The sequence below is a fragment of the Cupressus sempervirens genome, chromosome 2 (assembly GCF_028749045.1).
Source record: "Cupressus sempervirens isolate cs-2001-9-10 chromosome 2, ASM2874904v1, whole genome shotgun sequence".
Classification (NCBI taxonomy): Eukaryota; Viridiplantae; Streptophyta; class Pinopsida; order Cupressales; family Cupressaceae; genus Cupressus; species Cupressus sempervirens.
This window is the reverse complement of record NC_143119.1, coordinates 760,864,746-760,936,834: the sequence shown is the minus strand read 5'-3', so window position 1 is coordinate 760,936,834 and position 72,089 is coordinate 760,864,746.

Genomic DNA, 72,089 nt, shown 5'->3' with positions numbered 1-72,089 from the left:
CAAATAAAGGTTCCAACTCTCATAGTTCCACTATTAGTGTTCTGGGTTAGAGTTTTTAATCACCTTGGGATACGTATAAATGCCAAAAAAAATAGGAGTATGTAATTGAGCCATCATTTTGGTGAACTAGAAGGTGTAAATTGGTTGGAAGATTATCATTGTAATTTAGAGCATTCCAGAAAAAGAATCAAGTCAAAAGGCCCCACGGTTTGAAAGTTATCGTAGTTTTTTGGTTTCTGGAGACATCCTAAGAATGCTTCAAAGTCAGGTTAGGGGCATTAAATGACCTCAAACATGGCCAAAAAATGGGGGACGAGCGAAGCTGGTCCATAGGGCTATAGAGCACTTTGAGAGCTTTCTGAAAATGTAAACAGTTCGTCAATCGGAGCGACGGTTCAAAAGTTATGCCTCTCAAAAGTTCGATTACCGTTTCTGGATTCTTCTAATTTTGTGCCAACTTCTAATGCGACTTCTAGAGCCTTCTATTTGGTCAATGGATGCCTACTAGCACTTTCTAGAATGTATTCCTAATCCTCAACCCTCTAAGGTCTATTTAAGAATATTTCTGGCATTGTAAAAGGCAGTTCGGAGTGGAGTTTGAGAGGAGGTACTGGGAGAAGAAATTATCTCTAGATTTATGCTATTATAAGCCCTTAGGGCATGTTTTGAAGTCTATTTTCTCTGTACTGAATGTACTAGCATATTTTCACAGTTAACAAAAAATTTCCCTTTCCTATTGTGTCCATTATGTGCTTGGGTTGTGTCCCCATCACTAAAATTATGGGGTTATTCCTACTTTTTAGGAGGGATGATCATGCCCAAGGTTGGATCTCCACGAGATGATTCCTTGAGTTCAGTTTCAAAGGAATAGGGTTTGTTTCTTAAGTTTTAGGAGCATCCCTAGATTTTAGGGATGAGATTGCCAGTGGATCCTTTATTTTTGACTTCAGTCACAGATAGGTGATAGGATGATTTCATGGTTTGAGGTGTCATTGGGGCATTTTGTAGCTACTTGTGTTATATTTTTAATATTTCCTAATTTAGTGTTTAATAATTAAATAATGCTAAGTTATAGCCATTTTCGAGTAATAAGGGGTTTTTGGCCTCATCTAGATGCATATCCCTTGGTGTAATAGCTCGTTGGAAAGGTCTTGAACTTTTTTAAATATTTCTCTTTTGACTCAGAACATTTCAGTGAATGAATTTATTTCTATTGGGAAAAAGGTCATTTTCTGGATACTTGACCACTTAAAAAATGAGAAATATATTATTTTATAATCCAACACCACATGGAGACACTTTTAAGGTTTGAGCTAAGTATGGTGGGTTATAAGGAGGTAACGACAAAGTTCTAAGGCATTATTGACATATTACATCTTGGATTTGTGATTTGGGTTCTAATTGAGCTTTCAGCACTTGGGACGCCAACCCCACTTGCTTTGCCTGTTTGGGATGTAACCCACAAAATACTAGTTTGGATTCATTGCAGTCAAAAGCATCTTGGAGATTGTCCATCATTTCTTCTGGGGAACGCAGTATTGAGTCAGATTTTTAGCTCGGGTTTGGGCATTCGATCCATGTGTGGGCACTTTGTAGTTGTACGACAACACCTGGTAGCCATATTCTTTCCCACGTGCAGCATTTGAGAGCTGGAACCTAGCCGTAGCTTCCTTCTAGGCTCATATTTCTCCTTCACACCTTCAGGTTGGGTTTATCCTTGGTTGTAATCATTTGGATATTATTGTAAATCTTCAATTGGTTACAAATTAGGCTTTGTATTCAAAAATCTGCTTGAAGCAAAATTGCTTTGGTTGTATTTGGAATACATTTTCAGAATTGGTTAATGTTATGACTTATTGCAAAACCATCAAAAACATAAAACAATCAAACCCTTTTGCAACTTTCATCTAGCTCTACAAGAAAATTTTAATAAACAGGGAAAACAAATTTTAAAAAATAATAAAATTACAACAGATCAGTAGAAGAGATCCATCAGGGATCTTTCATTACAATAGGGTACGCTCATCCTGGCAATTCAGGGAAGTCAACACCCTATACCTGCAATCTGCATAAAATCCATGCATGTACAAACACAATATTCTAAACTAAATAGGCAATGATAGGAAGTTGTGCATCGTGTAGATCCCAACTAGCAGGTGACTACGACTCCCTTCTTTAACCACATCAGAAACGCCATACATAAAGAAAACATACATGCACACCATACACATGCAGTATGGGGTAAGTATCCATAAGAAAACATGTGTAATAATCCATCTAATTAACATCATCAAATAACTAAAATCACTATAATAATCATCATCAAGGTATAATCATGCATATATGAAGTCACTAGTACTAAGTAGTCTCATCATAAAAATCAACCAAGTGTGAAAAAATATCTAATAATCTGAAAGATAATGCTACTAATCATCAAGCATAAATTGGCCTAAAAGAGTTCGGCAATAACAAAATGTAAACTAGGGGCAGACACTACAAAATGCTAGTTTGGTGTCCCCATTTATGTGGCTTGGTTTCCTTCTTCTAAACACTTTATAGCTTAATTACAAATGCCAAATATGTTTATTAGTGTGTACATTTATGGCTTACATATTTGAAAATATGAAATTTAGTATAGTTTATGTAATCATTACAACTTTTTGATTATAAGGGAACCATCTTGTTCAAGCATTGAAGGGATGTTCTCTCTATTTTCTCCTATTTTGTAGACTTTGACTATCGGTGTTGCAAAACAATCTTCAAATTCTAGCATCACAAAGAATGATTAATACGATACCTAACTCATGATTCTAATTATAAAATAGTTTTGAAAATAAAAGTAGGTAAAGTATTGTGATATTTATTGAAACTTCCAATCACAATGTATAATTGCCTAATGTTGAAACATTAGAATTACACACACAACACATTGAATTTTAAAAATAATGAGAACGATGAGCACGAGACACAAATATTTGACACTTGTAATTTCCTTTGCAAGATTACAAGCAACCTCTACAAGTAGTCCTCAATTTGCACATAAATATTGTATTGCTTTCAATTAGAAAACTCTCTTCCAACCATCTTTTAACTATAAAGATAATAATTCTAATCTTCAACCCAATTTACATTCTACGTGATCTTTGTGGTATTTAAATTATATATTCTTAGGATTTAATATGACCTTATGCTCTCTAAGCACATCTACCCAATTTACATTCTAGGTAATCTCTTTGGTATTTTTATTATTATCATTTTATGACATTACCAATTTAAAGCCCAAATGGCATATCTCAACAGTTCAAATGTTGGTGAAGGTTTTTGTTTTTTGTTTTTGTGTGTTCCTAAAATTTGTTATGTAACTTAAAATTCCATTTATAAGCTTGGATAGCATCTTGTGTCCAATTATCAAGTTTATAATCATTTAACATTCAAAAACAAGAAGTTGTTTTTGGTACATGTTTTTTTGGTATCTCTAAAATATGTACAAATCTTGATTCCTTTGGTAATATGTCAAATGAATCTAATGCCTAGAAGCCTTTTAACTTTCTCTTTTATACTAAAGGTCAAACTTAGGATCTATCTTTCTTAACTTTGGATGAGCTTGTTTAGTATTTCTATGTATTCTACAACATGGTGAATGACTAGGGATGAATCCAAACTATACATGTTGGCTCATAAGACCAATAAATTTATCTATAGTTGGATATTATCTATGTATCATGTCCATATATGTATAAATATTTTAAATAAAGATCAAGAGAAAGTATTGTCTATTTTTGGTACATGTTTTATCGATCTCTCTAAAATATGCACAAATCTTGATTCCTTGGGTAATATGTCAAATGAATCCAATGACTAACAACTTTTTAGCTTCCTACTTATATTAAAGGTTAAACTTAGGATGTGTTTTTCTTAACTTTTATGAGTTGGTTTAGTATATCCACTTGTTCCACAACATAGTGAATGACTAGGGGTGGATCCAAAATATACATGTTAGCTCATAAGACCAAATAATTATATATAATTGAATATTATCTATGTACCATGTTCATATGTGTTTACTAATCTAAATCAAGATCAAGAGAAACGGTTGTGTATGTCAACTTGGAAACCTCTTTTGTACCTAGAGTTATGTCTAGAACATTCTAAAGAAAGAGAGGTGACCCATATTGAAGTGGTGTGATAATAATGAAAGTTTTAGCTTGGTTTGAAATAGTATTAAAATTAAGTATGAATTTTGATGGTTATTCGCAAAGATCAACTTGTTCTTTGAAACATGCATATGAATTTAATAAGAATTGAAAGCTTTCGTTATAATATCTTAGGAGGATCATATCACAAGATTCCACATAAGCTCTAGAAGGATAGACCATTTTATTCAATATATCCAAGGTAGGAGGATTAAAAAACATAGAAAGAAAACACATATGCAATAGAGAAAGAAATGAATAATCTTGTGTCAATGTAGTGATGGTGTAGTTGATGTAATGTAGTGTGAGCATAAGGTTCCTCTATAAAAAAACTAGCTCAACTAGAACTAGTTTTGTTTTAGCACCCTTAAAATGTTATTAGAATGACACTTTGAAAATCTCATTCTTGGAATTAAATACTATTTCAAAAACTCTATATGCTCTAGTTGAGGATCTCCATCCATTAGATGCTCAATATGCCATATTTGTCATTTAGATCTATTATAAATAAATCATTCATTATTGTATAGTTTCCCATGGCAATTCTTAGTTGTGGAATCACATGAGTGCACAGTAATAATGTTTCTCTTTCTACTTTGACCTCAATTCTACCATGCTCCATTGTGTGCAAAACTCTTTTGAGAACAAAGGATGAATTTATGAAATTTAGTATAGCTCCACTATCGAGCATGTCTATGACTTGCTCCCCTTGAGTGTCACATATCCAAAATAGACTACATCTAGAATCGCAAAATGTGCAGTAATGGAACCTCCCTTTTGCAAAATTATGGTAACCCTCTCTACATGATTAGGCTCTTCCTCTTGCACTTTACTTTCTTTATCGTCGTCAAAAAATACATCAATGTAGTGATATAATCACATTTTTATTGGTGATTGCATTTACAATGATTTGTGAATACTCTTCTAGGTGTAATTGCATCGGTTTGATTTTTTGTTCTAGATCAATCACAAGTAATGTTATCTTGACCTTTGCATCATTATCGATTCCCTCCTCAAGTTTCTTCATTTCTGGTGCAAGGATATTACCATCTAAATTTCTCACCACACCTTACACTTGACAATCCCAAATTTCCTTTGGAAGCATCATCAAATTTTACCTTGACTAATCCCCTATCACACTCCATCACTTGCACTTTGTCTCTTCATATGTTTAAACTTGTTTTGTATAATATTATGTTCAACCACACCTTTTTCTCTTAGCTTTGTTAACTATATGATGATGTTGGTATGTGTTTTGGTTGTTTTGCACATATTGGAAGTGGCCTTTGACTGGTTAATAAAAATTGGATGAATTTATTTGGTTCTTAGACTTGTCCTTGCATGACCTTTGATGTGTATCTTTAAGTTTTAGATCTTTTGGATATGCTTTTCATACTTCTAACCTAGCGGTGGATGCTACTTATGTTCATTAGTAAGAGGTGTTGTTTGGTGGTTTTGAAAAGTGAATAATTTACCAAGGTAGTTTAAACACATGCCAATAAAATATTAGACATGAAACTATTCTCCTCGATATATAAGACATGATTCATCACATACATCAACCTACATGCCCATTATGAGACCTATTGACTTATTTAGTTGGCTAGTGCTTTGATGTTGGAGAATAGGATTACCTCCAAATACTAACAATACAAGGTTGCCTAATTAGAATACTTGTCAATTAGTTCATTCTTCTACCTTCGATAACTTTGTCATGTGAAATCATGACTCATTAAATAGTACATGTTATATTTAATAAGTCATAGATATTGTGTGTTCCAATGTTTCAAGATCAACATTTTTTTATGGGGATCTTGCTTTACCTCTTTGGTTGGCTTCCTTTTCAAAGTTGTCAACACTTAATTGTTTTGAAAACATTCTAGACAACCTTATTTGTGCACTCCTTAAATTCGCAATGTAAGTGCTCAAATATTCATATTACAGTTTAACTCAAGGAATACAACATTGTCCACACAAATATTTGTATTACAATATTTGAAGGTTGTAATGTTAAGGAGTACAACATTGGCTATATTTAAGGTACACTCTTTGTATTACAATATTGCTTCAAGGAGCACAACATTGACAAAGCAAATATTTGTAGGTTGTTGTAATATTAAGGAGTAAAACATACATTATCGAAAAAAACTTATTTGAGAATTGCAATTAAGGGGAAGAGGATCACCTCTCATCACCTTCGTTGTGAATTGAGCAGACAGGCTAACCCGAAAGAAAAATAGGACAAAACTTTTGTCTTTCGTAGCAAAGATGTGCGAGTGACAGTCCATGTATACTATCGATCATATGAAGATATTCATAAGCCATTTGAAAGTGGACACTTTAAACAAGCTCCTCAAGGAAACAAGACTTAACAAGTTAGCAAACTTCTTGATCAAGATTCATAATAATACAGCTAACATAAAAAGAAACACAAAAATATATTAATGATATTATTTTACATTCATTAATCTGATAAAAATTAAAATTAATTATTTGTTTCTTTCATAAATATACATGATGTAAAAAGCCCCAATGCTTCATTCACCTCTTGAGCAAAGAGGACTAATAACAAAATAATTTCTTTACAAACGTTTTAGTTTGCTCGATAGCCCCTACCTACCTTATCTTCCTGCGTAAACATGTGCTTCTTGACTTTTTCATTACGCATTAGGGTTGGATTGCTCCTCTCATTTAGGGTTTTAATCTTCATACCGAGGGCATAAATATACGTTTCCGCCGAGGAAAATCATAGCAGCAAAGCTCTGTACAGAATTTCCTTGCAGCAGGCTAGTTCTTCTCATTTCAGTCTTACGATTTCTCGCCATTTTAGCGAGAGCGAACCAATCTGGGGTTGTTCGAAGTGCTGTTTTAGTTCACTATAATCAATCTAGGGTTTAGTGGTGGAAATATATTTCATACTTACCAATCGAGGGTTTTGCAGTGGAATATATTTCATACTTACCAATCGAGGGTTTTGCAGTGGAATATATTTCCTACTTACCGATCCAGGGTATATGTAATGCGCAGGGCTGCTCATGTCTAGGGCTTAAGATTTCGGTGTCTAATCCAGCGTTCTTACTTAATCCACTATATAATTTCGTGGCAGACCTGGATTTATAGGGCTATTGGGGTTTGAGGTATATGTTGAGTATTTGATGGCAATGTCGGAACAGTTGTGGTAAGGTTTTTGTTTCTTCTCTGTTTGATTTTTAAGTACTGATGGGGTTTGCATAAAGTCCAATTTTCGATCTGTTATTTTCTGAAATGTTTGCTTGAACATTGTTTGGTACTGCCAAAGGATTTCGGATAAAAAGGAAAATGGCTTCTTACTCTAGTCAACGGGAGATGTAATCTGTGCCCGTTAGACTCAGTCCCTTGAAGCTAAATCGACCTATGTCAACCTACACTTGTTCTTCTGTCATACATTGTGACAGTGGTAAGTTGGGATGATACATGCTTCATTGCCCTCAGCCTTCTGCGACAAATAGTTTTTAGGGTTTCATTAAACCAAATGATGATCAGCATATAAAACTATGAATTACTACGAATATGGTTAAAGAGAAGATTGCAGGGGCGAAGTTATGGATTGGTGTCTTTCCTTTTGTGGAGTCTATTTGACCTTAGATCTTTGGGAGAGTTTGTCCAAAATCTGGTAACATATGATGCCTTAACACGCCAACTGAGAAGTAATCCTTGAATTTTGACTTTTTTTCGTTTCCATGTCTTCCATGTTTTCTAGTTGAGCTTGTTTTAAAAATTGATTCCCAAATATTTGTACTCAATTCACTGTCTTTAGAAGATTGCCTTCAAAGAGAAATGTGCTTGAGGGTTTCAAATACCTCTTCAAAGAAAATAACATCACTTTGATATTGTTGGTGTTCACTATAATAGTACACCTTGTTTGACCCCAATGTAGTTGTCAAAGCATTCCAACATCCCCTTGTTAGTTCCTTATTTGACCCCAATGTAGTTGTTAAAGGATTCCAACATCCCCTTAAATACTTTTGATTTTAGCCTTAAGGTGCTTATAGAAAAGCTTATTATGTGTCAAAAGCTATTGTGAAGTCTACAAAACAACAAAAAGTCTCATTGCCTTTAGTGTTCCATAATTTTCCAACTAGGGATTTGAGAGTGACCCTCTAATTGATAGTAAACTCCCTTAGCTCTTGTTCCTTTTGCCAATTTATCATTCTATCACGCTGCCAAATAATTTGTTGATGATTGTTGATGAGGAGATTGACCATGATAGATAATTTAAAGAGATTTTTATGTCTCCACTTTAGTAAAGTTGTATCGCAACACTAGTTGTCCAATTTTGAGGGAAATTGTACTCATTGACATTGTTGAAGATACACTTGATATGAAGTGCAAGAATATCAATGCCCCATTTTAAATAATCAATAAGGAATAATGTTTACATGTGGTTGACAATTATATCTAAATGTTCAATGATCTCCTTATAAATGCATAATCTATGGGCACTTCAAATAAAATAATATTTAAAGATCATGAAAAGTATGATAGTTAACCAAATGAATGGTGTATTTTGCTAGTGTTACAAAATAAGGTTTTGTTGACTAGTACTAGATCTAGAGGGTAGTCACTCTATTCTATGATGCAATATATATTCTTTGTAATTGTACATCTTCTCCGTTCAAATTTTTATTTATTTTACAACCTACCAATGAATCATAACTTATCCCTCTTAGTTGAAAGAGAATACAAAGTATAATTATGGAAAAGCAAATAGAAGACAAATAGAAGAAAGTACAACACTTTTATGTTAAAAAAACTATTAGATCAAATAATTTTATTATAAATGAATTAAATTTGAAATACAATTTTTCAAGTACAATTTTGATGATTCTTTTTAAATGATTAGTTATATCTTTTGATTCCTCATCCGATTTAAATGTAGTTTTTGGGTGAATTGGAGCGCTTGTCTAATCTCTTGTACCATCCATCAATTGTTTGGTGTAGCAAATATCATATATGCCCTGTGTCATTTGTAGCATAATCTCTACATTTGGCGTAAGAGATATCTTCCATATTAAGTCAGATTCTAGTATGTAGTCTTTGAGTCAAACTCGTTGAACACTAAGGACTTTGCATGTAGAGAATATTGTATGTTGTTGAAGAGTTTTTAATGCACCTATATTCTAAACAAATAACTTTTAAATGCTTTAAGATAAGTTTTCATATGTATTTAAATGTATGCAACATATTTATAAAAATAATGTTAAGTACTACCTTTGGGGTTAGTTCCCTTTATATCAAACTTGAAACACTACATTTTAAGTCCCTCGAATTTCAGATTACATAACTACTAAATACATATATGAAATTGCTCTTATATACTATACTATCAAAACCTAGGTTGTTTATTAATATTGTTGATTAAAAATTATAGATCCAAAAGCCATGACTCCAACTTTACTCTAATACAACAACACATTTGTTGAAATTTAGCTTGTTACCAGTTCCAAAATTTACCAAAGGCCCTCATTTTTGTAAAAGTTCTTGAATTTTTTGGTCCAATTGTTCATATTCGATTTTTTTCTTGGTTCATCTTGATATACTCCCATGTTAGGTAAATGGTTAGTATTGAGAACCTCCTACTGATGAGTAAAAAGGACTATGCAAGCAAGTGGGCATTGATGTGTTGTTTGAATGTAGAAGTATGTTAGTATAGCAAGAGGATCCCGTAATGTATAGTTGCGCCTTGAATAATCTATAGGTCACATGTTGTGCATTATTGCTATTATGGTGACAAGAATGCTAAGAACATCTTGCCCCATTGTTTGATTATAGATGACAATATCTAATTACCTCGACCAATGTTTGTCAACAAAAAAATGAGACATCCTCTAAAAACCATCTCTTGTAATACCATTTACGTCCAACTAGTAAAGGGTTCTCATAATAGAATAAGGATCATTAGTAAAAGATGTACCACTTATAAAGGACCTTGATTGTAGATGACAAATCATATATCAACTCATGCAATTGGCTCTTGTCATGTGACATTCGTCTTTGTTTGTGGGAGCCTAATGGGGCTTTTACATAGTTTTAGTTATGTCTTGATGTGGCTTATCTTTCATTTTGGGTTTCAGGGCCTTTGAAAATTTGTTTTGTATAGGGTTTTGGGTCATCACAAAACCTAATTTTGCTTTATTAAAAAATAATTGCAATGTCTCCAATATTACTAATTGCTTTCTTTTGGGAAGCAATAAAAACTTGACCTTCAATGTGGAGTAGGGATAAAAACTTGATCTACTATATGGATTAGTGGGTTGTAACATCTCCTAGATTAAATTATAAGCATGCTTAATAAGGACTAGTTAAGATTGGATAAGAAACTTGCAAATATTTAATGTGATTAATCTTAGGCCTTTGAAAAATATTTCACTTACCATTTTCTAATTCAATATCACATCTAAAAAATAAGGATCTCCTAAGAGCATTCTTGATGTAATTCTAAAGAAAAAAACCAAGTTTCTATTATGACCTTATGCTCTCTTAGTGCTTAGAAGATATTTATCTCTAAATCTAATGAAATTCCACATCTTGAAAATAAGGATCTCCCAAGAGCTTGATTGATGTGATTCTAAAGATAATTTCTTAAGACTTAATATGACCTTATACACTTTGCACCTATGGAAGCTATCTAACATATCTTGATCTAATTTAATTCCACGTCTAGAAAATACTTGGATTCTAGGAGATTGCTTGATGTAATTCTAAAAGCATTTTCTTAGGATTTAATACAACCTTATACTCTCTAAACCTTTGGAAGCTATTTAACTTGTCTTTATCTAATTCAACTCCACATCTAAAAAAGCAAGGATCATTAGAGCTTGTTTGATGTGATATGTGATTCTAATGACAATTAATCCAGATTTTCTCTGACCTAATGCTCGCCTTAGGAAGATAATGTCAAAAAATAATTGGGTGAATCCCTTTTAAACTATAATAAAAACAAGATTGACATGGGCCTTGGAATGAAGGCCTGATTGAAGAATGTTGTTAGAATGCGAGGTTGATGATTGTCATTGATGTCAACATCTTTCTCTCAACCTTTGGTGTATTGGTAGTTTGGTGTATCAGATATGGTACATTATTGTTGGATGAGCATTAATTGCTTTAACATTTTGTGCCTTGCAACATTTTCATGGATCATGTTTTGGGTTGATCCTTTCTCAAGCACATGGTTGTGATTTCGATCCCAGCAACCATTCCTAACATGTGTATCATTATAATTCTTGAGGTGGTGTGACCTATCTTGAATTTGTTTTGGTTGATAGATTTGTGGCGTACATCTAGTATATATAAAGTATCATTTCATGTGTAATGTATGCAAGTTAGTGTATGAAAATATTTATGTGATCTTGTTTTCTCATATGCAAGTTATATGTGATGGAAGTGGAAACTTATCGAGTTAGTTGATTCAAGGAGGTGCAAACAATAGAAGATTGTAATTGCAAAGGCTCAATAACTATATCTTTAGTGGTTTATACTTCATCTTTCATATATTAGTTATAATCCTATTGGCAATGAGCCCTACTTTTATTCTAGGTTGTAGCCACTCTAGTAGTGAGGCCTATCACCAATACCTCACTTTCTTATTGTAGTGAGCATTTCAGATAGTTAGTCTTTATGTACAAATCACCTTGATTGTTGTCACTCTATCAATTGCTTTTCATTTTATTAGAATTAGCTTCTCCATGGTTTTTCCTATTTTAGATTTTCCACTTAAAACTTGGTGTTGATTGTGTTGGTGTTACTATGCTTTCATGCTTATCTTTCTTATGGTAATTTACGATACATTAATTGAAAGATCTTAAGTGGTGGTTGATGATTGTTAAGTGCTAATCAACAGATTATGAGTTTTTATAACTGTGTTGGATTAATTGATTCACCCCCTCTTATTTATTTGACATATTCAATAATTGGTATCAAAGCTTGGTTCCTTGCTCGAGCTAGATTTGATGGCGCCCAAATTGAATATCCTTATGTTTCATAGTTTAGACTATAGTTCATGGAAAGATTAGATGAAAGCTTATCTGATATCAATTGGTAGTTACAAGACTTGAAAGCATGTACATATTATGTATGTGTTCCCTCATCATGACTTACAACTTGCAGATGCATTTGAAGAGTACAAGGAGAATGAGAAGGCAAGGTATGCAATTACTAGTGCTCTATCAAAATTATAACTTGCTAAATTTATTTCTTTGAAAATTGTTTATGAGGTTTGGAAAAATTTGAAAGAAATCTATGAAGTGATAAGGTGAAGCTTTCTACAAAGTTGACTACAAAGAGACATTATGAAAATCTCATAATGGAAGATGTTGAAGGTATTAAGAGTTATCTTCAAAGAGCTGAGAATATAGTGAATGAGATCAAGAATCAAGGAAACAAAATAACTAATGAAGACTTTATTGAGGATATCTTGATGACATTACCTAACAATTATATTGACAATGTCTCAACTATTGAAGAAGTTTACCAAGGAACAACTATTTGGCATTTAATCATGTTTGAGATGAGAAAGTTTGGCATCAATAAGAGAAAATTTGTAACAACATTTAAAGAAACTAAGTTGAATCCAAATTTGCAAGAATATTGAAGAAAGACATCAACAAATATAAATGTATATTACTTCTAAAATGCTTTAGATGTGGTGAAGTTGGCCATTTGGCTACTAAATGTCCTAAGAAAGGTCATAAACAAAATTTTACAAAATTCAATAAAAAAGGCTTATTATGTGAATGAAGATCATGGTAGTATTTCAAATGATGAAACAAAAGACTCCTTATTTATGCTGAAGAAGACAAGGAAGAGGTTAAGAAATTTTAAATGGATATCTTTGATATTTGTGCTAGGATTAATGATAATGAAAATTCTTTATAAGTTAGAAAGAAAAGAATGAATAGTTAATTGGCAATAGTTGTTCTTTTTGGAGATAGAGGAAAAATCGTTTCACTTGATAAGTATGATGGTGGCCCTATTAGATTTGGTAATGATGAAGTGACATAAACTATGGAAAATGATGAATTACTTTTGATGGTAAGAATTATACTGATAATCTTTATTATGGGAAGAATTTGTATCATAACACGTTGAATGCTAGATAGATGTGTGAAAATGGATATGATGTCATATGTAAGAATGGAGATTGTGAAATTGGGAAGAGATAAGTGAGTTGATTGCACTTGGAAAGAGAATTAATAGAAATATGTGCTAGATAGAAGGAGCTACATAAGGATGCTTGATATCCTGAGTTAATGACTGTTGGCTTTGGCATCAGAAGATGTGTCACATTAATTTTGACAATTTGGTAAGGATAAGTTTACCTCAAGTTGTTAGGACAATGTGATATGCAAAGGATGTGCGATGGAGAGCATAGATAACATAAGATAAGATAAATTTATTAATGCCAAACAAGAGACCATAAGGGTCTATGGGACTGAAAAGCGTACAAGATAAAAGATCGCTAGTAGCAAGAACACCAAACGATGCCAAGAAAAGAGAGCAAATAGGAAAAATAAGAAATGCAATAAGAAGTAAGGAGCACAATAAGCACAAGAACGAGGCAAGGACTAAGGGTCTTTCCTCGGTAAGAAGAAGCCAAGCACCAAAGGGTACAAACTAGGGTGAGCAGGTGTCCTAAAACATTGATAAGAAATGTTGGGAGGGTGTCGCTTATGAGTATAACTAATATGAGGTCTCATAGATCTAGAGTGACTGACGATGGTGGTGGCACTGGATGGCTGCTTTGTCCCACAAATAGGAGGGAGAGAAGAAAGGGGTGATAAGAAGAGAAACATTTAAGGCAAAAGATCAATCATCTACCAATTCATTATGTTAAGAATATAGCTTCATTTAGATTGAAGCATTCTTATCATTAATAGGGATTTAATATATTGGTGAATATACATATACATATATATATATATATATATATATATATATATATATATATATATATATATATATATATATATATATATATAATCCTTCATGATCATGACCCCCATATGTTATACTTATATGTGATCGATGACTATTGCATTCGATCAATCAATAACTAAGGCATTGAATTGTTACAATAGTCATCACATTTAGCAGTTTGAATATATTCAAAGATATTGATAAACATCAAAAGTTTATCAATAGTCAATATTCAGTTCTAAACAATAAAAGTTAGGTTATTCTCTAGAAAAGATCCTTGTCTAACATGGTGTTAGAGCTTAACTAGAGAAAAAAATCATAAAGCAAATTCATTCCTCTCCTTATAGAAGTCATATTCAACCTCAAACAAAATGGTAAATGAAATCAAAGTAGAAGACATGTTAGAATGGGCTGTAAGCTTCTCTTCATAAAAAAATTGAATTATAGCCTTACTTGAAGAACTCAAACTAGATTCCTTCATAGAAAAAGATATTAAGATGTTTGAAGAAGAATCAGAAAAAAATAACTTGGAAAAGATGTAACAATAAAGCGAAGAAGATTATAATTGATGTCGTGAGGGATCGCATACTTCTTTTCATTGCAAGATTGAAAACAACCTATGAAATATTTAAAACTATAAAGATACATTTGAAATAAACAATGCAAGCATAGTGTTTTATGTACAAAAATTCAAAGAATTCAAAGCCCCAATGGAAAATTACACTGGAAAGAAAATAAAAACATTAAGATAGGATAATGGAGGTGAATACACATTTGACATCTTCAAAGAATTCTATATTTCTATTGGGATTAAGAGGCAGACCACAATACCTTATAATCCTCAATAAAATGGGTTTGCAGAAAGAAAAATAAATAGAACTACTCGATAGAAACAACAAAGCCATGATTCATGATCAAAATCTCCATATGTCTATTTGGGCTGAAGCAACAAATTCAACAATATACATTCAAAACAAAAGCCCACATATAACATTAGAAAATATAACTCTCGAAGAAGCCTTCAAAGGGAACAAACCAGATCTTAGTCATCTAAGAATTTTTGGTTGTCCAGTCTATATTCACATTCCCAAAGCGAAAAGGTCTAAATGGGAACCTTTTGAAATGAAAGACATATTTGTTGGCTATAGTGAAACAACTAAGGGATACCGAGGATATGTTCCAAGGCAAAAGTATGTTGAAATCAATAGGTATGTTAAGTTTGACAAAGATATTGCTTTCAAAACATCCTTAAACAAAGAAGATGAGGAAGTTGAGAATCAGAGGGAGTTCATTAAAGAAGATGATTATAATACTAAGAATCAAAGGGAGAACACTATAGAAGATAATTCAACTAGAAATCTAAGGGAGAGTCTTTCCGAAGACAGAGACAGACTTGCATCTAATGTTCAGAATGATGAAGTTTTAAATCACAAGAAAAGACCACTATGGGCAAGAAAAATGATTGAAGAGAACAATGTGGAACTAGATAAGGTTTCTAGAGAAAATAAGAAAACAAGAAAAAAAATGCTATGTTGCCTTATTGATAGAACTCACAAAAATAGAACCAACTAATGTTGAGGAGGCCTTAAAATGTCAAGAATGGAAGGATGCAATGGTAGAGGAATATCAATCCATTCTAAAAATTGATATCTAGGATATTGTTCCTAGACCTAAAGAAAAATTAATTGTATTTTCAAAATGACTATTTAAATCAAGTATGTACTTGACGGAAGCATTGAAAAATACAAAGCCAGATTTGTTGCAAGGGGTTTTTCTCAAAAAGCCAGAATTGATTATGAAGAAACATTCACTCCATTTGCACTTTATACTTCATTAAAAATGATAATTGTCATTGTTGCATCCAAAGGATGGAAAATACATTAAATGGATGTAAAGACAACCTTCTTGAACATCATTGAAGAGGAAGTATACATAGAACAACCTAAACGCATGATCGAAAGCTATACATATGTAAACTAAAGAAAGCCCTCTACAAATTGAATCAAGCTCACATGGCTTGGTATGAGAGAATAAACAACTATCTTTTCAAATTGGGATACTCCAAGAATGAAGCTAATCTGAATATATATTTCAAAATATCTAATAATGACATGTTGATACTCGTTCTTTATATTGATAACAGGTGCATATCATCTTATAGCCAAATGTAAACAGGATCTCATAGTTGAATTTGACATGAAGGATCTAGGCCTTCTACATTATTTTTTGGGTCTAGAAGTATGACAAAAGGAAAATTACATCTTTTTAAACCAATAAAAGTACACTACAGATATATTGACCAAATTTGGGATGATGGATTGTAAGCCACTATATACTCCAATGAAAACTAACCTTCGTAAGCTTAAAAGTGAAACAATGGACTTGGAATCAGTAGATCCTACTCACTATTGACAAATTGTTGGATCCCTTATGTACTTAGTAAACACTCAGCCAGATATTTGCTATGCTACAAATGTGTTAAGTCACTTCATGTGTGAGCCCAAGAAGATTCATCTAATGAATGCCAAACATATTTTAAGATATTTAAGAGGAACTATTCAACTTGGATTGAAGTATGATAATACTAAGCTACAACTTCAAGGGTATTTTGATTCTGACTGGGTAGGTTGTACTATTGATAGTAAGAGTACAATAGGGTGTTGTTTTAGTCTTGGATCAACTATGATATCTTGGTTCAGTAGAAAATAGTTAACAATTGCTCACAACACTATGGAAGTAGAATATATGGTAGCTTCCATGGGAGCATGCGAAGCAGTATGGCTAAGGAAACTTTTATATGGATTATTTGGAAAATCACTAGAATCCATCATAATTCACTGTGACAATCAAAGTTGCATTAAACTTTCAGTTAATCCAATTTTTTATAACAAGTCTAAACATATAGAGGTTCCTTACCACTATATAAGGGATATTGTAGACATAAAAGTTATCAAACTAAAGTACATTAGCACTGAAGAACACAAGGCAGACATCTTCACCAAACCTCTAGCAAGGTTGACACTTGAATACTTCAGGAACAAACTTGGTATAACCAAATTGTAATTCAATATTATGCAAAATTGTTATTGAATAGTTAATAAAATCAATATTGCAATATTGTGGATATGTTGTGGCAAGAAAGGTGACGATCTTTCATGTGGGTGAGGTCACTATTGTAAGGTGACGATCTTAATGATAGTTTGATTTGTTATCATGTATCTCCAAAATTGTTGAAATACATGATGAAAAATGTATCAAGATTGACTACATTCAATTAATAGTCTAGAATGTCTTGATTTCTTGACACAGTGATTATCACTAGATTCAATTATGATTTAGACATGAATAGTGATAATGGTTTAGACAAGTGCATAGCCAATCCTCTTTCTTCTAAGAGGCAGTGTTAAGAATATAGCTTCATTTGGATTGAAGCATTCGTATCATTAATATAGATTTAATATATTGGTGAATATATATATACACACTCTATTGTTTTACGTGTATATAGATATTCACAAAATATTTATATATACTTATATATTGAAAGGAATATAAGGTATCGACGATTCATATTAAACTCATCTTAATCGGCATAATTGTTTCATTAGCTCGATACACTAAGAGAGCCACGACCATGGAGGGTTGTGACTCCCAGTGGAATTCTCCATGGGAGGAGTCACAACCCTTCATGATCATGACCCCCCAGATGTTATACTTATATGTGACCAATGATTGTTGCATTCGATCAATCAATAACTAAGGCATTGAATTATTACAACAATCATCACATTTAGCAGATCAAATATATTCAAAGACATTGATCAGACCAATTCAGAATTACATATTCAAAGATATTGATAAACATCAAAATCATACATCAATAATCAGTACTCAAATATGAACAATACAAGTTGGATTATTCTCTAGAAAAGATCCTTGTCTAACACATTATACATATTCATTGGATCTTGTGCACAAAAATATTTGTGTTCTTCCTGAAATAAGAGGTTTCATAGGTAAGAGATATTTTGTACTATTCATTGGTGATCATTTTAGATATACATGGGTTGCATTTCTAAGAGAAAAATATGAGGCATTTGATAAATTCAAGATATTTAAAGCTAGAATTGAAAATAATGTGGTATGATGGAGATGAAAAATTACCTATGATGAGTTTGAAAGGTACTATGTGAGCATGTTAGTTTCTACAAACATTGATTATAAGTAATATCAATGGCAATGACATATGTACACTTTACCTAGTTAGACTATGATGATAACAATCTCTAATTAACCTTTTTTCTTGATTTTCAAAAAATCTCCCATCAACCTTTTTTAACTATTAATATAATTGATAATAGTTATTCCATGGTAATTATTGATGGTTTGATTCAAGAGGATATTCATGATAGTGATGATTTACTAAGAAGGAGGATATGCTTTCATATGATATCCCAAGATTCATTAAGGATAATGTTTGTTCCCTTTTCTATTGAATGGTTTCTCCCTAATACATTCCATATAATTGCCATGAAACTATATTTTGTTAAAATATTATTAATATTGCACTGTTTTGCTAGATTGAGGCCTATAAGAAAGGCTCCCACTTTAGCTTTATCATTCATTTAGTCTTACCTTTTGGACACAAGTTTGACTATGTTTCCTTGGTTTAAAGACATGCATTACCTTTTAAGTGCTATTGATACTAACTATTCACAAGTTCTTCAAAGTGTAATTTCTTGAAATGTAAAGAGATCAATATTAGTCACAAGCCAATGATAAGATGCAAATTTTTTTTGAAAGTTGAGTTTTGTTTGTAATTGTAAGTGACTTTCTCAATCCATGCTCTATATTCAATGGTCTTATTGGGGGTAGTATGCTAATTATTTTAGGACCAATTCTATGATAATATATGGATTTTCATTCTGTATTCATACCTAAAGAAATAATAGATGTGGTGTAGCTAGAGTCCTTGCCTAATGCACCAAAAAATAGAAAAGTTACATGTGTTATGGCCATTTGAAACTATTCCAAGAGATTTTGGAAAAGGTTGTAGTATGCTATAACTAAGAATGAATATTTCTATTTGCATGAATTGGAGATAATATTTCCTTGGGAACAATGAGAGGAAACATTTATGTACTTTTTTTGTATTTTGTAAATCCTATCCAAATACCTCTGCATCTTTTGAAACCATCATATCAACATAGTTACTAGTGTTGTTTTGATCAAGGCTACCCCCATTAATAATACCATGTGCCTTTCATAACGAGAGTGACTAAAGATAGGCTTCAATTGCTACAATATGTAAGGCCATAATTTATGCCTAGTGTTTTGATAATGTTAAGGATTACTAAAAGAGATAATTAGGTTTCTAATAATAAAATATACAACATATCAAATTTGAGCACTTGGGAAGCATTAGAATTGTGCTATTTCTATGTTTTCAACGACATCATCGTTAACTAAAATAAGTCAAGAAATCAATACATCTTTCTTAACATGGTAATTGTATAAATCCATTATAAAAATAAATAAAAAATAGATGAGCCCAATATAGTTATGACATCAACTAATGAAGTTGTGCATCATACTTAGCATACAAAAGCATTCAAACTAAATACTAAACAAATGTTCACTCAAAAGAATCATCATGAAGAGGCTAAGTTGCAACTACTAAAATAAGATAACACAACTATGAATATAAAATAAATGGACAACAAAGGACAAGGCTTAGAACTCCCCATAAGATTAATAGAAGAATATTATGAATGCTCCACTCAATATTTTTGAGTTGCATGATCAATATAAATATCAATAAGCCCAACAGAAAGAGATTATGTAAAGAACAATGAGAATGCTCTCTCACACACTATCATTTATACAACAAAAACTAAAATAAACTCAAACAATTTATTGCAAATCACTAACTTGTTAGATATCATTATTGTAAAAGAGTGTTTTCCAAAATATTTCTTGGAAAGATCCATGTGCCAAGTTAACACGTTCTTATAAGTCATCATGTTAGTAACATCAAACATGGCAACTGTAGATTTCCCATGAATGTTGCATTCCAACAAAAAGAATAACAATGATATTCATTTTTCAACATTAATCTTTAAAAAAATATAAATGTTTATTTAGAAAAAAAAACTATAGATAATTTAAGGCAAGAGTCTACAATACAATGGTAAATTATGAGCCTCTTATTTGGGAAGTCTTGGGTTCGAGTCTAATCAAACTTAATAAATTATTATTATAATTAATCAAAACACATAATAATAATAATTAATCTTGACTTTGACTTCTTACCAATAAATAAATAAACTATAGAGAAGTTAAACTTTTCAAATGAGTTATGAGAGTTTGTAATCAAAGTTAAAAGATGCAATTAGGAAAACATTAGAATCTTTATGGTTTAATTTTTAGAGTACTATTTCATTCAATAGACAAATGAACAAACATAGAAAATTCAGCCTTTAGATTGTCATCAATGTGTAATTAAACCAAATTAATCATTGTAACCAATCTACCTATAAGATTGCATTATAGAAATAAATTTATAAATGTGGTCACTGACAAAGAATATGACATCAAATGAAAAGGAGATGTATGTGGCTTATATTTGGATAGTCAACTTGAATTTTCTGGGGCTTCTTTGTGAAGTTCCCAGATATTTATACTTGGTTTACTACCAAGGTATTCTCCTCCTTTTAAGTCAACTGTTGCATGAATAACATGCCAAAAGAAAATAAAATAAAAATAGTTTTTTTTTCCTCAAAAAAAATCATTTAGAATATTCATTACTTATAATTCCTGCACAAAGGCAATGATAACCCAATTCTCCTCCTTTAAATAGGTAAGTTCATGCTTTATACAAAAAAAATACAAAATAATATAATAATTTTATTTTTAGAACAAAATCATATAATATAGTTCTTCCTTATCATCTTTGTACAAGATTATGACTTGACTTAAAAGGCAAAAAAATACTAACACTATTTTCATTTTGGGTTTGTATATGTAATCCTTGTCGTATAAGTTGTTAAATAATCATTACTTATCAATCTTGCATAAAGGCTATGATAACCTAATTATTGTACTTTTGTGTAGGTTGTTGCATGCTTCATACAAAAAAGGGAAAAATGAGGATATTTTTAGAACAAAGTCATGCAATATAATCATTATTTATGACCCTTATACTAAGGCTATGGCAAACTAAAAGGAACAAAAAGGTAACTGCTACCACTATATATTAATTTTGGGTTTATATTTCTTATCTTTGGAATATAAATATGTAGTATACCTACAATACCTCATGGCCATTAGCATATAATGGGGGATTTTTTAGACACCCATATATTTGTATGATTTAATTCTTATGCATATTTATATTTTAGTTTAAAGTTAATACAAACAAGGATTTCCTAGAATTTTTAATCGTTATTATATATATATATATAAAAGATTATAATAAGGGTTATATTTGAGCATCAATCTATCACCTAATACTAGTAAAAATTTACTAAATAGACAAGTAAAGAGGAAACATATTCTAAATTCAACCATTCTACAAGACGGGGTATGAGTGCATATTAGTACAACATGAAGTCATACTCCATATTTATAGGATAGATCAGAATGACATTAAAGAGATGTACATAGTTTTCTAGAGTACTCTTGACTTTGGATTTGAATCTAGCCATTTTGAAGGTGAGAGTAAAAGAGGAATTAGTGAAGAAGTTTCCACATCCAAATTTTAAATTAAACCATTCTACAAGACAGGGTATAAGTGCATATTGGTACAGAATGAAGTCATACTCCATATTTATAGAATATATTTGAATAACATTAAAGAGATGTACAAAGTTTTCTAAAGTGCTCTTGATTTTTGATTTGAATCTAACCATTTTGAAGGCAAAAGTAAAAGAGGAAACAATGCAGAATTTTTCACATCCAAATTTGTCTAGCAAGAGGTATTAGTACAAGCTCCATAATGGACTAGAGAATCACAGGATGGGTGACCCTATCATTTACGAGAATAAAGTTCTCAAATAAAAAATTCCACTAAATTCACATGTAAAAAAAGTTAGCTAAATATGTCTTATCTATACACTAAATGATAATTTCCTGAAATATCATCTTGAAAATTCTAGAATAAATTCATTAACATCCCTCCATTAGAGATGATGAATGTAACTAAAAGATGCTAGAGAGTTTAATAAATACATTTTACTACTCTACTCATAGATAACTTCTTGTTCTTTCCAACAATTTAAATCAAAATAATAGTACATTAGTAGAATTTAAATGTATATACTATATTTCACATTGAGAAAAAATATTGTTGAGTATTCATTATTTATTGCATTGAAACAACATGATTTTCTAATACTCTATTGATTATGCAAAAAAACAAAAAATGACATTCACTATTAAAGGAAAGATGGATGGATTGTCATAAATTGGTTAGAGATAACTTACTAGGTGAAGAAGTGGCAATATTGTTAAAGATGTGAGTCTGTAGGGAGTTTGGAGACATGTCGACCAAGGCTACAAAAAAATAAAAATCAGCATATAACTATTTTTTCTATTTGTCCATGTGATTGATGTAGTTGTAGTGAGTGTCAAGGCTGGAAAAGTGCAATATTGCTCAACAAGTGAGCTAAGCATATTTGTTTAAATCGATCCAACTAACTAAGTTTACCCCATTGACCCAGGAGATCTCCCAATACCAAACCAACTAGCATCTGAACTAGTAGTAAAGGCAGAGGCACTACCCACTTAGGCACTCTTTTAAGCCTAAAATTCTATAGGGGAGCCATAGTCTCTCTTATATAAGTCGTGCCCACGTTTCCTCTTGCCGTCTTAGTTTCTATATGTGCGTATTGTAGGGTTTAAGGTCTAGTGTTTTATAGCCTCCCTCTGACCCCGACCCTTTCCTCAAGATTACCATCCTTTGACATATATATTTTCCCCAACAAAATAGTCATCCTCAAAGGCATGAAAGACAAAGACTAGATTCAACACCCTTAAGTTCAACACATGTATTCAAAATGTTATAATGTAACTATAGGGTAGGAAAATGGAAGCAATCCAACCATACATTAACAAAGGTGGAAAATCAAGATCCACCCCTTTGATTAGATTTGAGTGATATAAGAGGAAGTATTAATTCAAAATCTAATGCAAATAGATGAATAACTTAGATTTATTTCCCTCTAACCTCCACCTTAAGAGGATTTAAGCAAGAAGATATGCAATATAGAGATGAGATATAAAGATATGAAAAAATAATAAAGTATATAGAAATAAAAGAGAGGAAGATGAAATACCTTGTGAAATACAAACCTGAAAAATGGGTTGTCAAATGACCTATGAAATGGTTGATTCCCACGCTATGCATTGGAAACTCTACTGTAGACAAAACCTAGAAATCATTCGACGATTTTTCAAGAGAGACACGGGTAATTAGGGACAAAATGGATCATCATGGGTGTAGTGTGCCCCTAATTGACAATGTACGACACTTATTCTAATTTCACAATTCTAACAAAAGCCAAAATGGGTATCTAGGTCTGCAGCTTGTTAGATGATTTGAGATTCAAAACATGCAAAATAGAGGATTTGTTTGTTTGTTATTGGGGGGCGGCGGGGGGGGCGGGGGGGGGGGGGGGGGGGGGGAGGGTGGGGTTCCTTAATCAAACCCCAGTTTAGAGTTAACCTTGAATTGAAATAAATATAGAATGGTTGCAAGTAGTAGTAATAGATCTAACATGAAGTAACGTAAATCTATGAATATGCTCTTGAATTTGGAATGTAATTAAGTATGGGTGAACCCACAATAGTGGCTTACACTTTTTTTCCTAAACTGACAATGAACTATGAATTTTCAAGAAAACTTTCAATTTTGGATGCAAATTACCATTTAACGGTTAGGAATTTGAAGATGAACTAAACTAGAGTCTTTTAGGATTTTCTATGTAGAATCTAAATATATATTTTTAAAAAAAAATTGACTTGATTTGATTGAATTATTTTTTCTCCCATGAAAACTGGTATGTTATAAAAAACCTGGTTTTAAAAAGTGACATTGTTTTTGACACACATAACTTTTTTTCTACAATAGATATCAATGTGATTCTTTCAAATTTAGTTTGTTAACATCCATACCAAAACCATAGAGGTGATCTAATGTTTTTATCCTTAGTATTTCATATTTTATTAGCGTTTAAAGTTGACCTAACATGAATCTGGACATACGTAGCTTTTGACACATGTAACTTATTATATATTTACCTAATTTCAAAATTTCTTTTTTTGATTGATAGAGGACTTGAATACAAAGACTGTAGTTTTTTTTCAGTTTTTTTTTCTCTTAGTTACTATTTTTCCATGAGCGTTCAATATAGAGATTTATTTTTTAGAACGAACCTCTGTTCAATTCACATGCAAAAACGTATACCTAACAAATTCAAAATGTATCAAATTCATAGTCATTAGAAAGATTGTTCAGAGTACTTCTATCATGAAAAATGACATGATTTCAATGCTCCATCTAGACCTATTAATTGAGCCTGGAAGCCATGAAAACAACTGAAACTATTATAGAATTTGCAAAAGACATCTAGTTTTCTAGTTTCGATAGAAACTAACTTTCTATCGAAAGTTTTTACATAGTTTTGATAGAAAATTTTAATATTTAGTTTCAATAGAAACTAAATAGTTTCTATCGAAACTATTTAGGTTGATTTTTTTCCTATCGAAACTATTTAGTTTCTATCGAAACTATTAAGGACTCTTTTCTTCCATTTACTTAGTTACGATCAAAACTAGGGTGCAAATTAGTTTCGATAGAAATTATATGGGTACTTTCTATCGAAAGTTTTTAGGCAAAAAAATCGTCTTTCATGATTTTGGAGGAATTTCTTCCTCTGAAACAGTGTAACCCACTATTGTGGGTTCACCCGTATGTAGATGTAATAGCTTTGACTCAACTTCAAAAACCCTAGAAAAGAGATCAAAGTGAAATCAAAATCTTCAAGATTGAATGTGCTTGAAATCTGCCTTAGGAATGAACGTAGATCTTTGAGAGGATGAATGTAGAAGATGCAACAAAGGATATTGAATGTATGAAGGGAGGTCTTGAATATTGGAATGGAAAATCTTGCATAAACTCCTTCAATAGGTTGAATACATAAATCCTTGATCTTCAATAGAGAGATAGCTTGAATGCCTTGAATTCTTGAAGAATGATTGAGAACTTGAAATCTTGAGTGCTTGTGCTTGAAGGTGAAATGCATTTGGATTGTGGATGATAAATGGAGCAAATGGAAGAGTTTATAAAGGGATTAGAATTGACTAACTTCTATAAGTTGACTCGCCTAGAAACTAACACCTCGAAGGTACCTAGACACAAGACCCAAAGAGGAGACCCAAAATAGCTCCCAATCAAGGGTGCACTGCGACCTTGATTGGCCCATCAGGGGTAAACTACACCCTTGATTTGTTAGGGGCACATTGTGCCCCTAACAACTAGGTAGTTGAACCTCTAGGATCCCTTTGAAATCCCAAAATAGGTCCTGGATCTCTAAAAAAAGGTACAAAATATGAGATATATTCATTATGGCATAAAGAGCATATTCTAAGTGGATAAATGAAGGAAAGGAAGGACTTAGGAGGATAGATACTAACTCAAGCTTAACACCATGAAAATATGAGCTTTAAAAGATGATCTATTAGGTTTTACCCCAATTCCACCAAGGAGAAAGGACAAAAAAGGGAAGAAAGCAAGAAAGGTACAAGAAGATTGATGATCTCACCTTAAATGGGTGCTAAATCATTACTAAATTGGAGTACATCCAATCAAGATGCTATATTTAGCCCCCACTTTAGCAAGAGTGTGGGTCAAACCACACTTGCTGTAAAGTAGACAAAAGAAGATGAAGAGAGGAATTTGGTAAATTGTAACAAGATAAAACATCACGTACTCAAAGAGAATAAGCCACCTAAACTATGGGTCCTAACTCCACATCTATGCACTAGGGTGAAAATAAAAATAAAGATAAATATACATAGAGGGGTTAGTACTAAAAACAAACCCAAATCAACTAGTGAAAGAGACCTCAACTAAAGAAATGTCTTGTCCACTAATATCATATTTGGAAAGTTTTTACAAGAGCATAAATGATGACATAAGAAATACAAAAGCAACATCATTAATAGAATATCTTCTTGTGTTGGAATTCTTTAGAATAACTAGGGTGGGGGGGTTAATCAGCTATCTAGGGTCCAAATGTACAAATAAAACTTTTCAATGCTTAACAAATTCATATCCATAAAACCATATTGTGCATGCATCCATTAGATCATGCAATACCTTAACTTAGTAGGTCACTGTCCTAGGTCAAAATAAATTTTTAGAAATGTAAATATGAAATACTACAAACTCATTCACACAATTTGACACAAGGATTTTACATAAAATTCCAATTTGAGAAAAACCACCAGTAACATGCTACCCAATTTCACTCTTTTGAAGTGATGCCCTATTAAAGGCCAACCCTGTTAAAGGTTATAATACACACTGTTAAATGTGACCTAGTTAAAGGATTTCAATCACCATATTAGGAGTGACCCTTGTTAGAGGACTTTAGAACATTCCATTATAATGTCACCCGATTAAAGGATTTACAAATGATTGTTAGGTCAACCTTAATCCAAAGGATTTATCCACATTGATACAGTTGTTAGAAAGTAACAATAGGACTTGATCTGATAATAAAATACAAATCACTTGCAGATTAGAGATCTCTAGTTTAGTCCTTCATTCTTCTTGGAATTTATACTCTTCATCTCTGATAGCTTGTTTACCCTTTAAGCATTCAACCTCTTAAGCCTTCTTGCTTTGTATGCCAATTGCAGTCTCTTCTATTTGGCCACCATATGAAGCAACATCCTAGACTTCTTGTCTTCCTTAGGTTCTCACACATGACAACCTTCACTTCTAGCTTGCTATCTCTATAAATAGAGAATTTAGATTTTTTTTGTTTAACCACAATCATCGATTTTAGGGTTAGGTAAGATTCAATGAATCTACCCACTTTTCCATTCTAGTTCATCTAGAAACTTCATCTACAATCATCCTTGAATTCACCTCAAAATAGTTTATCTTAAATTTTGTGCCATTAGCTTATCATACTTATCTTCCACATGCTTCACATAATTCAAGAAATCAAATTAGTTAGCTCAGATTTGTCAAATCTTTGATTTATCACTTTATGATGTCACTTGGTATCTACACTATTCACTTGGCAATAACAGTCTTTTGATGCTCAGCCAACATTGGGTTGCTCAACATAAAATACGTCTTCTCAGCTCAATCAATACTATTATTTCCCTGATGCTCAACACTTACTAATTTTTTCTGACGCTTAGCATATACTAACTTTCTACCAGCTTGAACTAGAATTTGCTCGACTTACATTGTTTGCTGGGCTGGGCTTGGCAAACACTTTTTATGAAAACACTTCTTCTTGGCTTAGCTAAAGTAACCATTTACATTAGTCTTAAGTAGATCAACAATACATAATATCATCGATGTCTTACTTGGTCTTAGAGCTCCTTTTATACACTAAATAACTCAACATTTCTCTAGGTTCTCTTGTTATCCTCTCTTTTCAAATCCTCTTCATCAATCAAACAAATAATAACATTTAGACCAAAAAACAATTGTCTCACTATCAAGTAGTAGGTTTGACATCATTGAAAAAATAATATTTTTTCTATGATAGGTTCTACAATTCAAACAATCTCTTTTCAACAATCTCCCTCTTTGGCATTGATGGCCAACCAATACCAACAACAATACCAAAAATAAAATTAATATCTTTGAAATTTCTCCCTCTATCAATATATGTGCCTCTTTATGATATCTCCCTTAACCTTATATCTCCTTCTTTGATCTCTCTCTACTATCTGTCTCCCTCTTTCTGATATCTCCCTCTTTAACAATGATGCCAAAGACTTGTCATCTTTTCATGTAGATATAATTAGTTCAGGTTCTCCCTCTGTCACCTTACATGTGATTGTAAATCTTTTGATTTAGCTCCTTCATTATTTTAGGAATCTCCTAAAGTAAGATCCACTTCATCAAAATTTTAAAATATGACATTCAACTCAGTTGATGTAAGGCACTACTCTTGTTTCTTAAGTCACTTTGGATAGGGATATCACCCCTAGTTTACCTCTAAGATATTCATGGAAATCCTTAGGTAAAGCTTTTGTGAATATAATATCAACTATCTGTTCTTTTGTATTCACATATTCCATTCTCAATTCTTTGTCTTGGACCAACTCTCTCCAATGATAATACTTGATTTCAATGTGCTTTGGCTTTGTGTGCATCATAGTTTATTTGATATGTTTATCACACTTGTGTTATCACAATAAAGTATCACATGTTCAGTAATTTCTTCCTTCATTCCTTTTAGTAGCTATTTTATCCATACCACATTTGTACAATTTACTGTGGTAGCCACATATTTAGCTTCAACAATAGATTGAGATATACAATTTTGTTTCTTATTGGTCTAGGTGACCAATCTATTTCCTAAGAAAAATGCTCCACCACTTGTACTCTTTTTGTCATCAATGTTTACAACCCAATCAACATCTGTACAGGCTCTTAATTCAAACTTATCATTCTTCTTGTAGTATAGATCATAGTCTTTTGTTCCTTTCAAGTATCTCATGATCCTTTTAACAACCATCAAATGCTTCTCCTTAGGATTAGAAGAAAACCTTGCAAAAATCCCAATAGATAATGTAATGCCAGGTCTGCTATGTACTACATATTGAAATTTTCCAATCATAGACCTGTACAATGTTTGATTTACTTCAACAGAATCATTAGTTTTGGATAGTTTGTGTCCGATCACCATAGGAGTGCTAATAGGTTTTGAATCCTCCATACCAAGAGTTTTTATTATTTCCTTTACATGCTTAGACTGAGTGATGTAAATACCATATTTCATGTGATATACTTGCAAACCAACAAAGAGTTTTATCTCTCTAAACATAGAAATCTCAAATTCTTTCTTCATTTCATTTGCAAATATTTTACACAATTCATTTTATCCTCCAAATATGATATCATCAACAAATATTTCAGCTAGTAAATTCCCTTTACCTCCTTCTGTCTTCAAATATAGATTGTTATTATCATCAATCTTCTCAAAACCAATCTTTACAAGATAATTGTAAAGCCTTTCATACCATTCTCTTGGGGCTTGTTCTAAACCATATAAAGCTTTGTGTAATCTATATACCATGTTATTGTTGTTTGGATAAACAAATCCTTCTGGTTGTTCAATTTAAACCTCCTCTTCTAATACACCATTTAAAAATGTTGACTTCACATCCATTTGATAAACTTTGAAACCTTTGTATGCAAAGTAAGCAAGCAGAGCTCTTACTCCTTTCAATCTTGCAACTAGGGCAAATGTCTCTCCGTATTCAATTCCCTCTTCTTGTGCATATCCCTTGTAAACTAATCTTTCCTTATTCCCTGTGACTTCATCATTCTCATCCATTTTGTTTCTATACACCCACTTAGTTCCAATTACATTCATGTTCTCTGGTCTGGGTACTAGAGTCCATTTTCATTCTTCTCAATCTTCTCAACCTCTTCTTTCATGATTTTACTCTAGTCTTCATTCTCTAATGCATCCTTTGCTAACTTAAGCTTATGCATGCTTAACAAACATGTATCACTTCTCAACCTATTCCTTTTCATTGGTCTATCTTCTTTATCTCCAATAAATTTTTCAACGAGGTGATGTATCTTGACATATTTTGACAATCTTGGTTCTTCTCTTCTTTCTTCAATGGGTCTATCAAATTCAGAATCACTGTGTACTCCTCTATCATGAAAATCACCATTCCTTTCATGTACATTGATCTTAGTATCATAATGTACCTTAGCTTCTATCTACAACTCAACTCCTAAATGCAACTTGGTTCTTGAATGTAACTCAATTCCTGAATGCAACTCAACATCCATTGTATGTGACTCAACAGTCATTGACACTTGATGTTGTTGATTTAGACCTTGGTTCATAGCTTCATCAGTATTCATGTTTTCATAGTAGTATATGAAGGTTTTGTACTCTTCAGGTTCCCTCTTAGGTTCATCTTCATGTACCTATGTATATTCATCAAACTTCACATTTAAACTTTCGACAACTTTGTTAGTGTTAGTATTTAAACACTTATAAAATTTACTTCTTCTGGAATAGCCTAGCAATATACCTTCTTCACTTTTAGCATCAATTTTACCATTCTTGATGTCCTTAAGAATATAACATTTGCTTTCAAATACCTTAAAATATTTTACATTGGATGAGTATCCATACCATAGTTCAAAAGATGTGGAATTTGTACCTTTATTGACTTATACTCAATTCAAGGTATAGACAGTTGTACTTACAACTTCTCTCCAGTATTTCAAAGCAACATTCTTCTCCATCGTTAGCATTCTAGCATAGTCCATTACAAATCCATCCTCCTTTCAGTAATCCCATTTTTTGGAGGGGTTCTAGGTGCAGAAGTATGTCTTTTGATTCCTCTGTCATTACAAAATATCTCAAACTCATTTGATGTAAATTCTCCACCTGTATTAGACCTTAGACATTTCAAGATTTTTTCAGTCTCCTTTTCAACTCTTTCCAAATACCACTTAAACATTTGAAAAATATCAAATTTTTATTTCAAGAACATAATTGTCATCATACTAGAATAATCATCAACAAATATGATAATGTACTTGTCACCTTTGTAGATTTGCACATCAATTGGTCCACACAAATCAATATGAACTAACTCCAAAATTTCTTTTGAGGAGTGAGTCTTACTTTTAAAACTAGATTTTTTCATCTTGCCTTACTGCCATTGTTTGCAATTTACATTATCAAGTTTCTTCAGTTTTGGCAAACCTCTATCTCTTTTCATGTTACTGATATTGACTAATTTATCAAAGTTAACATGACATAACCTCTTGTGCCATATCCACACATTATCAAATTCTACAATAAGACAAGCAGCAACATTCATGTCAAGATAAAATAGATTACCTCTAGTTTGATTTCCATTTCCAATTATTTTTCCATTAGTGTCATAGATCTTTGCTTTCTTGTTATCAAATTGAACTTTGCAACTTGAACTATTCAATTGTGACACACTCAACAAGTTATAGTTAAGTCCTACATAGTAAGCATTGTGACACGTGATCTTTTATGTCAGTTTGATTGATCCTTTACCTTTTATTAGATAGTGTGCATCATTACCAAATATAACACTATTTCTATTATAGTACTCAAGGGTGATGAACTTACTTTTATCTCCAGATACGTGATGTGAACATTCATTGTCAATGATCCATCTATCACTTTTGTTCATAGAAGATATCAATGCAGTTGCCTCATCTTCATCATAATCATCTTTCATAACAACATACACAACTTGATCATCATGGTCATCAGATCCATCTTTTGTTTCCTCTTCAGAAATGTAGCAAGACTTATTTCCTTTTTCTTTATAATCTTTGTTGTTCTCATCTCTTTTACCTTTGTATTTATCTCCACTTCTATTGTTCTTCTTCTCTAGACATCTAGTAGCAATATGACCAACCTCATTACAATTGAAACACATGATAGGTAGCAGACCTTTGTATTTCCCTTTGCCTCTATGAAATATCCTCGCCAGGAATGCTTCAAGCTCTTCTACATTATCTTCATATGTATCACTGTCACTGGAAACATGCCTGACCTTTTTCTTTTTCTCTTTAGGTTCTTTCAGTGTCAGTTTAGCTTTCAAAGTAGATTCAATATTTTTAGTTTTGAAATTATCAAAATTAAAGAGTTCAAAAGTAGCAAGTCTACCCATCAATCCTTCATAGGTTAGATTACTACCAGGAATACACCTCAGTTCTTGTATGATAAAAACTCTAATAGCATAAATAGTTAGCAAGGTTCTCAATACTTTGTTGATCACAGTCTCATCTTCAATAACACCATTTGCTCCTCAAATAGCATTCACAACATCTTTGATTCTTGTGCAATAGTGGACTATAGTCTCACCTTCTTGCATTCTCATGTCATCAAAATTTCCTCTTAGACTTTCAACTTTTTCTCTCAAAACATTCTTATCTCCTCCATAGATCATCTCTATAGTATCCCACATCTTCTTAGCTGAATTACATCCTTTGATGTCATCAAAATTTGAGTAGCTTAAGGCATAGGCAAGCTCTAACATTATCTAATTGTGTTCTTTTTTTTTTTTTAGATCATCAGTGGTAAGGGCTCCAATAGGATCAACATGCTCAGTGGTGATGGTAGATTTTGAAAAGTCTCTAAGACCTCATAGATGTAGCTTCACCATGCAGGAATTTTTTCGTTGTTTAGTTTGGGCACCTCTTTTTTGTACATCTTGATCTTTAGGTTTTAGTACCTTTAAACTATATCCTCACAAGCACCAATTCTCTTATACCAATTGTTGGAATTATTTAGAATAACTGAGAGAGGGGGTGAATCAGTTATCCAAGGTTCAAATGTACAAATAAAAATTTCCAGTACTTAACAGATTCATATCAATAAAACCATATTGTGCATGCATCCATTAGATCATCCAATACGTTAACTTAGTAGGTCATTGTCCTAGGTCAAAATAACTTTGTAGAAATATAAACATGAAATAATAAAAAAACATTCACACAATTTGACAAAAGGATTTTACATGGAAAATCAATTTGGGAAAAATCACTAGTAACATGCTACCCAATTTCACTCTTTTGAAGTGATGCCATGTTAAAGGATTTCAATCACCCTATTAGGAGCGGGCCTTGTTAGAGGACTTTAGAACATTCCATTAGAATGTCATCCAGTTAAAGGATTTACAGATGGTTGTTAGGTCAACTTTAATCCAAAGGATTTATCCACACTAATACAGTCATTAGAAAGTAACATTAGGACTTGATCTGATAATAAAATAAAACTCACTTACAGATTATAGATCTCTAGTTCAGTCCTCCATTCTACTTGGTATTCATACTCTTCACCTCTAACATCATGTTCACCCTTCAATCATTCAACCTCTTAAGCCTTCTTGCTTTGTATGCCAATTGTAGTCTCTTCTATTTGGCCACCATATGAAGCAACACCCTAGACTTCTTGTCTTCCTTAGGTTCTCGCACATGAAAACCTTTGCTTCTAGCATGCTATCTCTATATATAGAGAATTTAGATTTTTTTTTTTTTAACAACAATCATTCATTTTAGAGTTAGGTCAGATTCAATGAATCTACCCACTTTTCCATTTTAGTTCCTCTAGAAACTTCATCTACAATCTTCCTTGAATTCGCCTCAAAATAGTTTATCTTGAATTCTATGGCACTAGCTTACTTGAATTATGTGCCACCATCTTATCATACTTATCTTCCACATGCTTCACATAATTCAAGAAATCAAATTAGTTAGATCAGATTCGTCAAATTTTTGATTTTAACACTTTTTGTTGTCACTCGACATCTACACTGTTCACTCGACAATAACTATCTTCTAATGCTCAGTCGACACTGGGTTGTTTGACAGCAACTATGTCTTCTTAGCTTAGTCACTACTATTTTATTGACGTTTAGCATATACTAACTTTCTACTTGGCCTAAACTAGAATTTTCTCGACCAAGCTTGGCAAACACTTTTTATGAAAACACTTCTTGGCTTAGCTAAATTAACCATTTACTTTAGCCTTAAGTTGATCAAAAGTACACAATATCATCAATGTCTTACTTGGTCTTAGTGCTCCTTTTATACACTAAATAACTCAACCTTTCTCTAGGTTCTCTTGTTATCCTCTCTTTTCAAATCCTCTTCATCAATCAAACAAATGATAACATTTAGACTAAAAAGAAATTGTCTCACTAGCAAGTAGCAGGTTTGGCGTCATTGACAAAATAATGATTATTTTATGATAGGTTCTAGACTTCAAACAATCTCTTTTCAACATCTTGGTCTACCTCTAGTAGCATGAAAGAAAAAGAGAGAGAAAGGAAAGAAAAGACGATTACCTCACCCAATAGAGCGTGCACCCCAAAGTGAATCATTGAGAGAATTTTTGCAAAAGATGGTGTTGAATGGTCTAACAGGGTGGTAACCTACTAGCCAAAAGACCAAAGTCCCATCCATAGATCGACATCCATTTTATCACCATGTAAAAATGTATTACATGAGTATGGTTCTTAGAGTGTTGTACTTGAATGTGTTACCTATATTGGGACTTAACAATTTGTTGTTATGCATTATCAAAAAATAAGATTTAGCATATATCACTAATACATTTGAGGTGATTTTTTGACTAATATTGGTCAAAATTTTGACCCAATTTTTGACCAAATTTTGACCAAACCATTGGTCAAAATTTTCCTTTCACAATTGATGGCGCAATTTTTGCCAAGAATTGGTCAAAATTTTGACCAATGCTTCCACTAGAATTGGTCAACATTTCGACCAATGCTTCCACAAGAATTGGTCAAAATTTTGATCAACGCTTCTACCTACATTGGTCAAAATTTTGACCAATTCTTATGGAAGCATTGGTCAAAAAATTTGATAGTTGATGGTGCAATTTGTGCCAAGAATTGGTCAAACTTTCGACCAATGCTTCTCTAGCATTGGTCAAAATTTTGACCAAAGCTGGAGAAGCATTGGTCGAAAGTTCGACCAATGTTGTAGAAGCAATGGTCAAAATTTTGACCAATGCTTGGTCAATTTTTTTTTGAGGCTCACACTTGTTGAGGTCCACTTTAGTAATGGCCCTTCCTATGAAATTGTTATCTAAAACCTTTCTAATGAGATAATGTGTTATGAGCTCTTCATCAATGGGATGGAAAGTGAATCTAGGAGGCAATTGTGCATCACCCATATCATGACTGTAACTAAAGTTAAGAGCCTCTATTATTGAATTCTCTTCCCTATCACCCATATTCATTTCCTTTGCTATTCATAATTCACTTCGGACGACAAATTGGACATTACCTCGATGATTTAGTCGATCTTATTCCAACTTCCATAGATGAGATGTCATTCTTCGTGGCCTTGATGACGTCTCTTCTTTCTCATTGAAAATATTTTTTTTGACAATTTGATACCTATGATTATTGTGGAGAAAGTGCCTAAAATCATCGAACACCTACTTTCCTAAACTTCTTGAATGATGAGATTTCATCTTCGAAACACAAACTGGACATGCGAATTTTCCCTTTGTCTAAAGACCTAAAAGATCATGTACAATTATCATGTGCAACTTAAGCATACGATAGTAATGTGTAAGCACTATAACAGACCAAAAATATGTGATCTTAACAACATACCACAAAAATGAGTTAGCCCAAGGGCATCATGTATTGTCCATACAAGCATTGCATGGAATTGAAATTGTCAATTTCCTATCAGTCTAGAGATGTCATACATAGTGACGCCATTCTATAACTTCAAAAACTCATCAATTAGGGGCTCAATATACACATTGATATCTTTGACTTGGTACTTACCTAGTATTGAATGAACATAAACATTACATAATTATTATGACTATTTTCATGCACTATTTATAAATTAATTTAGATAACTATAAAATGAAAAAATACCTGGCACAGTCATTGACAACATTATGTGCTCCCTCTTTATGGACATCCAAGGAGGAATGTTATTGTTAATAACAAAAATAGGTCACATTGAGTAAACAGATCTCATATCTTCATATGCATTGACACCATCTGCTGCTAATGAAATCTTTAGATTATGAGGTTCTTCTTTAAAGTGTGACCATGTTTCTTCTATCTCTTTAAATGCAGAACCATTGGCAAACATTCACATAATGTCATCTTGACTTCTATTACGTGCATGGTAATCCATAAATTGTGCCAAGCTAGCACACCTGAATAATTGTTGAAGATGTGGAATAATGGGAATGTACCGAAGAACCTTGTGAGGAACCTTTTTTGTTATTTGATCTGATTGATATCTACTAATATGACAATCAAGGCATTCTGTTGCAAATTCATGTTGTTTATGATATAGAATGTGATCATTGGGACATGCATGTAATATCTGATACTTCATTCTAATTTGATTCATAATGTTAGATAATTCTTGGTACAAATGAGGCAAAATGTTTGATGGTGGTAATAAAAACTCCCTAATCAACCTACAACAACAAATATGTTAGTGCACCTGAATAATTGTTGAAAACGTGGAATAATGAGAATGTATCAAAGAACTTTGTGAGGAACTTTTTTTGTTATTTTATTTGATCGATATCTACTAATATGACAATCAGGGCAATCTGTTGCAAATTCATGTTGTTTATGATATAGAATGTGATCATTGGGACATGCATGTACTGTATGATACTTCATTCTAATTTGATTCATAATGTTAGATAATTCTTGGTACGAACAAGGAAAAATGTTTGATGGTGGTAACAAAAACTCCCTAATCAACCTACAACAACAAATATGCATTGTTAATATAATGAATAGTAATTGTATGCTAACATTGAAGATGAAAAAAATGGCATACCTCAACATACGTGACATTGCTACATTGGATATACCATTCATAACCTTTAAGTTCACCAACAACACTATAGCCAAGAGTAGAGTTGTTTGGGAGCCTTCATATAAGGGCTTGTGTGCCTTCTCAAGTAAAGGTATATCAAGCCAATCTTCATCATCATTATCAGATTCACTAATACCATCATTGTGAGCCTCGTCATCACCCACCCCAATACCATCTTCTTCAATCATGTCCTCTAGAACATTATCATCTTCTTCCAGGGGAGTGTTATCCTTAGCTTGGATATTCACACCTTCATGTTCCTCTAGTAGGAAATCAACATTCAACAATGGATGAAAATTGTGGCCCCCTTCAACGTGACCATGTTGCCTACAATGACTCTGAGCTATTGTGATTAGAATTCTTTGATTCTTTAAGCTGTCACACTTTTTTCAAGGACAATAACATTTATCAAGTTTTTCTTTAGAATTGAGCCCACAATGCAGCCATTGTCTCATTATTTTGTTCTAGGTTCATATTTTCAAGCATGCTCTTTCTTCATAGGAAAATATATCTACAAATAAATTGGACATGTTGTAGTTAATGTTTATATCTGCACATATGAAAATTGTTGATTAATGTTTTCAAATGTAACTAAAATGATCCTATAATTTTTAGAAGGCCTAGATGTTTGAAAAATGTGGAGTTATAGACAATGTATCTTAATTATTTGCAAAATGCTTCAAAGAGATGTCACAAGGTGAAAGTTACTTAGGTGCTATCAGCAATATGCCTTGACTAATCCTGATAGCAATGACTAATGTGATTAATGCATCAACTAATGAAGATGACTAAAAGATTGAAACATATTAATGTATAACAATGTTTTTCTCGAGGAAATATATGCTTTTCAGTAAGATATAAAAGGAAATATGAATTAGATGTGATCTATGTGTGCTCCAGGCAGATGGACATTGTCACAAGGGGAACCAGTTGTGCTTATAATTTCACAAGCCTCATCATAACATATGAATATTTCTATCTAATTTATTCTCTAATTTAACTATAGAAGAACTTTGACCAATGTATCATAATGGGTTACCTGCCTTGGACTTGCAGAGTATGTGATGTCCCCATACTTAAACCAATAATACTAAAGCAATTGTGCACTTTGTGATCAAGAGGTGGCGGTCCTTGAAGAACAATAGCAATAGAAGTTAGAATAATTAAAATTATATGCACATATATGTTAGTAGAAGAATAAGATGTGGAATGCCATTAAGTCTTAAAAATAAGATGGTTTCCCTAATTGCATTAGGAAGAATAAGGTTTAGTTCCATTTGATGATCCCCTTCAAGAAGGATGGTGAACATTCTATACATCTTCATTTTCATCAGCATCAAACACTCTATGTTGTATGGGTAATGAAAAGGAAAGTCAGCATGACATCTTCAAACTAGTCATCATGTAAAATTTAAAGCAATAACCATCACAAGATTATCCATGATCAAATAGAAAAGGATCCTCAACATGACATCTTGTATTGAGCAATCATTCCTAGATGAAGGAAAGTACTCATATTAGAGAATCACAACAATGGATAAATCATCATTTAGAACTATTTTCACTAGTAGCTAAGATATCAATCTACATCATACATGGAAGAAGTTGAAGAGTAGTCAATCAAGAAACTCCAATATAAAAGTAGGTATATTTGCACCAATTAGGAACCAGAAAAATGGTAGATAATTTTGTTCATGTTCTCAAGGAAAACAAAGACCGCTTGAGAATAGCAAGAAACAACACAGATGACTTAGAAATAGTCTATCACAATGAAAAACATTTTTTTCCCATCATAACACTAGCAGTGCTCTACTGTCTCATTTTTGGTAACAAAGACTAACATAGACATCAATATGAACCCGAGGTTTATACTGAACAAATGCAAGGTATGTAGTGAACTCTAGCCAAAGTGCACTCAAATATTTAGAATTCCTTGGTATGTAGTGATTAATTTATTTTTATTGTTTGATTATTTTTTGATTTGTTAGAGGATCCATGTGCAGGAATATATATAATAAATTATGCAATTTTCTATGCCAAACTAACTCCAATGTGGACAAATATTTAATAATTGGGATTTAAACTAAGCAAGAAGATAATTGAGATAAAGAAGCAAATATATTGGCCTAAAATTTATTTATTGTAGCACAAATAAATTCTTTAAAAGCATGAACAAGTCTGAAACTAGCTCAAAGATTCAACAATTACACTGATAAGAATATGAAATATGGAAACATTTTGTGTTGTCTAGTTATTGGTTGATGGATAAGACCAAAATACATCTATAGAGGGACCAAAATAGACCAAGCACAATAGGGAGAGGTCTTATTTCTCCTCTCAATAACTTGGCCAACACAAATAAAGATGTTCAAACATCATAGAAGTCGAGGTGGCTGATGCAAGGAAGAACCATTGATTATCCTCAAACTCCACATTAATAAAGTAATCTCCTGTAGTTAATCATCCAAATCTGAGTCCTTAGCCTCAAGGCCTAGCAAAGAAGTGCTTATGCACTCAAATATGGATATCATTTTAATTGAAGAGCAATTGGAGTCTTGCCTATTACAGAAAAAGAGAAAGTTCCATATTTTATGTTATTTGATGGATCTTGTTGAAGTGTAGGTTAGGTCTAAGGATTTTATTCATTGTGTATGATGAAATCTATTTCTAATTTTTAAAAAAAATTGGTGTAGACATTCCTCATACATAAGATGATGATTCCAAGCAAAAGTCTTAACACAAACTACATTGTTATGGAATTTAGAGAGCCTATTTTCTACATACATTCAGTGGAGTTGTGATAGTTACCCATCAAAATCTGAAAAAAATACATCTGAACTTGTGGAATTAATATATATGTTGACACTGAGAGAATTTCCTAACAAATTTTCAAATACTTACATGTGTCACATTTTAATATTACTTGAGAACATAATGTTTCCCATCAAAATAATCAATACAATTTTTCCCATCCACTTGCATAGGCTTAAAGGCGACAAATGGGTCAAAATCTATGCTCATCCACCACCAATTAATGGAAGCATGCCAAGGTGTTAGAAGATGAAGTTGGGCTTAAAACAAAGAAGAAAACTAGTGTGAGTGGAGAAGGAGGTGAATAACCTAAGTTTTTATGGATGATAATCAGATTTCAAAATTAAAAAACACACTTGTAAAACAAAAGAATTTTATATTATCCTAAATTGTATGTGTGATATTTATAATTTAAACCGTACTTAAAAACCTAATATGAATGTGAGGACTAATTCCCAACATCCTTCTTCAGTGAGAACATGTAAAAACTTTCAAACTTTCAACTACAATAAGCCCAACTCACGTAGCTAATGAAAGGCACCTCTCATGGCTTTCACACATGTTTACCACAAACCTAGACACTAATCAAGATACACTCGTCAATGTTGTCATGATGGAACCCAGATCAGAAATAATAAACACCAAATAAATATAAATCAAAATAGATAGATTCTGTTGAACACTATATTAAAATAGATCATGATACCAAGAAAGATCATTTCTTGCATACTCTCATGGAGCATTTCATGTGTTCTTGTAGGTGATGATGAAGTGTTGGGCTAATCTTTAGCTCCTATAGTGTGTAGATGAGAAGTGCATCAAGGAGTTCACTGCAAGCAATAACTCATCTAGTTGAACAAAACTTATAAATAGATGTTAACATATATGTATATTGATGAAACTATATCTACCCACACACATTTATATTGCAAGTACATATCACATAACATATAAAAATCAATACAACATTACTTGCAACAAATTTGTTCATTAAGTCCAGGCTTGAAAACTGAAATTAGGGAAGAGGAATTTGAGAAGCATACCAAATATGTTTAGTCCCAACCTCACATATACTAGTTTAAAGAAACCATTGACAAATTGAATAAACCACCAGGTGATATAGAAAGTTATTGCAACTAGAAACAGAACCACATTGCAAAATTGTGTTCAACATTTCAATCCCACATAATCATCTAGTACACATTTCAACATAGATTAAAAAAGCCCCAATCTTTATTAGAACTAAAATTTGAAACAAATGAAATGGTCTATAGATCAATAGGTTTCAAAGTGCAATGCAATAAATGGAAAAAATGCCTTCTTACCATCCGCTGATGAACTTTTTTGAAACCCAGCTCTATAGAACAACATAAAAAGCCCGATCAACTACAAAACCACACAACTTTGAATTACAAAACCGTCCAAGAATTTACTGAGCTTTTGACAACAACAAAAGGAAAAATAATAAAAAATAACTAAGAGAACAAATACTGAGTAAAACCTCACCAATGTAACAAATATAAGATATACAAATGTGCTGCATAGAAAACAAAATACATAAATAGAAATTTATTATAGCCTTCATATGCATGAAAAATTACCTTAGGTATATTTTCATCCTTAATTGACTTACTTTAAAAAACACTATGTCATTCATCCAATAAATAATTTGTACCAAGTGAAGGAAACATGCAAAATGTGGGGCATTGACAAGGTATGTGAACTGTTTTACAAAAAGCCTAAAAAAATTGTAAGCCACGATTGAAGAATATGAACAACATGGATTTGTTGAAAATATAGACAGATGCATGGACATATGTATGCATACTTTTATATTTGAGAAAATTTAGCTGGTAGGTGTAATGAATTTTCAACCCTTGCTAGCATTCTACTTGCCTGTGCCAAAATGGGAATTTTGGAAAAGGGCATGGACATCCCTCAAAGCATACACAAGGCATGTCACCTTTTTGATTTGATGCCTCAAAGAAATGCTATCATTTCTTACAATGATTTTCAGGATATGCATAAATTAGATTTGACAAAAAGCCTCTAGACACATTCAAAGGCAAATTCCATAACTTTTACCAGCATCTTGCATGCATATGCTGAAGTGGGAGCTTTGGAATAGGTTATAGATATCCATCAAAGTACAAGAATAAATGAATTTTGTGATGTTGTAGTTGGAACTTCTCTAGTAAACAAAACTACAAACTGTGGAAGCATAGACAAGGCATGTGAATTATTTGAGGCACACATATCAAATTAAGGCCAAATTGGAGATGAAAAATTATTTAATTTTCACCCTTACAATTTACTCACATGCATGTTCATTTGGACATATATGTGAATCTCTTTGTAAGGGAAAATAAAACACTTGCATAAAATAAAAATGTCTAGGTTAATGAAATAAATAAATCATAAAATAAAAACATAGAGGGTAAAAAATTAAATAAAACATTTAATAAACAACTTAGCTAGATATATTAAAAGTTTTTCAATGTGATTAATTTTTCACTGTATCTTATCTCGTCTGGATTAGATTTTGAGTTCCACTTAGCTTTTTATTGCGTCATGCTACATGGTATTAGTTAGGCTTGGCTCTGCTACCCTACCAAGATCTATTGAGATTCGTGTTCTTGTATCATTGTTAAATATTCTCAATTCTGTTGAAATGTCAAAACAAAGTAAATGTTTATTGTTCTATACGCCTCTTCTTTTGAAGAGTTAGCTTCTCTTGATACCCATACCTAGAATGTTCTAAATGTTTGGGTTCAACATAGAAGCCCTGGGGAAATCTCTCAAACATATCAATGTAATATTTTTTTGAGATTTGTATTACTGCAATCATAACATCACTCTACACAAAGCATATATATTTATATAGGACTTACATAAAAAAACATGGCATCTCTATTGCTAGCACAAACAACATATCACAATCCTTCTTGCTAATGTCACTAGGCTCAACCATGTTTGTAGTTTTGATGAGTATGTGATTCATGTTGGAAATATTGTTTTCGTTGGTGTCAAGAGGAATTTGTTGTCTGAGATTGTTGGCAATAATTGTCTTTATTTCAAAGGTGTACGAACACAATATATAATGGTCACTAATCACAATCCAAAGGCCAATCCAAATCAGCTATAGATCTCCTCACTCAAGGCAAGTTTAGTTATGTCATATTAGCACTTGATTTATGCAAGATAGAGTCTATGATGATGGCCAAATCACCTTCAAAGAGGCACTTTCTTCCAGAGATATCTTTGTAATATAATGCTATGTTCCTTATGCTAGCTGACTCTTAAAGTGGTGAAACATGTTTCACAAAGAGTCTGACTTCACTGTCATTTATCAAGACAAAGACATGTTATAGCCCATGAAATAGAGATGATTGTTAGTAATTATGTGATTATAAACTACATTAATAAAATGTGATAAACAACAACAAGACAACATATTGGGCATGCCTTGAACAAGATACTAAAATATTTTATCAACAAATATATGTTGCTTGAAGGGTATAAGGTGTAGTATGTGCACAAATAAAGAGGATAGTATGTGGTGACTAATTATCCATTAATGCCATTAGAGATGGAATTTGATCAGGTTTGGTGTTTGATTTAGTCAAATAAGTTTTGAATTGGGTAGTGATTATTTGGATGAACCTTTCACAAGGAAAGGTGTTGATGAATTAGAAAAGGAGAGAGACCTTACTGTCAAGAGATAAGATTGGAAGTCCTTAGTGACAGTGACATAAAGGAAAGAATTTGGTTGTCACTGGATGATAGAGGGATTTAATCACTGTTAATAGATGAAGTGGGACTTGGAGACTAAGGAAGATCAAAGAAGAAGTGTCTTCAGTGATTCAAAGTGCTTGGAGAGATTTGTAAGCCATAGGATAAGGCCAGGGAAATGTATTTGACAAGATTGGTTGACTGTTAGACATGACAAAAGCTTGGTTAGTTGTCTCTATTTTATGTACACTAATAGTTTGTATGGTATGTAAAGTGAGTTGAGTGTGGGCAAGGCATGAGGAAAGGGTAAACATAGTGCTCCAATACTTGGGATGAAGGTGGCACAAAGATAAGGGTATTAGATGTGATTATCTAGATAATGTGCAAGGTGACTATACTCATCATGACATCAAGTAATTTTTATGTTGTTTAAACATCAAGTTAGGAGTTTGGATGTTGATTGGTTTGGTCAAGGTGTAGGGTGGTTGAGCCAAGTCAATGATCTATTGCAGAATGCATTGGGGGTGTTGGAATATGTAAGAGAGAGACAGTCATAGGTTATCAAGTGAGTTGACAGTAGTGCTTAGCCATGGTGAAATTCTAACTTGTGTATGGAATATGTAATTGGAAGGGCTAGAGAGAGATTCTAGTTGGTTTTGGGAAGAGGATAGGATGTGAACTTGTGAAGCAGGTTGCATTGTGAAGGATTGTGTGAGAGTAATCAGACTTGGGGAGATGCAAACACAAATGAAAAGGATAGTATGTGGTAACCAATTATACATTCATGTAATCAGAGATGGATACTAATAAGGTTTGGTGTTTGAATGATGAATTAGTCAAAGAATTTTTGAATGACGTTGTGAGTATTTGAAGGAACCTTTCACAAGGAAAAGTGTTGATGATTTAGGATAGGAGAGAGACCTCAATGTCATAGATGGGACTGGAAGTCCTTATGGGTTTTAGTTGTGGATTCTCCGCATCAACATACAAATAAATAAATATGAAAATGGATATATTATAAAACTATTGTCACAAAAAAACATGGATATGGAGATGGGGGCAGGAATGGGAACAAGGTTGGGGATATGCCTTTTCCTTAAAACAAGATTTCCTAGTGACAATAAATTAAAGAATTAAAAGTGCTTGAAATAATAATAGCATGCAATAAGTCAAAAATTAGGCAAGTAAATAGAACAACACCACATCACGACAAGGGGGACTAAAACTCATTGGACACACATAATGTGGGATAGCTATTGCATGTTAATTTGGTTGTAACACTTAATATCAACTATATTTAGGAAGCTTATAATCAATTCCTATTATTGAGTCTTCAATAACACATTTAGGTCGATGCATATATAGACCGCTCTCTCATAGGTGTGTCCTCCTCATTAAGCTTACTCAGAGTAACTCCATACTCTACTGGAATGCATGTAAATTTTTTGGAACAAACTCTAGCTAAAGATGTGTTGCCACCATCTCCATATCCAGAAGATGTGGATATGGAGTTGAGGGAAGGATCGGGAACAAGGCTGTAGATGTGCCTTAACAAGATTTCCTGGTGACCTTGAATTAAATAATTATAAGGGTTTGAAATGAAAATAGCATGCAAGAAGTCAACAATTAGGGGAGTAAAGAGCACAAATCAACATTGCAACAAGGGGTACAAAAATTCATTGTAGAAACATAGGGTGGGATAGATGCCACATGTAAATTGGGCAGTAACACTTAATGTCAATTGCTATCAGGAAACTTATAAATCAATTGTTATTATTAAGCCTTCAAGAACACATTTAGGCTGATACATATATAGATCATCATCTCATAGGCGTTTCCTCCTAAAGCTTGCTCATAATAGCTCCGTACTCGATGAAATGCATCTAAAATTTTCAGAACAATTTGTAGTTGAAGATTTGTTGCCATTGAACTAGATGTAATGAACCTAATGGTCATATTTTTACATATGATGTATTAGAAAAACAAAAAAAAAAAATCAAACAGACAAACCACCTCAGTGGTTCAAAGGGAAAGCAACTTATCATCTAATCTGAGTTGTCTTTTGGTATAACTCCTATATAGAATGATTTAGACATGCTTGAATGCATGACTTATGCTTAGATGACATGTTTGTGTTGAGAGAAGTGTGTCAAACTGAAATATTGTCACAATAAAACTCAGCCAAGCACAAGTCCATGATAAAAGGATGAGTGGCAGATTCAATAGAGGATTAGACATTTAGCTACACCCAAATCAGTCATTGATTCAAAGCTCAAAAGTTAGACCATATTTATTCACTTTTAAAACCATAACTTTGTCTTATGGGCTAAAGTTTTTGTCCAAACATTATTGAAGAGTTCCAACGATTGGTGGGCATCGCACCAAATTTTGATCTAACTTTTTTACGTTTTCCAAAAGTATTAAATGCATATCCTTATATTCAACACTTCATGCTAGATATTGTCATATGAGAAATTAATTGTTTGTCCTCATAGTTATACAAATCATGTTCCAAGATACTACTGAATTTTCCCAGTCAACAATCTATTGTATATTGGAAGCATCCACCATAGACAGCCTAAAATTTCATAGGAAAGGCTATTATGTATACAAGGCTCATTGATTTTTCACAAATGTAGATAGCAAAACCCGCTTACTTTGCACTTTCTGAGACAATCTTACATCCAAATGTCTCTATTGCCACCCTAGATATTGGTGCAAGAATTATAAAAAATTAAACTCTTGAGTCCTTCAAGATCAAATCGATTCCTTGATTTTTTTGGGTCTATTTTAGAATTTCCCTACATAGATAATTTATTTTCAGCATTTCAAACCAAAATTTCATTGTTTATGTGTAGCATGTAACACAGAAAAACCAAAACTAAATAAAGATGGAATGAAGGTTAGAAAATCCTCTCCAATGTTTGAAATTTATTAAACCCCTAAGTAACCAAATTTTGAGAAGAATCTTGCAAGAGAGATTCCATCATGTATGGGGCAATTATACTTCTACAAGAATCTATACTAATCAAATTCAATGATGCAACTAGCTTGCCAAAATCAATGTTACAGACATCCTTAGATCTATATATGATAGTCCTCACCAAGTACTTTACTAAGAAAAACATGAAATTCAAGGCCCACTGATACTGTGGAACCCAAAGGATTTGCTTGAATCATTAATATTGATTTTTGATGGAACTTCCATGCTATTTAATTTTGTTGATTTTCAATGGAAATCTAGGCATTACAGGTATAGACAGTTGTAGATTATTATAGAAAACAAAATGAAGAACAAAAAACTAATTAAATGGGGATCCACAAATCCCTGTTATCAATAAGACATAAAATATCTCCACAAATATTACACGCTAGACACAATCTCAAGTAGTAAAAATAGATTGAATTAGGGACACCCCATATTGGTCGAAGATTCAAATCAATATTTTCAACACGTCTAGCCAAAAAATCACTGTTCCATGTGCACGGTATCAAAAAACATATTGAAAGCCCAGATATGAACTAAACAGAGATATCAAAATCCCTCCAGTTATAAATATTATGAGAATTTATAAAAATCAAAGAGAAGACTGCAAGAAAAGTAACTTATTTAATGGGTGGGTCTTATATTTGTGGGAACTACATTTATATAGCACTTTCAGAAGAAACTTCACTGCTTTCCATAAAAGATTGATTTAGAACAGTTCAAAAATAGTAATAAAATTCAATTAGAATCCACATATGCCTTCTGTTGGTTAAAATAAAAACTTAAAATAGATCTTTAAAGAAAAAACTTTCCTATAAGCGCAACAAAGGAATGACTGTTGAATGCCCTATGATTGACTGGGATTAACTTCTTAAGTTGTAGTGTTAAAGCTTATGCCATTGCATAGAAATACTCATAACCTAGACATGGATTTAATGAAGAGATATGTCTCTACCACTAATTAAAACTATAGAGCTCTCTAACTAAATTGATAGTTAATTAATAGTAGAATAAAAAGTTTTGACAAAAAAAGTTTTCCTATTCTAGACCAAAATTTCATTGTCAAGTGCAAGTGCTAAAAATGAATTGCGAACACTAAAAAGAAAGGAATGGTCATCCAAAAAAGCCTTATCTTTATTAAGATGAATGATACCTCTCAATTAGAAGTTTCTTCCATCTTGTTGTGTAATTGAGCAACTAGGTGCCTAAATGCTCGGCATGTATGTATTTTGAAAAAATTGCCAACTTCAATCAATTTGAAAAAACCCAAATAAGATATTGTCTCGACTAAACCAATTGAGTATACATTTCATAAATTTTGTACTTTGATGAAAATTTGTTGGTAATATTGCAAAATATAATATTCAAGGCTTAGATATCAAAATGTGCGACAAAGATCTAAAATTGGTGGTTAATCCTTTTACATAAATCACAAGCATAGAAGCACTATATAAAAAAGGAAAGTAATCTTGCACAAACAAATGGCATATCTCATTGATAAAGAGCATAATGCAGTAATGGACTACAACAAATTTTCCCCAAATGACACAATAGTTGACAAACCTGTGATGCGAGGACTTCTCTATAAAATGTTATGTTAGGGTTTGAAAGAAAAGTATAAAAAATTGTCTGTCTATAATTTCTACGAGAGAGATTGAGATAAGGGACCTATCATTGATTCAGATGTAGAATGATCCATAAAAATAATAGGTAGCAAGCTTGCAAGGCAAAGGCACTCTACCCATATCTACTCCCATGCAGGCAAAAGAAGACTAGCTTAGAAAACATGTTCCACTTACCTCAACACCACTGAATTTTCAGTTGGTTTAGAGAGCACAGATTTGTCTTCACTCTTCAAGAGATCCAAATTTGGATCGATTCCATCAATTTTTAGAGTAAAATCTCCTGCTCTCTCCTAAAAAAATTACTTCATGCCTTCCTCTTTGCCATAACAATGAATTAGGGAACGCAAAATGAAAAACCTGCCTTCCTCTCTGCCATAACAATGAATTAACTTTTTTCATTTTAATAAATTGAAGCCCATGTTGGTCAAAATTTTGACCAACACAAGCATGGATTTTTTAAAAAAGACAATTTTCCTTGCCTATTCCGATCAATTTGACCCCATTTTAATCAATGGTCAAAAATTTTGGTCTAAAAATGGGGTCAAATGTACTAGTGTATGTATGAATACATTACCCATAAATGAGATTTATAAAGTTTATCAATGTTACTCATTATGATATTTAACATATGTGTTTGTGTGTGTGAAAGAGATATGAAGTAACAATGTGTAGATTTAAGAATGAGTTAGAAAGAATACCTAGCATCTAGGGCTAAAGTAATCTAAGTCATACTCAAAATCCATATTTTCCACCCCATGATAATAGAAATTGTGTACTAGGAGGGAGTATATATGCCCCCCTTTTATCATGTTTAGTTACTAGATATGAGAAGGAAGAGAAAGAGGACATCTACTCTACACAACAAGGAGATATTCATCAAGAAACAATGTGCACTATATTCATTATGAAGAGCTTTAACTCTTAAAATCTAAGAACATAGACAAATTGTGAAAAGGATATATCACTTATGGAAAGAGGATCCTCAAAATGGAGAAATATTAATGACAAGATGTCCACCTAAGAAGAGTGCTTGATAAAGAGAACATCTCTAAGAAGAAGGGAAGAAGAACAAGAATGAAGTTATTCATTCCCCCCCACCCCCCCGATATATATGTGTGTGTGTGTGTGTGTGTGTGTGTGTGTGTGAAAATGGGATCCTTGGATGAAAGATTACAATCTCCAAGAAAGGAAAAGTGTATACAATGGACATAACTTTACTTGATAAAGAAGATGTGATGACCTAGGACATGGATCTATCACAAAAGAGATAATCCATAATTAAGACACAATTCTTCATAAATAAAAGAACAATGTCACATAAGAAACAAGTTTTCAAATAACTAAGAGGTGAGGGGGGTGTGGTGGGGGGTGGGGGTGAATTAGTGATGTCCAGTTAGCATAATTAACAACTAATATAACTCTTTTACATGAATTCATAGCATCATCACCTAAAAATCTTCCACTATCAATTACAATATTGGTTGGTGCTAACAATCTCCTCCTTTGGCATTGATGACAATTGGTACTCGGTCTGTATCTCCAACAACAAACTTCAACACCTTCAACATTTATCCAATTTGATTGTAGTCTTTTGTCTTATTTTAGGTTCAGTCTTCTATCATCTTCATCTTTTGTTTTGGTTATCTTTTCTCTCTTAATTGACTTCTTTATTGTATTTTCTAGATCTCAGATATTCTCCCCATTTTTCAAGGTATTGTCATTGTTTCTCTCCCCCTCTGACATTATTCTCTCAACTTTTGACATCAATGCCAAAGGTCACTATAAATTTCATCATGAAACTTATAAAACCTTGTAGTTACCCTTGTACCTTGCATTTATAGATTACATCAGTTTCATCACATTAACTTCACAACTTTATAAATACACCTAAAGTGTGAACACTTATGCATCAACTCCAAAATATATTTCAATTCATCCATGAATTGATGCAATATGTAGCTTCACTTAGTGAATTTTCAATAGGGGCAAGACCTCCAATTTACCTCTTGGTTACTCAAAAGCATCTTTAGGCAATGGCTTAGTAAATATATCAACAATTTGTTCCTTGGACTTTACATACTCAAGCCTTACTTGTTTATCTTGTACTTTCTCCCTCAAGTAATGATGATTGATATGTGCTTTATCTTTGCATGCATCACTGGGATTTTAAAAAATATTTATAGCTCTTGTCTTATCATAGTAAATAGTGAAAGGCTCGGTTATTTCTTCTTGTTGGAATTACAATAGGAAAGGTAAACTTCTACCGGTGGGGGGTGGGGGGGGGGTGTGAATCAGAAGTTTAAACATTGACCCATAAAAATTTCACCACACATCCATCTTATGCATTCAATAAGTAAATTGAAATAACATGTAAAACATATACATCTAAAACATGTAAGAAAGTAAACATTCACATATGTATGAAACCAGATATGATTACCCAAAAACCCTCCAATGAGAAGGTAAAACTGGGGTGGGGATGACACCCACAAATCTTCACTATTGTAGTAATAAAGTGTATCTAATGAAGGTTAAAATTTTTTGATCATGAGACATGATCTACCCTATGAGAGGTTTTCCTTGTTAAAGGCTTACAAAGATTGTTAGGTCTCAACCTAGTAAAGGGTTTCAACACCCTGTTAGAAGTGTGCCTTACTAAAGGACTTTAACTCATAATTAAGTAAGTACCCTATTAAAGGATTTCAACATAGCCTGTTAGGACTACTCTATTAAGAGATTTGACTGATTCACCTACTAGAATGATATAGAAATGATCTTGTGGTTAGCACTTGATTGCTTGATAATAGATCACCTCTAAACTGATGTCTTCTCGATCCTTCTTGATCAGATGTCTCTCTATTGCATGCTCTTCCCTTCCTCTGTTCTCCTTTAACTAATTCTACAATGCAATCTCAGATCATAACTCCTTAGTCACCACAAATTCTCTATTTTCACATGCAAACTTCTCTATCCAGTCCTTCATTCACCTTCTTCACACTCTAGATAGTTTAGGGTTTGTCCTCCTTAAGAAGACTTACGTGACTTAGGGTTAGGTATGAATCAATAGCTGTGATTCATCCATTTTTTCACTTAAACCTTCCCTTTTTCTAATTGGCTTCATGTAATTTTATTGGGAATCCAGCATAAGATTCATCCTTATCTCCAAAATATCATAATTCAATCTTTAGTCAGCTCAAAAATCGTTTACATAGTTGTTTGTGCCATTACAAACAACTATAAAAAAATTGTGTCACTCAGCATCTGAACTCTCTGATGCTCAGTAGATAATAAACTCTTCACTAAGACTCAGCATCTATATTACTTGGCATGCACTGCTTACTTGGCTCCTAAATCATTTAACATACACTGCCTGCTCAACACTTGAGTGACTTGGCACATGAGTGGCTTAGCACTCACTATGAACTCAACATGCTCTATTATTTACATGTTGTTCTCGACATGTATTACTTGTTTGGCATGAACTAAGTAAATGACATAAGTGTGTAGACACTCATTAGTCAAACCAATATGAGATCAAAAATCTCCCCCTTTAACATGAGTAAAAAATACTTGGTGATGCATTAATATCCTTGTCCTTACGAGTGTAATATATCTCTTGTATCTCTTATTTGGCTTATGTACAAAACTTCAAATTTTCAAAATTTTGTAACAACTTCTATACCTCAAAATTTGATAACTCCCCCTGAGTTGATAGGTTTGTTTTGTATCCAAAATTATGTACTACTAAGTAAATATGTCTCAACTGATATTCTTTGACTTCATGTTGTTTCTCTACTTTCTCCCCCTTAGCTTGTTCTATCTTTTTCTCTATCCCTTTTCTTTTCTTGCTCTCCCCCATTCTTATCTATCTCTCCCAAAATCTATACCTCCCCCTTTTGTACGTATCTCTTCCTTTCACACTTTTTCTATATCTCCCCCTTTTTGACACTTATGTCAACTGGCTATACACTAATAGTGTGTTTGTCCAAAAAATATTTATGGACATCTCGTATTGTCTTGAGAGATGCATCCCAATTTTCACATGCTACATCCAAAGACTTGATTTGGATGGCTAGCTCGATACTAAGGTGGACTAGGTAGTCTAATGTTGAAAGATTGGGGTCTTTCTTCTTAAGTATTTCAGCATAGCCTAATTCCTTGTGCAAAATTTCCATGTGTGGGGTGAGTGTTGTTTGGATGCTAATTAGTTTGGCCCTTATATTGGCCTCATCTACAAACAATTTTGCTAACTAACTTTGGGTTTATAGCAAATTTCTAAAGTGCTTCTCACTTTGAGTTGGTGTCATAGGCAGTTTTGCACCTGATGCATTGATTTGACTTTCCAAACTCAAAATGTGACTTCTAGTTTCTTGGGTGAAGAGAATTGGATTACACAGTTTAGTGTACAATGAGAAAATTTTCTCAAGTACCTTCTTCACATCCTTAACCTTAATTACCAATGCAACTTGTGTGAGTGCTATGTCACTTGATATTTTCTCATTTACTTTATGCTGAAATTTCTTTTCTGACCATTCTAACAATTTTGCATTTGTGTCAAGGTCTGCATCACTAACCTTCTCCACTATATTTTTTAGTTCTTCAATGAGTGGCTTGGTCTCATTTAGATTTGGAAGACTGAATGCATCTAAAAAAATTTCTTTGATGTCCAACAATGCTTGCTTCTGCCTATACTTCGTTCTGAGTAGTTCCTGATGCTTCTTTTTTGCTAGGGCTTGTTGTAATATACCCATCTACTCTATGGTCATTATGTCATAATCATATTTTGGTAACACAATTTCTTCATCAACATCTCCATATTGTATCACTTCTTCAAGCTTTGATGATCTTGGACTTGGCACTAAGATCTGTAATGGTGTTGCATTTGTGCTCGGCTTCTAAAGAGTATGACTTGAAGGTGTGCCAGATACTGGTAAGGTTTCTAGGGCTTGAATGGCTACTTGCTCGATCACCTTTAGTGTCAACTCTATCTCTTCATGCTTGTCCTTATGTTCCACAATGCCTTGTTAGGCACCTTGTACTTGTGTTGTAGGTGCAAATAAGATTATCTAACCTCTTTAACTCTATTCTTCTATAGTCGCTTGGGCTTCCATTGTGTGCTTCTCAACTGTACCAACTTTTTCATTTTTAGCTTCAGGTACTTTATCCAAAGGTTGTACATTAGTGACTTGAGGGGTAAGAGTAGGTGGTTCTTGTGTATTCACCTCTACCCTTGGAGTATCAATCATTTTTTTTTGTAGTTCATCTACACTCACCAAAATAGTATTATCACATAGCATTGCCAACAGTGTAGACTGATCAAGTATCTTCTGAGATCTTCCTCTATAAGGGGATTGATATTCTAAGTTGTGACATCAAAAACATCCTTAACTGTTACTATTTTAGTATTCTCACTTGTTACATGTTGAGGACTGACATTAGGCAATTGTGTATCTAGTACACTATGTTCCTCTTGTTGCTCTACCTCATTTGTTGCCTTGTCATCTACTTGCATTTATGTCCCTCCCTCAACAATATTGTCATTGCTATCATCTTCCTCATCATCTTTCACCTCAATAGGCTCTTGTTCACCTTTATTTAGTGTAGCAAGCCCATATGTTACTTTCCACATTTGTGTGGACTTCTTAACAACATCTTCAATGTTATTTTTCAAAATGCTAAAGGCTTTATATTTAGGTTCAAACCTATCTGCATACTTCTTCATAGCCTTAGCAATTTGTGCCTTACTGAGTTCAGGCATGACTTGGGCAACTGAAGTCTCCCTTATTTGTCTCTCTAAGTTCAAACAATAGTGTCACTTCTGCTCAACTATCTCATATAAGCTTTTTGGCATAGAGTTAGCAATTTATAGTGGGGCTTTCTTAAAGTTTTCCATCATGCCATATATAGCTTCCTCCACTTGATTTTTCTCAACTTTACTGAGGTTATCAAAATCAACATGTGAAAATCCTAAAAAATCTAGATTAGTCTTAACATTCTCACATAGATTTTCTAAGTTTGATAGAGGATTATGACTCACCACTTTCAATTGGGTATTGTCATCTGATTATGTTTTCTCCTCATCAAATTTAGCTTGTGCAATGTATTTCCTCATTGGCTTTTTCTACACACCGCCTTCCTACTTAGCTAGTTTGGCTTTCTCATTTGCCTTTTAAGTAGTCACATGTGCATTAGCCCTTGTAGTAGGTGTTGTAGGCTTGGCTTGGCTTGGTTTAATAGTTTTCTTAGGTCTTGTCACTAGTTGTGCTTTGGCCTTCCTCTTCTTTTAATCAGTGGGAGTAGGTGCTTCCTTAGTTTCTTCTCCCTTGGCACCTTCAACAAATTTTGCCTCCTCCTCATCCTGATCTTCTCCCATTACTTGTGTTAAAGCTAGTGGTCCTTGTGCCTGGATGTCTTCTTCATCTTCTTCCTTTTGTTCAACACCTTCACCAAACTTGGCTTTCAACTTCTTCACCAATTTATCCTTCTTATTAATGAAAAAAGTAGACTTTAATTCCATGGTAATCTTGGATTTAACAAACTCATAGTTTCCAAATGCCTTGGCACTTTTTGTCTACCTCTTCTACCAATAAAGTTGTGATAGCTGCAGAGGCCTCATCTACATTGATCTCATATCCTAAGGATCTCAACCATCTTACCCTTGGAGTAGCAGCTTGAACAAATGTATAGTTGGCATCCACTAGAAAATAAATATCATCATAATGCTTTTCTACTGGTGACACTAGAATTCTCAATCTCTTCTCCATTGACTACTTAAAGTCTTCAAAATAACTTATCATCACAAATTTAAAATTCTCACCTAATCGTTCAATGAATTCACCAATTTGCACTGTCACTAACCTGTTTGTTTTCCAATCAACTATACCAAATGTAGGAAAAGTGTTTTGAACATAAAAGAATATACATATTAGGATAGAACCAAATTTTTATTGTACACTTTTTGTCTTTCTTATTGCTCCTAGGTTCTCCATCAATTGTTGTAGTTGTAGTTCTGCAAGATCATATGTGTGATCTTTCTTAACAATTTTATAACCAACATCCACTAAAATACATGGCATATTGTTTAATATGCTAGATTGGTAGAATTTTTGTGAAATAACCCTTACAACAAATTCTATCAAAGGATCTATAATGGTGTCAATTGTCATTCCTCTTTGTTCCACACGGTTCCTATATTCTTTTCAATGACCTCTTTTGAGTCACTTCTTAGGGTCTAAGGTTGATCTAGGGTTGGATATCCTATAACCCTATAGATTATCCTTTTGGTTATTTTGATAGGTCCTTTATCCAACCATAGTGAACCATCATGTCTCCTACTCAATACTATCCTAATCCATTATGTTTTGAACACATTCAGGAAATCTAGGGCTCGTGTTAACCCTTTCTTCTCTATGATTTTGAATTCTTCCCTCAATACACCATTATCACATAGTATTTCATATGCTTGCCTAATCTTCATATCATTAATGCTACCAATTTTACAATTATAGCATTTCCTAACATCTTGCACCATTAAAACGTTCAATGGTATCATGGATAACACACTAGAGGGGTCTTATTTGTAAGCAATATTAGGTATGGTCTTGAATATAGGTTGCTTAACTTCATTACTAACTAGCTAAACATTTAAAACCTCCTTACCCTCTACATTATTTGAACTAGATGCCATTATGCAAAACTAGGGTTTACAAAAACATAAATAGCATAGCTTGGCACTCGGTAAATACCTTGCAAGATCTGACAAAATGGAGTTGAATTATTGTAAAAATCTTCTACAATCACTTTGGATGGATTAAAAGATCACCTCTTTCTCTCCTTATTCTTTCTTGATTTCAAAATAATGTAAAATGAGTTGAAATCAAACAAATACCCTTTTGAAACCCTGCAATCAATGTTGAGTGCTTACACAGGTGTAAGCTTGGCATCAACCAATTTATGACTCACTTGGCTTCTATTAATAATTCATTCACTCAAAAACCATTGCAAGCTTGGCATCAACTAGCTAGTCTGTTAGCTCAACATCCTCTAGCATTTCACTCAGCATATATAGGAAACTTTTCATGCTCGACAGTAACATGAAAAAAAAACTTAAAGATTTTCTTTGATTCCTAATAACATCTTGCATCTTTGTTCATGCTTATGTAATATTTTTAGTACTAAATCCTTTGGAATTGATGTATGATATAACCTTTAAATATTAGTCCCACATGCCTCTTGATTACTTAGTTTGATGAGATGTGATCACCTAACCCATTGGGTGAAGTGATCCCTTCTCCATTTGATGTGTTGCAATCCTCCTTTTTCTTCCATGTCTTGCTCATTTCACTTCTGATATTTTCAACATCCACCTTTCCTTTTCCTTTATCAAACTTACAAATTTGTGCCTTTGATCTTGTTGGGCAATACCTACTGATGTGACTAGTCTTCAAACACAAAAACATGTGGTTTGACTAAACCACCTTTTGTAGTCACCTCTGAAGTGTGTCCTAATACAATTCTTAGAAACATGTCCATATTCTTGACAATAATGACAACTATATCTTGTATTATAATTTTAGTTATAAGATTTTCCATTGTTCCTTACCTTTTTTTTCTTGTTTGATGACCACATGGGTTTGGATCTACACTCAAAAGCTCTATGTCCATACTTCTAATAGTTATAACAATATCCTTCAAATCTTTGTGTGTGCATGGTCTTGGTTTTGCATTCATGTTCTTGATGACCTTGTTTGTTGCACTTATGACAATGAACCATGTTCTTATGCTTGACATTCTAATTTGTAGTTTTTCTTTTGCACACATTAGTAGTATGTCCTTTCTTACCATGATTATGACAAGTAGGTTTGGAATCCTTACCTTTGTTGCTCCTTTCTTCGGCACTTTTGTATGACTCTCCTTCTTCAATACTTGTGTATCCCAGTCCAGATGTGTCATTATTGGATCTAGGGGATTTCAATAATTTCTCAAAGTATTTGATGGCTTCATTTTGCTTATTGAAACTTTTAGCAAATTCCTTTTCCCTTTTTAGGTTACTTTGCAATTAATCATTCTGCAACTTCAATGTTGCTATCTCAATGTCCTTGACATTCAACTCATAGTTGGCATTCACCATTTGACTCAATGTATCCAATTGCATGTTGGAAATTTTGGTTAGCTTTGATGATTTCTCTTCTATTTTGTTGGCTAAGACTCTTTTGTCTTCTTCAATCATCGCTTCATCTTCCATAGCTTTCTTCTTCTGTTTAGTCACTTCACATAGTAGTATGGCTTGTGATTCTTGCTCTATCTTGAGATTTTTGATTTCCTCTACTTGGACTCTATTCTTTTCCATTAGATTTGCAACTACTACATCAAATTCATTGGATTCTCCATTAGCAAATAGCTTAGTAGTGTCTATCTCTTTGTATTGTGTGTCATTCTCCTCAATAGCAATTTCCTTCCTTTTTTCAAGGATTTTTTTAGTTCGTCTCTTGCTTCATTTAGTTGATGTAGAATGAGATGTATTTCAATCTCCTAATTACCAATAGTATTTCCAAAATTGTAGACTTCTAGTTTAAGATCTTTCCTCAAAGTTGCAAAGCTTCTCTTTCAGAGAACAAGGTTTTGATACCAATTGTTGGGATTACAATAGGAAAGGTAAACTTATGAAAGGGGGAGGGGTGAATCAATAGTTTAAACTTTGACCCATAAAACTTTCACCACACATCCATGTCATGCATTTAATAAGTAAATTTAAATAACATGTAAAGAATATACATCTAAAACATGTAAGCAAGTAAACATTCACATATGTATGACACCAGATATGATTACCCAGAAACCCTCCAATGAGAAGGTAAAACTGGGGTGGGGATGAAACCCACAAATCTTCACTATTTTAGTAAATAAGTGTATCCAATGAAGGTTACAATATTTTGATCATGAGACATGATCTATCTTTGTGAGAGGTCTACCTTGTTAAAGGCTCACAAAGACTATTAGGTGTCACCCTGTTAAAGGATTTCAACACCCTATTAGAAGTGTGCCTTGCTAAAGGACTTTAACTCACAATTAAGTAAGCACCCTATTAAAGAATTTCAACATAGCCTATTAGGAAAACTCTATTAAGAGATTTGAATGATTCACCTGCTAGAATGATTTAGCAATGATCCTACAGTTAACACTTGATTTCTTGATAACAGATCACCTATAAACTGATGTCTTCTCGATCCTTCTTGATTAGATGTCTCTCTATTGTATGCTCTTCCCCTCCTTTGTTCTCCTTTAACTGATTCTGCAATGCAATCTCAAAACATAACTCCTTAGTCACCTTGAATTCTTTGTTTGCACATGCAAACTTGTCTATTCACTCCTTCATTCACCTTCTTTGCACTCTAGATAGTTTAGGGTTTGTCCTCCTTAAGAAGACTTAGGTGACTTAGGGTTAGGTATGAATCAATGACTATGATTCATTCATTTTTATGCTTAAACCTTCCCTTTTTTTGATTGGTTGCATGTAATTACATTGGGAATCCAACATAAAATTCATCCTTATCTCCAAAATATTTTAATTCAATCTTTAGTCAGCTCAAAAATGGTATATAGTTTTTTGTGCCATTACAAACATCTATAACAAAACTATGTCACTCGGCATCTGAAGTCTTTGATGCTCAACATATACTAAATTCTTCACTAAGACTCAACATCTATATCACTAGGCATGCACTACTTGCTCGACTCCTAAATCACTTGGCATACACTGTTTGCTTGGCACATGAGTGGTTAAGCATTCATTGTGGACTCAACATATTGTATTATTTACATGTTGTGCTCATCATGTATTACTTGTCCGACATGAACTAAGTAAATGACATAAGTGTGTAGACACTCATTAGTCAAAACCAATCTGAGATCAACACTTCTTGCATTCCTTCCAAAAATTGTTTGATCCATACAATATTTGAACAATTGATTGTAGCAACAACATATTCAACTTCAAAAGTAGATTATGAAAGACAACTTTGTTACTTTTTAATCCATGTAATCGACTTTTCTCCTAAAAATAAAGCTCCTCCACTTATGTTTTTTCTATCATCAACATTACCGTCCCAATCAACATTAGTGTAGGCTTTAAGATTAAAGTCATCTTCTTATTTATACCTATTGTGGTTTCACAATGCACACCTCATTTTGGACTAAAAATGGTGACCCCATTTTTTCAAGCGTGAGATCCTTTTTAAGGCACCCAGTTAGGCACCCAGATAGATCAAGATCTCCCTCTAAGTATAAAACATTTTAGGATGTCCAATAAGTTGAGTCTGTGTATTGATAGTGAATTAGAAAGGAATTTTTTTCTTAAAAGTCAAATAAGCGCATATGTGAACCATGCACATGTTCATACCTACATAGAGTGTGCAACATGCACACTTAGCTCAAACCCCAAAGAGGCACATGTGTACATCTACATGTGTGCACCTTCAAGGGTGCATACCTTGCTCTCCCCTACCTATAAATAGGGACCCCCCTCTTTCTAATCTATTGTTTGCACTGAGACCTTAAGACCACACAGTTGCACCTGTCCAGACTTTGCATCTCCGCAACATCACACATTCCCACTTCCAAAGCCTTTGAAGGTAAAGAAAAGGTGTGCACCATGCACATGTGCGCTTCATCCCAATGTGCACATTATGTGCATAGATTATTAAAGGTCTCCTTCTACACATCAGAGTGTGCATGTTGTCCACATGTGCATGTGTGCTATGTGCGAAACATGCACATTTTGGATTTATCCATTTCAAAAATCTTGACTAGGTGCACTTTATGCACCTTGCACACTTGTGTCATGTGCGTGAGGTGCACACTTGTGTCATGTGCATGAGGTGCACACTTGCATTATGTGCGAAAGGAGCACACTTGTGTCATGTGTGCAAGGTGCACACTTGCATCATGTGTGCAAGTTGTGCATATGCAAATTTTAGACACTTATAGTTTTTTTGGTCAGTTTCATCAGTCTCCTACCCATCAAGTTGTGTTTTTTAGGTCATCTTAGGTTTTCCTCATTAATGATACTCACCTTATTTCTCTTTTGCATAGATAAATGATGTCATCTTCTATGGCTGCAAAGATTGCACCTAAACCAATCACCTTCAAATATCAAGGAGTGCCAAAGTAATCCAAATTCAAAGATAAACACTCAAGAATTAGAGATACCTAGTTAGGACACATCGACTGGAATGCCTTCCTATTATTTTGCAACAAGACCAAGGAAAGATCAACTATGGTATCTACATTAATTAGAAGTGGGCTAGTGAATGTGACTTCTCATCTAGTATTTATCTAGTCATTAGAGCTAATAATGACCCTAGCACACCACTACGTACTAGAAAAGAAAGTGGTTAAAAGTGTAACAGGGGAAATTGTCTTCAGCATCAGACCTCAAAACATCGAGAAGGACTTCCATCTTCCTCAAGTAGATCAATATTTACATATCACTTATGACATGGAAGACAAGTGGTACAGAGAGAATGAGTCAAAGGAAAAATAGATGGTACAAGAGAAGTACCTTATTGATAGATCACCATTGAATTAGAGAGGTGGAAAGGTCAACATGACACAAGGATATATGATAGATGACATTGGCTACTCTATAGTCCTTTTGAGTAAAGTGATGAGCCTCCCTGCAAGTGGTCACTTAAAAAAATTGGATGGTGCATTTCATAGAGACCATCAAAATGAGGAAGATGTCGATTAATTGGGCTAAAATTTGGATGAGTAGCTCATATTAGTGAAGAATGATCCACATTTCTACATGACTTCTTATGTTATGTACCTTCTAGCAGCAAGATCAACAAATTACCCTAGGTTGGTTAGGAAAGAAAGTATGCAACATGGAAATTCCTAGCCATATATATTTTATCCCCAACTAATGAAGAAGAAGCTTCCTTTCCAGAGCCCTAAATATAGGTTGATCAATGATGGATTAATTTTTGTTATCATTTGGTTTATAGAAGGAAACTATGCCAAAAGAATGTTAGTAGAAGCAAAAGCTCAGATATCATATATAGGAGCTTTCATAATTTAGTTCAACACATTTTCCTATATTTAGATAGTCAATCCTTTCCTATAAGAAGTTCCCTCGATATCCATTAGATAGAGTGTTTCTATTATAGATATCAAGGTAATTTCCCTCCACTTACAATAGGCTACTGAAATATCATAAAAAAACATGGGTCTGGTCGATCACCACTGGGGATTTTGAGGTCAAGAAAAAGAAAGACACAACTACTTTTGACTTGGAGTGGGACTAGTATCCTTTGGAGAATTATAAATCACCTCGCCCATACTTTGAAAACATTGTTGATGGTATAACATTTTGTAGGGAAGACATTTGTACCCGATATGGCGATTGAAGATCACTAGATGATCTTTGTAGATGATTATGAGGTCTGATTAGGGACTATTGTAGAATAAGTCTATAACTTATGGAAAAGGTGCTTACCCTAGAAGTATTTTTTAAAGCATGGAACAAGGATGCCCCCGAGGTAATGGATCCATTATACAACAGGACAAGATCTATGAGCGATCTATCATGGATGCAAAAATTGACCAAGAGGAGAATGATGATATTCATCATAGGAGCCGACATGTTGGATTAAATGAAAACCTTGCAAAAATTCCAATAACTAGGGAGATATCTAGTCTACTATGTACAACATATTGTGGTTCCCTATCATAGATTTGTGAAGTGTTTTATTAACTTCTCGAGTAGTATTTTCTTTTGACAATTTCACTCTAGTCACCATAGGTGTACTGGTGCAGGAGCACCTAGGCTAACTCCTCATCCTAGATTGGGTTTTTGGTTTGTACTAACCTTAGTCGAGTTAGTTGGTTGTGTTTGGACCTTAGAAGGTCATGTATGTTTACTCCTAGGTGGATTTGACTAGGCTCAATCCATTCTAGTTGTTTTGGTTTACTTTGTGTTTAGGTTATTAGAAAGCCAGATTATGCGTATGGGTCTTATACCCTAGAAGCCTAAGGAAGGTATGGTTTTGAACCTATCTTGTCCTCTATGATGTTTTTACATCCTTAAATACACTGTCATTAAAGTTGAGAAAGATGTCAATTGTTGCACAAGTTGTAAAATAGGTTAAAATGGTCAAAAACATGTGAATTGATGCTCTTAAGGATAAATCATGCCTAGACATCATAAATGGACCATGTTAGACCTACTTGTAAAGTTCCAAGTTTTAAATATCCGAAAATTGTAAAGATGCAAAAGTTGTCAACAACTTTGAAAAGTTGCATGACAATATTTAAGCAGGAATTGGACATGTCATGAATGTGAGGTTGATGGTTACTCTAACTATTAGAAAAAACATGTGAAAAATATAAAACCACGAGATGAACCCATTCCAAGGGTTGGAGTTTTGTTGGAAGTGAAGTTTTGATAATAAAGCCATGAAATACAGTTATAGTTGTGTGTTTTCTTGATTGCAAGAATGCATTGATAGATTGAAAGTCTCAATTTTTCTTTGGATTATTTTAATTCATGTTATTATAGTACTTTTTGATTTAGAGTGCAGATTTTTTAGAGTTTGTTTGTTCATAGTTTTTAAATCTTTGGTTATCAATATATTCAGTGATTCATTTTTGACAACTTTTGGAAGAATGGCTTCCCCATAAATCCTCACTATGGAATCATCATGGTTTTTAGAGGTATGGAAGAAGATCCCTTGTATAATGTACATAGAAATCGAGATGCCTAGAAAATAATGGTTGTTATTTTTGATGTGATACCCTAGGCAAGCCTTTGGTGCATGGCTAGGTGATCGTAGTACTAGCATGTTGATTTTGATGGATTGAATGTGTTGTGTAGTTCAATCGAATTTGTGGAGGAGGAGGGATGTGTGAGGAAGCCACATGCGAGAGGAGAGGTTTTCATGACAATATTTTCTAAGGTAATCACCAAACCCTCATTGATGCTGACAAGAATGATTCAAAACCCTTATTTTTAGGCACCTACATAAGAAGGATGTGTACAAACAAGTTGGGGATCTGGAACAAACAAAATATTTAAGCTCTTCCAAAATGGTATTCATATTGGCAGTTAGTTTTCCATCCTATTAAAGAAAAATTAGAGATATCATCCAAAAACCTAATTAGGAGGCCTAATTCAACTAGCCCTAATTAGGCCAGTTTAGGCTAGTTTGAAGAAATCAGTAAGCATACTTTTGGATATCAAGACTAGAAGTATGGATGAAGTCTAGAATCCCTAAATTGAATCCCTCACTCCTTGTAGAAGGAAGGAAGGCCAAGATTGATGGAAAAGTGGACTTGGAGAGCAAGTTGGAGAAACTCAAAAGTGGAAGCAAGTAGGAAACCCATTGGTGTAACTAGATAAGGAGATGTAGGGGATAAGTTAGCAATCCTATGAGATTAGGGTAATAAAGAGGAACCCTAATAGGCTAAAAGTGAAGCCTAGGTAGTCCTTAGGTGAAAGCAAGGACTAGTAAGAAATTTGACTTACATCAAATTGGTATCAGAGCTACCAAAGATTTGGGGATAGTGGCATGTCTTTTTTTATTGAATAATCACTAGAGAAGATTGATATGGTGACCAATGAAAAAATTTCCAAGCAGATGAAGGAGAAAAATGAGAGGAATAGGCTCCTAGAGGAAGCATTAGAGGAGATGAAGACAAACTTGGAGGAAGTTTCTGAGGCAACCATGAAGACATATAAAGAAGGAGAAACTAGTGATAAAGGTAAGGGAAAGGTTGATGAGGAAGAATTATCCTTGAGGAGCCATTCCTCAAATCCACTAAGGCATTAGATGGAAAATTTCTAGAAGGAATCCCTCTATTTAGTGGAAAGATGGACATTAAACTTGTGATGGAATGGATTGAAGGGATGGAAAATCACTTTCATAGTGAGGGGGTCACTGAAACACAAAAGGTTAAGGTAGCCAAATCTAGGCTAAGAGGATCATCAATAACTTGGTGGAAGTATCTCTAAGAGGAGAGAGAGAAGATTGGTAAGAAACTAATTGCAAATTGGAAAGTCATGACAACTAAGTTAAAGGAACAATATTTACCTAAAGATTATGAGATCCAAATACATAAGAAGAGGCAAAGTTTAAAACAAAAAGAAATGGATGTGGCAACATATACTAAAGAATTTTGAAAGTTATGTTTGAGATCAGGGACTCAATAAGAAGAACCTATTAAGGTGGCCAAGTACCTAGGTGGGTTGAAGTGGAACATACAAGAAGAGATCAACCTATGGACACTTACAACAGTCCATAGATGTTTCCAATTGGCAGTGGAAGTGGAAGATAAGAAAAAGAAGAAATCTGACACCAACTAATAATTAGTAACATGGTACTACTTAGGTGTTAACTCACATTCAGTGTATGGCCATACCACAACTCATACGGTGTCTTGTTTGTTCCTTTCTTCAATTGAACTTGGTTGAGAGTGTAAACAACAAGACTAATTTCTTCTCTCCAGAATATTCGAGAGACCTCCTTCTCAATCATCAGTTTCCTTGAACAATCCATGATAGATCTATATCTCCTTTCATCAATACCATTTTTTGTGATGTCCTCAGTGTAGATAACTATTTTTTGATACCATTCATAGCACAAAAGTTAGTTAATTCAACAAACATAAGCTCACCACCTTTATAATATATTAAACATTTCAAAGGTTTACCAATTTCCTTTACAACTCTTTCATTGTACCACTTAATATATCAAAAGCATGGGATTTGACTTTCATAAACATTAAAGTCATCATTCTTGAACAATCAACTATAAACAACATAAAGTATCTATCACCATAGTACATTTCAACTCTAATTGGATGACATAAATCACTACACACTAATTCCATAATATCATTTGAAGTATGAGTCTTGCTAGAAAAACTAGATTTTTTCATCTTACCGAGATGATATTATTTGTCCATAGCATTTGTATGTTTTTGCAGATTCGATAAGCATCTTACTCTTTTCTTTCTATTAAACTTCACCATATTTAAAAAGTTTATATGACACAACCTTTTATTCCATAACCACACATTCTCAACTCTAAAAAATAAGCATGTTTCAACTATAGATTAAAGTAGAATAAGTTACCTTTGGTTTGTATTCCTGGTCCAATCAAATTTCCTTCACCATCAAAGATCTTGATCTTCCTTTTTCTCAAATTCCAACATGTGACCTAAGTTACTCAACTAAGAAACACTCAAAATATTATATTTAATTCCTTGAACCCAATGTGCATCATCACATTTAATCTTATCATTTATAATTAATGATCCTTTACCTTTCACAAAGTATGGAACATCACTACCAAACTTAACAATTCCACCATCATCAATTTCTTCAAAATTATCAAACTTAATTAGATCACTAGTCATATGATGTGAACAACCACTATCAGTAACCCATGAGTCATTCTTAGTAAGATGTAAAATAAGGGTAGTTTCATTCTCATACCTTTCACCATTTGGCTCTTATTTGATTGCAACATAAACCATTTCAACTACTTTCTTGTCATCATCTGAACTTGTCTTGGTATGCTCTTCTTCAGGAATTCAGCATGACTTCTTGTCTTTGTCTTTATAATCCTCATTCTTCCTATACTTGAAGTCTTTCTTGTCATTTCTATCATACTTTCTTCAATTAGGACATTTAGAAACAAAGTGACCAACCTCATTACATTTGAAGTAGATCAAGGGCAGTTTACTTTTGTATTTAACTTTACCTTTTGATAACCTTCTTCAAGCAATGCTTCAATCTCATCCAGATCATCTTTAGTTTTAGACTCAATTTCTCCTTTAGTTTTCTTTTCTTTCTTTGGATTGTTGATGGTTAGTGAAGACTTAAAAGCATTTTCCATTGTAAGCATATTTTTGTTATAATTTCTCAACTCAAATATAATCAACCGACAAACTAGACCATCGAGTGATAGATCATTTCCAGACATAGCTCTTACTTCTTGAATAGTAGAAACTTCGATAGCATAAATTTTCAAAAGAGTTCTCAAGACTTACAACTTTAGAATCAAAGATGGCACCTCCAGTAGCTCTGATAACACTCACAACATCCTTGATTCGGTTCACATATTGTGCAACATTTTTACCTTCTTTCATTCTCATGTCATCATACTTACCTCTCAAGCTTTTAGGTTTGGCTCTCCTTACATTGTCATCTCCTCCATAAACAAGCTTTAGTTTATTCCACATTTGCTTAGTATTGGTACAGTTCTTGACATCATCAAATATAACATCATTGAGAGAAGACACAATATCAATAATCATACTATTATAATTTCTCTTTTCATTCATTTATTCCACAATTAGGGGATTAGAAGGTGTGACATATTCATTCTCCAACCAATATGTGACAATATCTTAATTACTAGAAAGATGTAGCTTCATTCAATCTTGCCATGAGGAAAATTTATCCTTGTTTAGATTTGTTGGCTCTCTCTTATACATCTTGATCATTTTCTTAAGTACCTTTAAACTTCTTTCTTCAAGCACTCAACTTTGATACCAAATTGTTAGATAATTGAAAGGGGGGGGGTGAGTAGGGAGGGGTAAATCAGTTATGTCCAGTTATCTCACAATCCCTTTAAAAACAATTACACCATCAAAGAATCATCAACAATAAGAACTTTAATTACTTAGTACACACATTCAACTCAATACTCTATACTTAATCCATACATCCACTTCTTCTCAAGTTCAATTATCAAAGTATTCTTTGCTTTATTGACTGTTAGCAAATTTCCAGTAATTACATATTGAAATCTTAGTTATTGTTAGAAGATTCAAAATAACTTAGAGTGGTGGGGTGAATCAACTGTCCTTAGGTCTAGATGTGCCAATTCAACTTCACACAACTTATTCAAACTCATAAAATCACTCAACCAATATAGTAACTTATCAACAACTTAACTTATTCATTCATTACTAGCTATATGTTTAGTATATGCTAACTAATAGAAATAAACAATAGTAAATAACATACATCACAAAACAATGTTCACACATATATGGCACTAGAATTTAACATGGAAACCCAACCCATGAAAAATTACCAAGTAACATGCTACTACTTTAGGGGTTTGTTAAGAGCCAACCCTATTAAAGGTTACAAAATTCACTGTTAGGTGTTACCCTATTAGAGGATTTAATCACCCTGTTAGGAGCGGCTTGGTTAGAGGACTTTGGATCATTCCATTAAAATGTCAACTTTATTAAAGGATTTACAAAGTATTGTTAAATTAATATTGATTAAAGTATTTTTACTACCATAATGGTTAGAAAGTAACAACTAGGCTTGATCTGTCAAGATACAATTCACTTTGCAATTTTAGATCTCCATTCGGCTCCATTTCTAGTTCATTAACTAGACTTCATTAAACTCTCCATCTCTAATCCTCTTGGCAACCCTTCAAACAATCACACTTCACCAATCTTCTCACTTTTTCTCTGCTACTTTGTTCTTCATAGGTTCTCCACAAATTCATCAATCAACAACAAACCAACCTCATAAAACATCTCTTGTTCCTCCTTAAATAGGTAGATTTGATCTTTTTCCACTTGAACATCACCGTAGATCTTAGGGTTTGATTAGATTCATTGAATCTATCCATCATTTTGCCATTCTTCTCTTTCCTTGAAACTTCTCTTTGAATCCTTGCCTTTGATTTCTTAGTAAATGTACAAACCAATAAAGAATTTAATCTTTCCAAATATTGACATCCCAAAATATTTCATCATCTCATTAGAAAATGATTTACATAGCATATCATGACCTGTAAATATGATATTATCAACAAATATTTTAGCTAGCAATATCTTACTTTCAAATACACTTTTCAAGTACATATTGTTATTGTCATTAGTTCTTGTAAAACCAATTTTCATCGAATAAGTATGTAACCTTTCATACCATGATATAGGGGCTTCTTTCAAACCATATAATGCTTTGTGCAATTTAGATACCATGTTCCTCTTGTCAGAATCAACAAATCCTTTGGGTTGTTCAATGTAGACTTCTTCTTCCAAGATTCCATTCAGATATGTAGATTTCACATCCATTTGATATACTTTTAATCCTTTTTAAGAAGCATATTCAAGAAAATAATTTACTCCTTCCAACCTTGCAACTAGGGAAAATGTATCTCCATAGTCAATTCCTTCCTCTTGTGCATATCCCTTGCAAACTAGTCTTGCTTTGTTTCTTGTGACTTCACCTTTCTCATTCAGCTTGTTTATGAATACCCACTTTGTTCCAATCACATTCTTGTCCTTTGGTATTGGTACCAATACCCATTTATTATTCTTATCTACTTTATAAATTTCCTCATTCATTGCTTTAATCTAGTCTTCATTATCTAGTGCATCTATAACTGATCTAGGTTCAAACTCATATAGTTATACATGTATCATTTTTCAACTCATTTCTTGTCATGACTCCTAAATCTTTATTTGCAATGGTTTGATATGTTGTATGGTGTCTTCTCACATATTTTTCTAAGACAGGTTTAGATCTTTTTTTTTCTTGAGGTAATTCACTTGGTCTTGGTAGCTCTTCTTCTTTAGGTATCTCTGGCTACAACTTGGCATTATCTATCTAGTGTTCGGTTCCTCTCTTTGATGTTCAACTTCTTCTTTGTGTAACTTGAATCCTATAGCTTGATGCTCAATAAAGATTTATGTTGAACCTTGGTAGTGCTTGGTTGCTAATGCTCGATAGCCTCTTTCTCTAGTTCAAAATGGGTTTTGTTTGTACCTTTCTTAACTTGAAATCGGTTTAGTGTATAAATAACAATACTTATTGCTTCTCTCTAATACTTTTGTGAAACATTCTTCTTCATCATCAGTGTCTTTGCACAGTCCATGATTGATTTATTCCTTCTTTCAACTATCACATTCTATGGTGGAGTCCTCGGTGTACTCATTTGTCTCTTGATTCCTTTGTCATTATAGAACATATTGAACTGTTATGATATGAATTCACCTCCTCTATCTGATCTCAAGCACTTCATATCCTTACATGTTTCTTTTTCAAATCTATCCAAATACCACTTAAGCATTTGAAATACATCAATTTTTTCTTTAAGAAACATCACAGTCATCATTCTAGAGAAATCATCAACAAATAGAATAAAGTACTTGTCACCATAATAGCTTTGCACTCCAATAGGACCACATAAATCAGTATGAACCAACTCCAAAATATCATAATAACAATAGGTCTTTCTCTTGAAACTAGACTTTGTCATTTTTCCCATTTGTCATTGTTTGAACTTCATTTTATCAAGTTTTCTCAATCTTTTTAATCCTCTTACTCTTTTCATCTTACTAATGCTTACCAAATTATCAAAATTCACATTATATAGTCTCTTATGCCATAACCATGTATCTTCAAATTGTACAAATAGACATGTATCTTCATATAGGTCTAGATAGAATAAGTTACCTCTTGTTGTCTCTCCACTTTCAATTAGTTCACTAGTAGCATCATAAATCTTTGCTTTCTTCTTTGAAATTCAACTCAATAGCCTGAACTATTCAACTATGCCACACTGAACAAGTTATATTTGAAACCATCAACCCAATATGCATTGTCACATCTAATCTTATCATTCAATATAATTGATCCTTTACCTTTTACAAAATATGGTGCATCATTTCCAAACTTAACACTACTCCCATTACAATGTTCCAGCTTTTGAAACTTACTTGTATCACCAATCATATGATGTGAGAAACCACTATCAATTATCCATTTGTCATTCTTATTCACATGTGAAATTAAAGTAGTTTTCTCATACTCATCATATTCATCTTTCATTGCAACATAAACAACTTCTTCATCATCTTCATCAATATCATTATTAGAATCATCTTCTTCAGCAATGTAACATGATTTCTTACCTTTTCCTTTGCAGTCTTTGTTACCTTGGTTGTTTCTTATGTCTCTCCTTCCTTGATACCTATTTTCTTTCATTTTTTTCTTGTCATCTCTATTAGTACATCTTGCAACAATATGACCAACTTTGTTACATATAAAACAAATAATAGGAATTTTACCTTTGTATATGTCTTTTCCTCTTGGTAGCCTTCTTGCCATTAATGCTTCTAACTTAGTAATGTCACCTTTTGATTCACTATCATTTTCCACATGCTTACTCTTTTTATTTCTTTTAGATCCATGCAAGGAAGTTCTCTTTGTTTAGCTTATGTACCTCTCTCTTGTACATCTTGATCTTCATCTTAAGTCCTTCAAACTTTCCTTACAAGCACCAAAGCTTTGATACCAATTGTTAGAATATTTAGAATAACTTAGAGGGGGTGAATCAATTATCCTCGAGTGTAGATGTATCAATTCAACTTCACACAACTTATTCAAACTCATAAAATCACTTTGCCAATATAGCAACTTATCAGCAACTTAACTTATCCATTCATTATTAGCTCTCTATTTAGTACATGCTGACTAATCGAAATAAACAATAGTAAATAACATGCATCACAAAACAAAATTCACACATATGATGCCATAATTTAATGTGGAAATCCAATTTAGGAAAAACCACCAAGTAACATGCTACCACTTTGCACTCTTCTAAAGTGAGTTCAATTAAGAGTCAACCCTACTAAAGGTTACAAAACACACTATTAGGTGTGACCCTATTAAAAGATTTGATCACCCTGTTAGGAGTGACCTGGTTAGAGGACTTTGGATCATTCCATTAGAATGTCATCTTGATTAAAGGATTTACAAATGATTGTTAGAATAATATTGATTATAGGATTTTTGCTACCACAATGCTTAGAAAGTATCAGTTAAGTTTGACCTATCAAGATAAAACTCACTTTACGAATTCAAATCTCCATTCAACTCAATTTTTGGTTCATTAACTGGACTTTATTATAGTCTCCATCTCTAATCTGCTTGGCAACTCTTCAAGCAATCACACTTAACCATTCTTCTCACTCTTCATTTGCTACTCTGTTCTTCAAAAGTTCTCCACAAATTCATCAATCAACATCAAACCAACCTCACAAAACGTCTCTTGTGCCTCCTTAAATAGGTAGATTTGACCTTTTTTTTCTTGAACATCCCCATAGATCTTTGGGTTTTTTTAGATTCATTGAATATATTCATCATTTTTCCTTCTTCTCTTTTCTAGAAAGTTCTAGAAACTTCTCTTTGAATCCTTGCCTTTAATAGGTTAATAAACCCAATCTATGCATTAAATACACTAGCTCATCAATCCTTATCATTCACGTGCTTTGACCAATCTAAAAATTCAACCATGTCAACCTCAAAACCTATTTTTTCACAAACTACAAAAATTTTGACACTCAGTCATCACTATGTTCTTTTTCTCAGTCATCACTGGATAGCTCAGTCTCTATTGTTTTGTCTTGCTTGGCTTACACTGGCTCACTCAATCGTCACTACATTCAGTGACTAGTACATTTTATTCTTTATCTTGCTCATCCATAACTAACACTTGGTTGATACTATTTTCTCGACTATATCTTAAGTTCCTTAATCTTCAGCTTTGTTGACTTATTAAAACTATCACTCAGTCGAACTTAGTGTTTTACTCAATTTTTTATCTTCTCTTCTATTCATTAACTCAACTATCTTCTTTACTTCATATAATGATTAAACAATACATTATCTTGTCAAAGACTACTTGATCAAATGCCCATCGTAATTCCAATATACTTACACCTCTTTACTCAATAACTTCACTAGTTCATCTAGTTATCTCTCTTTTCAAATCCTCTTCATCAATTAAATGATATGGAACTCTACACTATTAGAAAATATCTCACTAGTAAGGTTTGACATCAATGACAACATAGTAATTGTTTCAATTGTGGTTTCCAATAGTTATTATCAAGCTATTGTAAACTATTAAAACATGTAAATCAACCTACAACACAAATAACATTCACACAATTAACACCAAGATTTTTTACGTGGAAACCCTATTAAGGAAAAAATCACCAAGGACTAACAACTTAAAAATTTCACTCTTCTAAAGTGATCTATGTTAGGAGAATACCTTGTTAAAGGTTAC